The sequence below is a fragment of the Myotis nattereri genome (genome assembly GCF_964212035.1).
Source record: "Myotis nattereri genome assembly, chromosome: 5".
In the NCBI taxonomy this organism is placed as follows: domain Eukaryota; kingdom Metazoa; phylum Chordata; class Mammalia; order Chiroptera; family Vespertilionidae; genus Myotis; species Myotis nattereri.
Window position 1 is genome coordinate 63,715,819 of NC_138080.1, and position 72,089 is coordinate 63,787,907.

The 72,089-nt window shown below is 40.9% G+C and overlaps 1 protein-coding gene across 1 annotated transcript; it reads right to left on the reverse strand.

Moving 5' to 3' along the window:
• Window positions 1–33,142: 33,142 nt before the first annotated feature.
• Window positions 33,143–35,070, reverse strand: LOC308520265 (zinc finger and BTB domain-containing protein 10-like; the record flags this gene model as incomplete). Its single annotated transcript, XM_081092772.1, is given in 5 exon segments — window positions 33,143–33,270; window positions 33,273–33,293; window positions 33,296–34,373; window positions 34,377–34,893; window positions 34,895–35,070. Coding segments are annotated over 5 exon segments (1,920 nt in total).
• Between the last annotated feature and the right edge of the window lie 37,019 nt (window positions 35,071–72,089).

Consider the following 72,089-nt stretch of genomic DNA (forward strand, 5'->3'; position numbering starts at 1 on the left):
ATCTTCTGACAGAATTGGCTTGTAGTATAATTCCCATTTTATTGGTGGATAGAGTCATGCACATTATGGTTTTATAATTTAGCGAGGCAGCTGATCTGCCCTGGCAGAAGAGCTCTCAGCTTTACTTTGTCTTGGAAATTTGTCTCATTTATGTCTTCACATTTCTAGTGCAGACATGACCTTAATGTTCCCAGAAACCAACTATTTAAGTGGTCATTTGTCCAATGACTTTTTATTCCAGAAGAAATGTTTCTGAATTATACTGTATTTCATTTTGACATGGAGGAGAAATGAATAACGTTTTGGATAACTGAAAGAAATTGATTTGGGTCATTTTGTAGATTCAAATGAATAATGGAACTCTTTTTTAAAAATATATTTTTATTGATTTCAGGGAGGAAGGAGAAGGGAGGGAGAGCTAGAAACATCAGTGATCAGAGAGAATCGTTGATCAGTTGATCAGCTGCCTTCTGCATGCCCCACACGGGATTGAGCCCACAACCCAAGCATGTGCCCTGAGTGGGAATTGAACGTTGACCTCCTGGTTCATGGTCAATGCTCAACCACGGAGCCATGCTGGCCAGGCAATAATAGAACTCTAGCAGTATTTTTTGTTGTATTAAATGGCTTTGCTTACTTTTAGTAATCACTTTAAAATATTTAAGTGCATAACTTTTAAAAGTCAATCCCACACAGCTCTTTAAGAGACAAGCAAATTAAATCCATGACACATATGCTTATTGTACATGATTTCCCTAGGAGATAATGAAAAATATCCTAAATTTAGTCAAAGATAAGTAGCTTGAGCTATGATGACATAAGAGCTTTCATTAGCATAAGAATGATAATTTAATGCAAAATCACTTAATTGACACAAGATTGAGGGTTGTATCATCTTTTATTAAGTTTTACAGTTACTTTATTTTTTAAACCAGAAGTCAAATGTAGGCAAATCCAGAATGTCTTTTTACACTGGGTACACAGGTTTATAAAATATATGAAAGCATTTGTGGAAATCTGAATCATGTATTGTCCAGGAGGGGTTGAGGAGACCTTAGAGTTTGTATTGAATAACATTATTCACAAGTATACAGTATGGGGAATAAAAGGGTGAGTATGAATGGGAAAGGGAACACAGGGCTATAGTAATTATTCTGTGCCTCTTCTGTGTCTCAATTTTCCAAGGAAAATTAGATTAAGCACCTTTTATATATAAGGTACTAGAGGCCCAGTGCATGAAATTTGTGCACTTGGGGGGAAAGTCCCTCAGCCTGGACTGTGTCCTCTCACAGTCCAGGACCCTTGCAGTCCAGGACCCCTTGCAGTCCAGCAGTCAGACATCCTTCTCACAGTCCGGGACTCTCACAGTCAGGGACCCCTGGCTCCTTACTGCCTGCCAGCAGCAGAGGTGGGAGAGGCTCCCACCACCGCTGCTGTGCTTGCCAGCTGTGAGCCCAGCTCCTGGCTGAGTGGCACTCCCCTGTGGGAGCGCACTGACCACTAGGGGGCAGCTCCTGCATTGAGCGTCTGCGCCCTGGTGGTCAGTGCATGTTATAGCAACCTATCATTCAGTCGATTTGCATATTAGGGTTTTTTATGTAGGACTAGTGGCCCGGTGCACAAAAATTTGTGCACTCCGGGGGGGTGGGGGGGGCGGTCCCTCAGCCCAGCCTGTGCCCTCTCGCAGTCTCGGAACGCTCGGGATATAACGACCTGCTGGCTTAGGCCTGTTCCCGGGTGGCAGAGGGCAGGCCCAATCCCTAGTTGCAGCCCCTGGTCGGGCACAGAGCAGGGCCGATTGGGGAGTTGGGGCGCCGCCCCCTGTCATGCACAGAGCAGGGTGGATCGGGAGGTTGCGATGCCACCCTCAGTCACGCTCAAGGTAGGGCCGATAGGTGGGTTGGGGCACCGCCCCCTGTCACACTCAAGGCAGGGTCAATAGGGAGGTTGCGGCGCCACACCCTGTCACGCACAGAGCAGGGCCCATCAGGGGGGTTGGGGAGCTCTGTACCCTGTCACGCACAGAGCAGGGCGGATCAGGGGGTTGGGGCGCCGCCCTCTATCACCCACAGAGCAGGGCCGATCAGGGGGTTGGGGCACCGCCACTGTCACACTCAGGGCAGGGCCGATGGGGAGGTTATGGCTTTACCCCGACACACACAGAGCAGGGCCCATGAGGGGGGTGGGGTTTGGGGCACCGCACCCTGTCACACACAGAGCAGGGCCAATCAGGGGGTTGGGGCGCCGCACCCTGTCACACACAGAGCCGCAGGGTGATCAGGGGGTTGGGGAGCTCCCCCCATCAGGCACAGAGCAGGGCTGATTAGGGGGTTGGGTGCCTTCCCCTGTCACAAACAAAGCAGGGCGGATAGGGAGGTTGTGGCCCCGCCCCCTGTCACACACAGAGCCACAGGGCAATTAGGGGGTTTGGGCGCTGCCCCCATCACGCTGATCCCGGTGCCAGGAGGCCTCACTGCTCTGCTGATCCCGGTGCTGGGAGGCATATTACCCTTTCACTATATAGGATAGAGGCCTGGTGCACGGGTGGGTGCCGGCTGGTTTGCCCTGAAGGGTGTCCTGGATCAGGGTGGGGGTCCCCACTGGGGTGCCTGGCCAGTCTGGGTGAGGGGCTGAGGGCCGTTTTCAGGCTGGCGGGTGACTGAAGATCCCAACTGCTCCTTTTTTTCTTTCTTTTTTTATTCTGGGCCAGCTTTAGCTCTGAGGCTTGGCTCTAGCTCTTAGGCCTCGGCTGCTGAAAGCAGGTATCTGGTTTGTTTGGGTTCTATAATCGAAACACTGTTTCAACTCCAGCTCTGAGATCCCAGCTGGCTGAAAGCAGGTTTCTGGAGTTTTGTTTAGCTTCTATATTTGTAACAATGTTTCAACCTGCAAGCTCAGAGGCCAGCAGCGGCAGGCGGAGAACTTTGGAGTCCTCTGTCACTGAAGCAAGCAAGCCTTATGTTCGCTTCAAGCTGCCTGGCTGCCGGCCGCCATCTTGGCTTGCAGCTAATTTGCATATAGCCCTGATTAGCCAATGGGAAGGGTAGCAGAGGTACGGCTAATTACCATGTTTCTCTTTTATTAGATAGGATAGTTCAGAAACTGTTTATGTTCAAATATAATTCAAACATGAGTGTGTCCTTCAAAGAGTAATATATGTATATAACTATAAAAATTAAAACCAAGGACCAATCAACACAGTGAAGAAAAAACATAGATTAACATATATAATTTCTTGAACTTTAATTTACTTTCTGGTTATTAGGGAGCTCACAAATTTATTATAATTCAAAAAGGAGCTGTTACATGCTTCAAAATGATGGAAAAATATGCGTGAAAAAAGGTAAGACCTTATCCTCTTTAAAAGTAAACTTAGAATATACACTTTATGATGAAAGCTTTTATGTATTTAATGAAAACTCTGGACTTCACTAATGTAATATAAAATACTGAAAGGATTTTTAACAGATGTTTAATTTTGACAGATAAATTATGATTGAGTTCTAAAAACTTGGGACTTTGATCTATTATTAGAAAAACACATTAATATTTTCATTTCAGGACTATAAAATTATAATAGATTCCTTTTCCACTCCAGAGAACCATCCAATTAAAGTTTTACTCTCAAAGATAATATATGACATTTTGATTTAGGTTCAGAGTAAGCATATGTAATCATTTCTAAAAATTGTATCCTATATAATAAAAGCCTAATATGCAAATTGTCACCTGGACTGGAGTTTCACTGGGAGTTCGACTGCTTGAACAGTCGCTATGACATGCACTGACCACCAGGGGACAGAAACTCCAACTGATAAGTTAGCTTGCTGTGGGCGCTGGTGGGCTGGACTGGAAAGTGAGGTGTGGGGTGAGAGCCATCAGGAAGCCCCAGGGTTTGGCCCAAGCCCTGGGCGGAGGCAGGCTGGGGCAGGGGCGGGGGCAGGAGCCAGGAGGGACCAGGTGGCGCAGGAGGCTGCTACGAGTGATCAGGGAGCCATGGACTGTGCAGCCCCTCGCAGCCTGTGGCATTCTTAGTGCGCAATTTATAATCTTCAGAGCTGCTTCTTTTTATTTGTTACGTTTCACTAACTACTCCAGGAGAATGGGTAGCACCATTATGGGGGGATAGGTCAGGTGCGCCTGCCCCAGGCCAAGGGGCAGCCTCGGGCTCCTGGGACCCAGCAGAGAGGGAGGCAGGGTTGAGTCTGAGAAACGAAGTCCAAAACTTGAAAGGAAGCGGGAGGCAGCGAGTAGTGGAGGGTGACAGCTGTGTAGGGGCCTAGAAGAACTGCTGGGTGCGGGCAGCTGAGGAGCCCAGTGCCTCTCCCACAGGACCGGCTCCAAGTCCCTCCCTCCTCCTCCTGGTGACCTGTCACCCCAGCTCTCCTCCGAGTCCCCACCTGGGCTCGCCCTGCACAGCTTCAAACCACCACAAGGCCCGCACAACCCGACTCGCAGTGCCTCGCCCACACCCTCTCGCCTGCCCAGCACAGCTCCACCCCACCCCACATAGCCTTTGGGGAGTTCCACTCCCAGAGGAGAAAGGAGGAGGCTGAAGACAGGAGGTTGCAGAAGGAGGGGTCAGAACAGGGCCCACCAAGTTAGATGTAGGGGAGAGGGGGAGAGACCCCGCAGGACTGGGGACAGAGATGGGCAGGGAAGGAGGGCTGTGCGGAAGCATTGCCCTTGGTTGAAGTAGAAATCCTGACCCCGTTTTACAGACCCCAGGAGAGTGTGAGTGTGGAGTGGGGCGAAGACAGAGGAGGGTGTGAGGGGACTGGATGGATGGAGAGCAGCGACGTTTGATTCATGGCCTATTTTTATTTTTGTTAATATATTTTTATTGATTTCAGAGTGGAAGGCAGAGGGAGAGAGAGATAGAAACATCATTGCTGAGAGAGAATTGATCTGCTGCTTCCTGCACACCCTCTACTGGGGATTGAGCCCGCAACCCAGGAATGTGCCCTTGACAGGAATCGAACTCAGGGCCCTTCAGTCCGCAGACTGTGGCTCTAACCACTGAGAAAAACCATCTAGGGTGACCCATGGGCTATTTAAAACCGCTGCAGTAGGCTGAGCAGGGGTGTTATCGTGATGGTGTTACCTGATAACAAGGGTGTCTCCCCTTATGTGGGATAATCGGAATTGCAACAAAGTAAAGACATACTCACGGAGCCTGCAAAGGGCTTCCATGCACATGATACAATTGATTTCATGTGGCAGCTGAAGAAGGTGAGCAGAGCCTTGGAAGACATGAGGTCTCCAAGACCAGGGGTTGGAGGGAAAGTGCGTGCTGAGCATTCTGTGCCATGAGTTACAATCTATCCTATATAATAAAGAGGTAATATTCAAATTGACCATCACACCCTCACAAGATGCTGCCTACAACCAGGCCAGCAGGGGGGTTAGTGAGGGACAACCAAACGACTGAACAAGCAGGCTGCGTGGGGTGACCAGGCAAGTAGGGGGCATTTGGGGGCAACCAGGCCAGCAGGGGGGGCAGTGGGGGGTGACCAGGCTGGCAGGGTGGGGCAGTGAGGGGTGACCAGGCTGGGAGGGGGGCAGTTGGGAGCAACCAGGTTGGCAGTGGGGGCAGTTAGTGGTGACCATGTCTGACTGCCAGTTTAGGCCTGATCCTAGGCAGTCAGACATCCCCTGAGAGGTCCCAGATTGGAGAAGGTGCAGGCTGGGCTGAGGGGACCTCCCCCCCTCCCTGTGCATGAATATCGTGCACCAAGGTTATAGTAGTATCTAATAAAAGAGTAATATGCAAATTAACCATCACTTTGTCACTCCATCACAAAGATGGCAGCAGCCACAGAGTTGGAGCAAGTAGGAGGCTTGGGTTGCCCCTGGCGATGGAGGAAGCCAAGCTTCCTGCCTACCCGGGCCAGCACACTGGCTCTGCTCGAGGCCACAAAGTTTCAATTATAGAAGATAAATAAATCCCAGATACCTGCTGAAAAAAAAAAGAAAAAAGAAAAAAAAAGAGGCTGGGAGCTTGGGTTGTCGGGAAGCATGGCCAGCCTGAAAACAGCCCTCAGACCCTCACTCAGGCTGGCTAAGCACCCCAGTGGGGACCCTGACCCTGAAGGGGGTGTGGCCAGCCTGAAAACAGCCCTCAGCCCCTCACCCAGGATGGCCACACCCCCATGTGGTGAGGGTCCCCACTGGGGGGCTTGAACAGCCTGCAAACAGCCATCAGCCCCTCACCCAGGCTGGCCAGGCACCCCAGCGGGACCTACACCCTGATCCAGGACACCCTTCAGGGCAAACCAGCTGGCCCCCACCTATATACACCAGGCCTCTGTCCTATATAATAACAGGGTAATATGTAAATTGGCCCTAACAGCAGAATGACTGGTCACTATGACACACACTGACCACCAGGGGGCAGACACTCAATGCAGGAGCTGCCCCCTGGTGGTCAGTGCACTCCCACAGGGGGAGCTCTGCTCAGCCACAAGCAAGGCTGACAGCTGCCAACACAGCGGTGGTGGCGGGAGCCTCTCCTGCCTCCTCAGCAGCGCTAAGGATGTCTGATTGCAGCTTAGGCCTGCTCCCTGATGGCAAGTAGACATCCCCCGAGGGCTGCCGGGCTGCCAGAGGGATGTCTGACTGCCAGCTTAGGCCCAATCCCCCAGGGAACGGGCCTAAGCTAGCAGGTGGACATTCTCCAAGGGGTCCCAGACTGCAAGAGGGCACAGGCTGGGCTGAGGGATGCCCCCAAATGCACAAATTTTTGCGCACTGGGCCTCTAGTATATATACAAAAGCCTAATGTGCTAAGTGTCTGAGCAGTTGACCAACCGGTGGCTATGACATGCACTGACCACCAGGGGGCAAATGCTCCAACTCAAAGGTTAGCTTGCTGCTGGGGTCTGGCCAATCAGGACTGGGCAAGACGAGGCCAGACACACCCTGGAGTCCTCTCACAGTCACTACTGTGGACCCTCCCTGGCCACCAGCCACCGGCCCTGATTTGTCCCTATTGGGACTGGGTGAGATGACCCTGATGGGTCCTGATCGCTGGCCTGGTGAGGGACCCCACCCATGCACCAATTTCATGTACTGGGCCTCTAGTTTTAAAATAAAGGCCATTCAATATATTTTCTCTTTTTTGTAGTGTAAAGGTTGAAATTGATCTTGTCTTTCTTGTAAATAAAACAAAATAAGGGTTTATACAATCCCAAATTAAGATAAAAATAAATAGAATCATGCCAATGTATACATTTGAGCCAGATTGTGCTCAGGTCTTAGGATAAGTCATATGCCTATACTGAAAGTGTTATAGCACAGGAAACACCAGGAAAGGTGTTATGGGACAGCCTCCTGCATTGGTAGGAGAGGGCTCTCCCCGCCTCAGTTTTTTGTCAGTCTCATAGGAAAGACTTAAAACAAGTGACAGCAGCGTTGTAATAATGCAAGTTTATTAAAGAAGTAAAGCAAGGAAATTTATCAAAGAAGCAAGGCAAACAAATCTATCAAAATACATCTGGCTTATGAAGCACAGGTGGGCTCTTACCTAATCTGAGTAACATTGCCCAGTAGAGATTTAGCCTTTTATAATTTTACTAGAGGCCCGGTGCACAAAAATTTGTGCACCCGGGGGGTAAGGGGGGTCCCTCAGCCTGGCCTGTGCCCTCTCACAGTCTGGGACCCCTCGGGAGATAACAACCTGCTGGCTTAGGCCTGCTCCCGGGTGGCAGAGGGCAGGACTAAACCCTAGGTGCAGCCCCTGGTTGGGCTCAGAGCAGGGCCGATTGGGGAGTTGGGGCACCGCCCCCTGTCATGCACAGAGCAGGTTGGATTGGGAGGTTGCGATGCCACCCTCAGTCACGCTCAGGGTAGGGCCAATTGGGGGGTTGGGGCACCGCCCCCTGTCACACTCAAGGCAGAGTCGATGGGGAGGTTGTGGCACCACACCCTGTCACGCACAGAGCAGGGCCGATCAGGGGGTTGAGGAACTCCCCCCTGTCACGCACAGAGTAGGGCCAATAAGGGAGTTGGCACACTGCCCCCTGTCACACACAGAGCAGGGCGGATCAGGGGGTTGGGGCGCCACCCTCTATCTCCCACAGAGAAGGGCCAATCAGGGGGTTGGGGCACCGCCACTGTCACACTCAGGGCAGGGCTGATGGGGAGGTTATGGCTCTACCCCATCACCCACAGAGCAGGGCTGATCAGGTGGTTGGGGCCCCGCCACTCTCACAGTCAGGGCAAGGCCGATAGGGAGGTTGTGGCCCCGCCCCCTGTCACACACAGAGCCACAGGGCAATCTGGGGGTTTGGGCGCTGCCCCCTATCACACTGATCCCGGTGCCGGGAGGCCTCTCAGCTCTGCTGATCCCAGTGCTGGGAGGCATATTATCCTTTTACTATATAGAATAGAGGCCTGGTGCTTGGGTGGGGCTGGCTGGTTTGCCCTGAAGGGTGTCCTGGATCAGGGTGGGGGTCCCCACTGGGGTGCCTGGCCAGTCTGGGTGATGGGCTGAGGGCTGTTTTCAGGCTGGGACTGAAGCTCCCAACTGCTCCTTTTTTTGTTTCTTTTTTTTTATTCTGGCTCTTAGGCCTCCGCTCCTGAAAGCAGGTATCTGGTTTGTTTTGGTTCTCGAAACTCTGTATCAACTCTTGCTATGAGATCCCAGCTGGCTGAGGTTTTGTTTAGCGTCTATATTCGTTACAATGTTTTTTAAACTGCAGGCTCAGAGGCCTGCAGCGGCAGGCGGGGAATGTTGGAGTCCTCTGTCACTGAAGCAAGCAAGCCTCATGTTAGTTTCAAGCTGCCTGGCTGCCGGCCGCCATCTTGGCTGACAGTTAATTTGCATATCACCCTGATTAGCCAATGGGAAGGGTAGCGGTCGTACGCCAATTACCATGTTTCTCTTTTATTAGTGTAGACTAGAGGCCCGGTGCACAAAATTTGTTCACTGGAGGGTATGTGTTTCTCAGCCCAGCCTGCACCCTGTCCAATCTGGGACCCCTCTCACAGTCCAGGACTGCTGGCTCCCAAATGCTCGCCTGCCTGCCAGCCTGATCACACCTAACCACTCCCCTGCCAGCCTGATCGACACCTAACTGCTCCCCTGCCAGCCTGGTCGCCCCCAACAGTCGTCTCCTGCAGGCCTGATTGCCCACAACTGCCCTCCCCTGCAGGCCATCTTGTGGTGGCCATATTGTGGCCACAGGGGGGTGGCCATCTTTGACCACATGGGGGCAGCCATCTTGTGTGCTAGAGTGATGGTCAATTTGCATACTGGTTGTGATAATTAGCATATCTGGGCTAATTAGCATATTTCTCTCTCTCTTATTATATAGGATGTCTACAGTTTTTAAAACTTAAAACTCCTCTGCTGGGTATCTTGGTACAGACTAGATCTTAAGTTCTCCCTCTTTCTTTTTTATTTATTTATTTTTATTTTTATTTTTTATTTTTTTGCTTTCCCAGAATTTATGAGAAGCATCTGGCTATTTTATCTTGACTAGCCCAGAGACCTATGGCTTCTCTGTTTAAAGAGTAAGATTAAACTCCTCCTCCTCTCCCTTTCCCCCAATATGGCTGGCTTCTGTGTTTGGTGGGTGAGATAAAACTCTCCCTTTTTCCTTCCTCCTTACCCACTTCTGCCTTAACCGTCCCAGGGTGATTTCTGCTATGTATTCTCTGGTTAGAGAGTAGAGACATTAACCATTTGTTCTCAAGCATCCTTGGTTGGGGAAAATAAAGGTTTGATATTTACAAGCTGGCTTCAGGCTGCCTAAACTAAAATGTTCTTATTTCAGTTTCCCTATTCCTCCTGCCCTGAAATTTTCCTACCTTCTTACTATCCTGTTATGAAAAAATTGCTTTTGAGTCAGAAAAAAATACTATTATTATTCTATTATTCTATTAATTTTATTGTATAATGACTCACAGTATGTATTGAATAAAATGTAACGTTCCCTGAAATAGTCACTTAATAAAGATCAGTTACTAAATATCTGCATTAAAGAAGATATAGTGTTGCACAATGTTCCCCGTGTCTTGAAGTAAGCCAACTTGAAAGAAATGTTTGTTTAGTGCCCCCAAGGTCAATAGGACTGGGATTCCAGCTCAGACAGAGACAGGCAGGGGATTCCAGAGAGGACTGGAGGCTCCACTGTGTGAATCTGGGAGCATTTTGACTGAAGTGCTTCAGTTTTGACCTTAACTCCCGCTGAATGCCTTGTTCCTGGGAGAGTAAACCTCTCTTTTGCGTGAACTGTTCAAAATTCATTTCCAATATGTGTCTGCTCTGCTCCACTCTGTCTGAAAATATATGCAAAGTTGATTGACAGCCCTCCAGTTACCATACCATGAAAGTTGAAAGCAGAAGGCTACAGCTCTAATTCACTGATAGCTGAAAGCTACAGAACCTAATTTCTTAGGTTCATTCGTAAATCTCTACTCATTGTCCCAAGAGGAAAACAAATAATGAGGGATTACATAGGACTAATGGGACTCTGTAAAGGATAAGGGTGTAAATATGGAAATAGCAGTCATGAATTCTTTGCTCTTCTGCGAAGAAATCACATTTATTCAAGTAGTTCTCACAAAGATGGTTGATGAAATAATTTTATTTACCAAAAAATATTTCTTTTTCAAGTAGGAAAATACCTACGGCACACTTCCCATATAATTTTACAATTAGTAAAATATATAATTATCCCTTACAAGATACTGAAATTCTGGCATTAATGGTCAACTGGATTACAAAATATTCAAATGTAGCACTGCTCTCCTCTTTCGATCTCTAAAATTCTGGCTGTGCAAGCTATATTCTCCATTGCCCTCTTCTTGCATCCAGTAGGATTCTGTGGAATAAATTATACTCTGAAATTAACTAGTGCTTTTTCTTCCCGCTCCTTTCCTCCTTCTTCCTCACATAAATGTGGATTTGAGAGCAAATGGGAGTTTTCAATCTGAACATTATTGCTATCTCCCACTTTCTTATCACATGAGGAGAACATGCTCCTTATTTCAGCCACTGTGCTGTGTTGAAAAATTGCCCTCCCCAAGATGCTTTCATCCTCATCTTCATCCCCAGAACCTGTGTCTGATACCTGACAGGGCAAGTTTGCAGATGTTCAAAATCTTGCAGCGGGAGCCTGTTCTGGATTACTGGGCTGAGCCAGGTGTAATCTCAAGTGTTTTGCTTTTTTGTTTTTTGTGTGTTTTTTTTGGGGGGGGAGGTAAATTTTATTTATTTATTAATTATCTTTATTTTTGAGAGTATTACAGATGTCCAGTCCCCTTTCCCCACCCCTTCTTGCCTCCCACCACCAGGTTCCAGCCCCGCCCCAGCCCTTCAACCACCCTATTGTCTGTGTTCAAGGGTAATGCATATATGAATATAAATTATTTGGTTAATTTCTTCTTGTCCCGTTCTCCCTTCCCATCCTCTTTGAGATTCCTCACTCTGTTCCATGTTTCAGTGCCTCTGGTTCTATTTTATTCATCAGTTTATTGTGTTTATTAGATTCCACATGTAAGTGAGATCATGTGATATTTGTCTTTTAAGTGAAAGAGGGATGCAGAGGAGAGAGAGTCAAAGTCAGAGAGGGATTTAGATGCCACATTCCAGGCTTTGGAGCCCAGGGATGTACACACCCTCTAGAAATTAGAAAAGCAAGGAAGCAAATTCTCTTCTAGAGCCTCCACAAAGAAACAGGTTTGTTGACCCATTTTCAACTTCTGAAATCCAGAACTGTAAGTGAATGAAATTTACATTGTTCCACTGTGTCACTGGTAATTTTTTTATAGCAGGTATCAAAAATTAACTCAGCCTCGATGTCTGTTATTTGCAATATGCCCCAATCTTTATTGAAATGGTTACTCAAGGATTTTTAGCTCTCGAAGATACATTCCAGGAAAAAATTCCAAGGGAAACTGTAAAGCCAACTAACCACCCTGTGATAAATGGCTCTTTTTTTTTGTTCAGGGTTTATGCTTACTCATTTATTCAATATGAAGACACTTTTAAGAAGCATTACATTAGCCCTATCTGGTTTGGCTCAGTGGATAGAGCATCGGCCTGCAGACTGAAGGGTCCCAGGTTTGATTCCAGTCAAGGGCACATGCCTGGGTTTCAGGCTCGATCCCCAGTAGGGGGCAGGCAGGAGGCAGCAGATCAGTGATTCTCTCTCATCATTGATGTTTCTATCTCTCTCTCCCTCTACCTTCCTCTCTAAAATCAATAAAAATATATTTAAAAAATAAAAAGCATTACTTTACAAGAATGATGTAACTTTAAAAATAATGCTTTTACAAGTTACATCAATAACTTGTTTCAGCTGAACAGGTGTCTTGTTCATTCTTCTCAAGGATGGTAAAATCACAGTAAATCCACTAAAAATGCCTTATCCTTTAGTAACATTCTTCAAAGGTTAGCTGTTACTTAAAGTGAATGTTATTTTTAGCTGTTACTAAAATGTATATTTAGTAACGTCTTCTGCAAAATGGTGTATGTGTGTGTGTGTGAAACACACACACACTTTTTAGCAGAGAGAGGCTAGTATGTGTGTAGGACAAACTCTCTAGAGGATCCCAGGATTCCCCCACTGGCCTACATATCTATAATAATCTCTCCCCTTGTGTTAGGGCATAACCAGTGATTTGCTTCTGAAGATGATGAAGTGTACATGATAACTTTATATAAGATTGCAGCTTTGGCCCTGCTGGAGTCTCTCTTTTCTTGCTGGCTTTAAAGGGACTCATGTGGAGAGGAACTGAGGATGCCTCTAGGATCTGAGAGTGACCTCCAGCTGACATCCAGTAAGAAGCTAGATCCCCAGGGATTCACGTTTAGAAAGCACTGCAGTGAATCACCTTCCGCCTCTGGGCATCCTGTATTTGTATTTTTTATTAGCTGAACACCAGTACTCTTATTTGAAGGCCACTACCAAGGTAATAAAAAAAGAGCTTCTAAGCCATTTATACAACCCTGACTCATATCCAGGCTGGCTCCTTACATCCAGTTATATATTAGTGCATCCATCAATCCATCCATCTATTCATACAAAGGGAAGATGACTTAAGTGAATATCGTCTTCTAGGTTCCAAAGCAGGCATTCTTGATGATACAAGGTGAATGACATCGCCCAGCCTCATTAATTTCCCATACTCGGCCTTACCCTAAGTTTCCAGGCCCAAACTAGACCTATTTTGGGGGCATATAAATCAGTCCTGGCCCTTCATTGTGTCACCCAGCAGCCAATTACTCTGTGGCTAAATTTAATCCTAATGTAGTTGTACAGTCTGATTCACTCAGTAAGTAAATCTTTTTAAGAGCAATGCATTGCTTTGAAAATTATGAGTGTGTGGTGCTCAGTTTTGTAGCTGATTAAAAACCCTCCTGTGGTCTAGCTGCCTGCACTCAAATCTCACTGCACCCGTTACTAGGTTTGTTACCTTATGCACACAACTTCGCTTACGTAAGTGTCTGTTTTCTCATTTGTCTAGTCAGAATAACCACAGTATCTACCTAGTGAAATTGTTGGGAGATGTAAATGAGGAAATACATGTAAAGCACCTGGAATCACCCCTAAAAAGCATTTAAAGGAGTCAGATATAATTATGGGAGAAGTTTCCTCTCCTAGTCCACGTGAGGAAGGATTGACTTTGAATACTGTTGGCTCTTTCCCACCTCCATCTGTAAGTGTTGAAGGAGGAAGCATGTGTTCTTGACCCAGTCCCTTCCACCCTTCTTTATTTTGGAGCTGTAGCTGTTTCTTAGAATTAACTTTTCTTTTTCTGTATTTATTGTTGGGAGTCTTACATGCGTCCTCCCTTCCCCCCACCCCTGGAATTAACTTTTCTGTTCCAGCGGTTGGCACCACATATTTCACAAGGACAGCCTTGTCCCCTTGGAAAGAGATCTGCCATTTTCTAGCTGTGTGTTGCAGCGTGATTTTCAACTGGTGTGCCACAAAAATTTTTAAAACATGCAATACTTGACTATTTAAATGGAGGCATTGACCTTTTTTCCCTTAGACTGTCAAATAAAACTATGACAACAGCCAATACAACAATAGCCATCTGGGGTGAATGCCCTGTCTTGAACCGTAAAAATATAGGTCATGCATTAGAGTTGCATCTTATTGGTCAGGTCATATAATAAGGTTGTGTCTGATTGGTTAATTCTTGGTACCAGAAATCCTTATATATAAGTATACACACCTGATTTTTTCCAAAGTCACTTTGGAGCAAAAAGGGTAGGTATTACTACTACTACTACTATTTTTAAATCTATCAACATTATACCTTTTTTTATGGTCAAGTTGGTGAAAAATATATTTTCGTGTGTGCCACAAAATTTTAATAATCCTATCTAATAAAGAAGGAATATGCTAATTTACCCTCACGTCATATTTCCTCCAGCCAAACAGGAGGAATATGCTAATTGACTGTCCCACCCTCAAAGATGACAGCGCCCACAGCCACAAGATGGTGGCACCCAATCCCCCAGCCCTGCCACATGCCTGCCTCCGGAGTCCCCCAGTCCCCTCAGCCCCCAGCCACCCAGGGCCTCCCAAGGCTCAGGTAACCAGGGCCGGCCAAGCCTTGCACTGCCGGCAGTGGCAGAAGCAGAGGTGTGATGGGGGCGTCGCCTTCCCCTGATTGCTGGGTTGCCTCCCGACCCTGAGGGCTCCCGGACTGTGAGGGTGGGGCAGGCCGGGCTGAGGGATCCCCACTCCAGTGCGTGAATTTTCATGCACCGGGCCTCTAGTTAGTTTATATGAGCCATGAGATGAAAGATGATTGAAAATTGCTATGCTCTAGGATTAAGTCTACGTAATACTGAATTTCAGTTTAAAAAACATATATGTGATTTTAATGGATGGTTATAATGTATATATTTTACTGCTTAGGAATCTATTTCAGTTAAAAGAGTACCAGCCAGAGGATGATTGTTGAGATAATACATGTGGAGAAAACATTTTTTAAAATGTTTTACCATATATCTCAGTAAAGTTTAGATCAGGGATGGGGAACCTTTTTATCTGCGAAGGGCCATTTGGATATTTATAATATCATTCACAGACCATATAAAATTATCAATTTAATAATTAGCTTGATATATTTGGTGTGACATTTAATTAACTCACCCCTAATGCCTTGGCAGGACCAGACCAAATGATTTTGAGGGCCTTATATGAACCACGGGCCAGATATTCCCTATCCCTGGTTTAGACATACTTAGTCTCAGAAAGAAAAAATAAAATCTAGAGCGTCATGATTCTCAGATAAGGAAACCTTGGTAAATTGCCTTCATGTGTACTCTAAAGAAGCCATATGACAATTTCCTCTGTATTAGTTTATGGATAACAGATAATATAAAGAACTAGATCATATAATTTATGGCTAAAGAACTAGGTTATTCACATATAATTAATGACTCATCTCAGTAAACTGGAAACTAATTTGAAATAATTTTCTAGTTTTTACGCAAATTTATTTATTGCATGCTAATATTTCAGTGGTTAAATTATATAATTTTTATTTAAAAATACAGTTTGTAAAATGTTTCTTGAATACTCTCATATATCACACCTGATTTTGTAAGTTGGTATTCTTTTGAAAAGCAACTGATGATACATATCATGGACCTCCAAATACTCATAGACTTTAATGAGATGACTTCTGTAATTTAGACTAAATAAATAATTGGAAATAAATATATGTTTTGTGCATATAAGTTTATTAAAACAATGTAAAATTGTGTGAAATGAAACTTTAATAGCCAATGATAGAGAAAGGGTTAACTATCTTTGTTATAACCATAACTTTTGGTGTACCAGGTATTATAGTTAATGGTAAATTCAAGCTAATGGCAAGGGTAGACAAATATGTAATGATCTTAATATGAAAGCAAAGTTTATAAAATTGTATGGGCAGTATTATAGCAGCAGTGTTAAAAAACAAAAACAAAAAACTAACATCAACAGCAATAGCAACAATCTACACAGAGGAATTAAACTCAGAAGGAAACTCCAACACAATATAGGGAATGTTTTAGGGTGGTGAGTTTCTATCTCTTCCGTGAATCTCTCTGACTTTTGTTAATCTTATGTTTTTTAAAAATTTGTCTTGTTATTAGAAAAAACATTTTCTTATTTTGTTTGTTTTGTTTATATACTCATTAAAGAGTGCATTTGCTGGTCAAAATTTTGCTTAGATTTTGAATATAAATTTAGTTTATTGCTGTTACAAACTTTTGTCCCAGGTTAGTGTGGATTGCAGATCTCCAGAGCACATTTAGACTATTAATGGGACATTGTTGATTTAATTTTCAGGTGAACTACACCAAGACCCCCTTATGCAACCCTGTGTATCAATCAGCCTGAGCAGGAAATGAATGCATAGGTTTTCCAGGTTGTGCTGGTTACATCCCAGCACTCTGGACTTCCTTCCCTTCCTAGCAGTGTCTGGTCTGCTGATTGGCCCAGACAGCTGGGCTCTGTTCACAGTTGGGATTCAGAGATGCACAGAGGTCTGGTGAAGCTATTGTGGAGTCAAACAGCAGCCTGGGAGAAGGGACCCAGCTCAGTTCACTGGACTGAGCACAAGACCTAGAATGGAGTACTCAGTCCTGACAGCTGCATATCCTGAGGAAGAAAGGCTGCTTACAAAACTAAAAAGGTTGTAAGATCTGGTTCCGTAAGCAGCTTTGCTGTGGGGACTCCCTAAAATATTTATAGATAGAAAAAGGGGAAGTGTTCCTGTCTAGCAAGGAGAAATGGGAACTCGGTCCATGTGGTGCAGTAGGGTGCATTCCTTGGCAGCCCAAGAAAACGGTAGAGAGAGGGTGGGCCTGTGGGCCTATTTGTGCAGAGCATTGAGGCCGAGGCAGGAGCACTCCCCAACCCCTCAGAAATGGGTGTGGCTCATGGAGCTCCTTGGTGATACGGGTGTTCAGTGGCGAAGTTGTGTTTTCTGAGCCTGCAGAAATGCATTGCACGTGCATGAAAGTGTAGCACCAGAGGCTTGATTCAACAATGCATTGCTTACTCCGGGAACTCCTTAAACACAGAGATGGAAAGAAACCACAAAAAGATACTGACATGCTGCATTTCTGCAATTAGGATATCATTAACCCCACACACTGTAAATCTTACTTTTAATGTGATTTAATTAGGCTGGTTAGGTTTGAGGACATTCAGGTAACACTTTTTTTCTTCTTTATTGAAACTCACTGAAGAAGTATGTGTTACATCCATGTGATGTTTTTGCAACTCTATAGTTAAGTAATTCTTGGTACATTTGCACTTGCTACACTAAAATAGTCAATTTGATATGCTGATACAAATTTGACCCAATATACTTATTATGAATTGCCTTTAGGATTTCAATATTTTAAGAAAGGTTTGAGAATTTGATTATGTCCCTTGATATATAACTCACAGTTCTCTTGGTAGTCAAAAAATAAAATAAATTTGAAATTTTAGGGCACATGTGAGCTTGTAATAGATCAGAGCTGGAAGATACCTTAGAGATAATGTAGTTCAGCGTTCTCATCTCACATGCAACAGTTATGCAGAAGCGGGGTAGAGAATCAATTAACTTGCCAAATCACATAGCTAGTTAATAACATGCCTGAAGTCACATAACTGAGTAGTGGCGGTAACCTTGAATCCAAGATTCCACTATAAAGAACTGCCAAATCCAGAATTGTTTCTACTTGGATAATTCAGAGATTTTTTTTTCACTAAAAATTAAAAATGGAAATTGACCTGAGACTGTAGAAAAAATAGGCCAGTTAATACTTCAGTGCATCAAGTGAATTTAGTCTTCATCGATAAAAGGAATGGTTCATTGTGGTAATCATTTACTTTTGGAAGTATTGCTGTACACATCAGGCCAATTAGGGGTGTGCATGTGTTCCATTTTAATTATCCTTTGTTGTATTTTGAAAAATTAAAATGCTCCTTCCGAGAGATTATTTCTTATTTGTTTCCTTAGCACTTCACAAAATGCCTGGTATATAGAAAGTACTCAATGAATCATACCTTTGATTATTATTACTTAATGTTATGTATTTTTAGTAAATATTAAAAAGTAAATATCCTAAAAATGCATTAGGCAAAGTACATTTTGTTTATTTTTTTAAGTCCATTATTTTTGGTCATGTGATGATGCCCAGCCAGGGTGATGATGCCCTGATCGGGTGGCTAAGTTGGTTGGAGCATTGTCTCATGCACCAAATGCAGAGTAAAGTACACCAAAAGGTTGCAGGTTTGATTCCAGGTCAGGGCATGTACGGGAGGCAACCATCCATGTTTCTCTGTCTCTCTCTTCTCTCTCTAAAAATCAATAAACATCCTTGGGTGAGGATTTTAAAAAAGAGAGTGTGATGCTAATATTTGCCAATAATTTTCTCCATATTTGCTTATATGTAACGAGAGGCTCGGTGCACGAATTCATGCACCAGTGGGGTCCCTTGGCCTGGCCTGCGGTATCAGGCCAAAACCGGCTCTCAGACATCCCCCAAGGGGTCCTGGATTGCGAGAGGGCGCAGGCCAGGCTGAGTGACCCCACTGGTGCATGATCAGGGCCGGGGAGGGACATGGGAGGTTGGCCAGTTAAGGAAGGACCACGGGGCGACTCCAGAGCTTGTCCTACCAGTCTTGCTCAGTACCGATCGGCTGGTCCCCAGCAGTAAGCTAACCTACCAGTTGGAGTGTCTGCCCCCTGGTGGTCAGTGCATGTCATAGTCGACCAGTAGACTGTCTTCCCCCTGGTGGTCAGTGCACGTCATAGTGAGCAGTTGAGTGGTCTTAGCATGTCATTAGCATATTATGCTTTGATTGGTTGAATGGATGACTGGACACTTAGTATATTAGGCTTTTATTATATGGGATAATAAGCATTCCATAAATAATTTGTTTCTCATAGTTTAAAGATTAATATTAGACTACTGATAGAATACATAATGAGTAACTCTATTATGTTATTTTTTGATAATCAATAGGTGCACACATTTATATACAAGCTCACTATATACATATTTCTTTCAAAATTTTAGTTCCTTGTAGTTATTATTTGTGCTAATAAAATTTATTTTTTTATTGATTTGGGGGGGCGGGAAGGGAGAGAAAGAGACAGAGAGAGAAACATCAATTCATTGTTCCACTTGTTTATGCATTCATTGGTTGATTCTTGTATGTGCCCTGACCAGGGATCAAACCCACAACCTTGGCATATGGGGATGATGCTCTAATCAACTGAGCTCCCTGGCCAGGGCCTGTGATAATGAAATTTTCAAAAGGAATTATTATGAGTTGTGAAGTACAGAGACATTCAGTTTATGAGAACTTATTTATGTGGGTTCAAACCATTGTTTAGGGATGTGGTTTCACTTAACTAGCAATAAGAAATTAATATATTCTTTAAAATTGAAAATAAGTCTGATTTTGCTTTTTTAGGGGGAAAGTAGAATAAGGGAGTGATATAGAATATTTTTGCAATCAAATAATTTTGGTTGCAAAAAAGCAGAACTTAATCTCGATTAAGCAAAAAAGGAGGCAGTAGAAGTGTTCAAAGGGGTCTCATGAAACATAAAGAGCAGAAACTTCCATGGAGGGAGTTAAAAGTTGTCAGCACTTCCTTTAACCCAACTTTGTTTTTGTTATACACCTGCTTCATTCGCCTCTTCATTCATGAAACCTGCATGCATGGTTTCAGAATAGGATCACACCACGGCTCCCTGGGTTCCTGTCTAGTTTCAGGTTGTAAATAGATTATGCTTTGTATCTTCCCTGTGTCTGTGGGGAGCCTCTTGGCCACCTAGCCCTCTCCCCAGGAGGCAGAGCTGTGTGGTGAGCATCAGCTGCTCTTCCTCTTCCTCTCTGGCTCTCAGCTGGACCTGGCCAATGCGAAGCATCAGATACTATTAAAGGACTGACATATAGGAATTATTTCTCATGGCAGAGAGAGCCCTGAGAGAGACTTTCAACTACCCCTTGCTTTGGGAAGCCTCCTGGCTTTGTGGACCTGCCATGATTGTGCACCCTGATCCTTGAAAATCCAGAGCCTGACCTTTGTGCCATTTCTCCTGTCTGTGTCCACCAAGTTGCAGACATCTGTTTCCTATTAGAAGGCCTAACCTGGTCATACTCTCTATGTAGAATTTCAGGGCCAGTGTCAGGAGATAGTTCTGCTCTTGCAACCCAATATGAATTCAAGTTTTAATTATTCTAAAGTTGAGCAGAGGAAAGACACTACTCTCATGTCTAAAGAAAGAAGTATAAACAAACTGACTTATCACTTGCCTTAATGCAAGTGCAATTGAATGCATTTTACTCTGCAGCAATAACTAGAAATATCTGGTTTTAGGTGAGGAATGTATTGAAAAATAAAGCATATAGACCTGTGCTATACAATACTATAGACACTAGCCACACACAGCAAAATAAACTAATTAAAAGTTAATACAATTAAAAATATAGTTGGTTGGTTGAACTTGTCATATTTTAAGCTCAATATTCACATGTGGCTATTGGTGACTTGTAATGGATATTTCAGATTATAGAACCTTTCCATCATTGCAGAAAGTCTTATTAGTTGGCACTGATATAGACTACACTAATTCTTAAAATATACAGCACCATATAGTTGCCATTTATGGAAACAGAATTATTAAAAAAAAGTTTTATGGTCAATTAACATTTATCCTTTAAATATTCTGGAGATTCTTTAAAGTAATAAAGCAAACAAAAAATAAAAGTAGGTAATATTTATTGCAAACCTATAATGCACCAGGCCCTGTTGTTAAGTTCTTTTCAGAAATTAGCTCATTTAATCCTCAGAAATCCATATAATCAAATACCATTAGTATCCCACCTATTAATATTTTACAGCTAGTATTTAATGCAGTTAAAATTAGAATTCAGTCAATCTGGCTCCAAAGCCTAGGTCTTAGCTTGATTGCCTACTTCATAGTTGGGAAAAAACAGAATTATTTGGGACTTTATTTTTCTATGAATGAGAAAGACCAGGTAACCATCATTAAATAAAATTAGATATTTTAAACATCCTGAAAGTATATAGTAGTTCCAAAAAAATTTTAAGTGCTTCTGTTATATGAACTGGAGATTATATAATTTTGCTTTATGTATTTTTAAAAATCTTAAACATATTTTATTTTATTCAAAAGAATGTGACCATTATTAAAAGGGCACTATTAATTTTTGAAATATTTTAAGGAACATTATTCATACAGTATTCCTTTACAGTCATAAGTAGGACATATATATTATTTTCTTACATTATTTTTCATAAATTAACCACTCTTAAAATGATCTCAGTTATTAAAAGGTAAGAAAACAAAAAGGAAATAATAGTTGATGATTTAGTTTCCTTAAATATTTTTCAAGGCCTTTGTTAGCATAAAGTTAAAGTAAATAAGGAATAATTTAAGCCTGGTATATTTGCATAGCCATGTTTAAGAAACTAACTTTCTATTGATGGGTTGCATTGTTAGTACTATTATTAATTATATTCAAATATACGACTTGATCTTTAAAAATATATATTGTTATCTCATAAATGTCTTTGAAGCACTACAATATCCATTATATTTACATAGTATAAAAACACATAAAGGAAAAGTATACTCAGTAATGAAATATTTTAATGTCTTTTTATAGCAGAAATACATGGGTTGCACAACTAAAATGCCTTTTATTTATGTACTTACAAAGATATTTTTAAAATAATGGAATACCTCTTGACAATAACTATCTTTTTTTCAGATAGGAAACTTCTTTAAAATATTTTTTCTTATTGGCAGCAGTTTGGTTTTGCATAAGTCAGTATTTCCTGCTGTGCTAAGCATTAATTCAGAAAGCATGATTGACAGCAGCCTAGGTACTCAGAGGCCAGGTTGCATAGATCAGACTAGATTGACTTTGTTACTTCTCGATATTCAAATAGCATATTTTTCTGATACCCTCAAGAGGTTTCCGGGTATGGCCATACATCTGTACATTCACTAATTGCTCATCATGTTGCTCAGCTTGTATGGAAAATGACAAGTGAGCTCGTTCCAGAATATGTTTTTGCTCCTGATGGAGGAAACTTATTTTGTTTAAATCAGGACAATAGAGTATTATTCATTGTGGTTTTGAAATAGGAAATATACTCATGACCATATTTTAAATATTATTTATTAATTTACTTTAGGACATTAAAAAATAGGATGCATTTTGGCAGACATGTTCCTAATTAGTATCTCTGTTATGCCCATTTAGTTCACAAGCTATTCACTGTGCGGGCAAGAATTAAGTCAGCAGGCCTGGGTTGTGCAGACCCTACACATGTCCAAGAATGGTTTAACCCTTGACTAGCTCCTGAGAGATGACTTCTAAACCCTTAGAATATCATGCTTGATGAAAGTGTTTTCTTTACCTGGGGCCTTGAGACACACCAGGAAGTCTGAGCTAACAGTCTAATTTAAGGAAGGGCCTTGGGACCTGCAGTATCAGTTTCACCTCTGGAGATACCAGGAAATAAGGTCAGCAGGCTGGTAGGTAGGTACCCCATGGCTGCATGATAACCCCCAAGAAAATCCCTGGACACCAAGCGTCCATGGTTGCCAGTCTCCATATGTGCTGTCATGCATATTTACTTGGAGGATTAAATGTTGTTGGCATGACTCCACGGGGAGAAGACAACTGGAAGTTTGCAGCTGTCTCACCTGGAATCTGCCGTATGCCTTTTATCTTTGCTGATTTCGATCGGTTTCGGTTTACTACAATAAGTTGTAGCTGTGAGTATGCCAGCTTTTCAGAGTTCTGTGAATCTTTCTGGGGAATCACTGAATCCAATAGTGGTCTTAGGGACCCTGATGATTTGCTCCTATAAAATAAAAACTGTTTTATAATACTAAAACAAAACTTAAAATTTACTTAAGAACCTAGGCAGAGCCCAGCCGTCGTGGCTCAGTGGCTTAGTGTCAACTCAGGAACCGAGAGGTTGCCAGTTGGATTCCCGGTCAGGGCACATGCCTGGGTTGCGGACTTGATTCCCAGTGTGGAGCATGCAGGATGCAGCCGATCAATGATGCTCTCTCATCATTGATGTTTCTCTCTCTCTCTCCCTCTCTCTCTCTCTCTCTCTCTCTCTCTCTCTCTCTCTTTCTCTCTGAAATCAATAAAAAAATATACATATTTTAAAAAAGAACCTAGGCAGAAAATATTTGCAGCATATACAATGAAAATGAATACTATAAAGAAGTCTTGGTTTAAAAAGGAAAAAAATCAGCAAAAATTATGAATAGACATTTCACTAAGAATAAATGCTAACATACAATAATTGGTAGGAAAGTTGCTTAATATAGCTCAAATTATGAATCTGCATTTTAAAATTTGCAACTTGAATGTAATTTGTAATTAAAATGTCTATTTCATGATAGCCTTAAGTAGACCAATTTAAAATAGAGCTTAAAGAATGTGGTAATAATTTCACTTCACCTGCAGGTGGAAAAATAAATTCCAGACAGATGCTAGATACAGATATAGTTATTGATCCAGGAAAAAAACTTCTACATAAGAACTGTCAACTAAACTTCAGTTTTCTGTTTCATGCATTCTGTTGATTATCAGCAGAATATAATATCCCTAAGCTCAACAAGACTGCTATTTTGTGATTGATAGATGTTTCTATATTTTCTCAAATTTTATGAAGCATAAGTTGCAGCACATGGTGAAAATATGGAGAATATAAGACTCAAAAGTGCCTTCTATTACATCATGAACCTTCAAATCCTGTTGTCACATTTAAATACTTTTGCAGCTGTACCCCAACCCCTGTTACATAAACACATACAGCAGTGGGACCAGGAAATTGAAATTTACAATTTGGAATTTAGTAATTTGCTGACAAGATGGGTGCGCCTTGAAGGTATTATGCTAAGTGAAATAAGTCAGAGAAATACAAATAGCCTATGATCTTACTTATATGTTGTGTCTTAAAAACAAAGAAGCAAAGAAAAACTCAGAGAACGAAAGTGGTTGCCAAGGGGAAGGGGTTCAAGAGGTACCAACTTCCAATTATAAAAAAAGTGATGTGAAAAATTAACTTCCTTGAGAAAATAGTGTCAATGAATTTTTTAATTCCTGGTGTGTGTGTGTGTTTCTTCATGGAACTTGGGGTGCTTAATCGGTGCTCAATTTGGTTGTGTGGCTGCTTCAAGATTATATTCAGGGGAGTTTAGTTAGACTAATTTTCCCCCTGAATTTAAATGTGGATGCCTCCTTTAGGTATTCTTAATGAGGGTAATAAAACACTAACTTCTTTTTTTTAAAAATATATTTTATTGATTTTTTACAGAGAGGAAGGGAGAGAGATAGAGAGTTAGAAACATCGATGAGAGAGAAACATCGATCAGCTGCCTCCCGCACATCTCCCACTGGGGATATGCCCACAACCCAGGTACATGCCCTTGACCGGAATCGAACCTGGGACCTTTCAGTCCACAGGCCGACGCTCTATCCACTGAGCCAAACCGGTTTCGGCAAAACACTAACTTCTAATCCTAGTTGGGATCATTTATATGCTAGCTACTAAGCAAAGGCAGTCTAAGAAACAAATATGCAACTCTATTCAAGACACTTAAAAAAAAACATTGTCCTTATGGTCACTGATACTTCTTAACTCATCAAGAATGACTTCTTTTATCCAGTCATTCCCTAGGTAGGTTTTCTCAACTGAGGTTACATTAGGAAGAAAGATGGTTGTTTTACCTTCCCCATCTCTGACTTTATACCACTTACTTCAGAAGGCCCCACATTTTGTCTGGCACACTAACACAGAGGGAAATGTCTGGTGTTCAATGTTCTATTAATTGTCACATAAATAACATTGAATAAACCAGCACTGCCATTTGAGTCTTTATGATAATCACTAGAGGCCCAGTGCATGAATTTCACGCACTGGAGGGGTTTCCCTCAGTCTGGCCTGCACCGTCTCTAACCTGGGACCCCTCCAGGGATGTCTGACTGCCTCTCGCAATCCAGAACTGCTGGCTCCTAACCACTCGCCTGCCTGCCTGCCTGATCACCCCTAACCCCTCTGCCTCCCTGCCTGATCGCCCCTAACCACCTCTGCCTGCCTGCCTGAATGATCGCCTCTAACTGTTCCCCACTGGCCTGATCGCCCTTAACTGCTCCCCTGCTGGCCTGACTGCCCCTAACCGCCTCTGCCTCACCCCACACCTAGAACCCAGGATTCCCTCCTCCGACCAGTCATAGGCACCCGGGACCACGGGGTGTACGGCTTGTCCCTCTCCTGGGCCACAGGAGCAGCCACTGGCACCTGGGACTATGGGGCATGCGGTTTTTCCCGCTCCCAGGCCGCAGGCGCAGATGCAGCCTCCAGTGCCCAGGGACCGCAGGGTGGGTGGCTTTTCCTGCTCCTGAGCTGCAGGCGCAGATGCAGCCTCTGGCGCCCAGGGACCGCAGGGTGGGTGGCTTTTCCTTCTCCTGAGCTGCAGGCGCAGATGCAGCCTCTGGCGCCCGGGGCCATGGGGAAGGTTGCTTGTCCCTCTCCTGGGCCACAGGTACAGGTGCAGCTGCTGGTGCCCGGGACCATGGATGGGCAGCTTGTCCCTCTCCCGGGCAGGGCCACAGGCGCAGGCACAGCCGCTGGCATCTGGGACCACGGGGTGGGAGGCTTGTCCCTTTCCTGGGCCACAGCCTGGCTGGCCCCCATTCCTCTCTCGCGAGCTCATTTGGCCTGGCTGGCCCCCATTCCTCTCTCGCGAGCTCATTTGTGCCTGGCTGGTCCCATTCCTCTCTCAGTGTTGAGTGTCTGAGCTGTTAATGACATGAGAGCATAAGGGTGTGGTAACCATTTGAATATTAGCTCTTTATTATATAGGACTAGAGGCCCAGTGCACAAAAATTTGTGCACTCCGGGGGGAGGGGGGTCCCTCAGCCCAGCCTGTGCCCTCTCGCAGTCTGGGACCCCTTGGGAGATAACAACCTGCTGGTTTAGGCCTGCTCCCGGGTGGCAGAGGGCAGGCCCAATCCCTAGTGGCAGCCCCTGGTCGGGCTCAGAGCAGGGCCAATAGGGGAGTTGGGGCACCGCCCTCTGTCACACACAGAGCAGGGCAGATCAGGGGGTTGGGGTGCCGCCACTGTCACACTCAGGGCAGGGCCGATGGGGAGGTTATGGCTTCTACCCCATCACTTACAGAGCAGGGCCCATGGGGGGGATTGGGGCACTGCACTCTATCACACACAGAGCAGGGCCCATGGGGCGGGGGGAGGGCGATTGGGGCACCACACCCTGTCACACACAGAGCAGGGCCGATCAGGGGGTTGGGGCGCCACACCCTGTCACACACAGAGCTGCAGGGCAATCAGGGGGTTGAGCTCCCCGCTATTAGTCACAAAGCAGGGCAGATCAGGGGGTTGGGGCGCCTTCCCCTGTCATGAACAGAGCAGGGCGGATAGGGAGGTTGTGTCCCCACGTCTGTCACACACAGAGCTGCAGGGTAATCAGGGGGTTTGGGCGCTGCCCCCGTCACGCTGATCCCGGTGCTGGGAGGCATATTACCCTTTTACTATATAGGATAGAAGCCAGGTGCACTGGTGAGGGCCGGCTGGTTTGCCCTGAAGGGTGTCCTGGATCAGGGTGGGGGTCCACACTGGGGTGCCTGGCCAGCCTGGATGAGGGGATGATGGCTGTTTGCAGCTGGTCACACACCCTTCAGGGTGGGGGTCCCTACTGGGGTGCCTGGCTAGTCTGGGTGAGGAGCTTAGGGCTGTTTTCAGGCTGGCAGGTGACTGAAGCTCCAAACTGCTCCTTTTTTTCTTTTTTTTTTATTCTGAGCCAGCTTTAGCTCTGGCTCCAGTTCTGAGGCCTCTGCTGCTGAAAGCAGGTATCTGGTTTGTTTGGGTTCTATAATCGAAACACTGTGTCAACTCCAGCTCTGAGATCCCAGCTGGCTGAAAGCAGGTTTCTGGGGTTTTGTTTAGCTTCTATATTTGTAAGAATGTTTCAAACTGCCAGCTCAGAGGCCGGCAGCAGCAGGCGGGGAACATTGGAGTCCTCTGTCCCTGAAGCAAGCAAGCCTCATGTTAGCTTCAAGCTGCCTGGCTACCGGCCGCCATCTTGGCTGGCAGTTAATTTGCATATCGCCATGATTAGCCAATGGAAAGTGTAGCAGATGTACGGCTAATTACCATGTTTCTCTTTTATTAGATAAGACTAGAGGCCCGGTTCACAAAAATTTGTGCACTCGGGGGGTGGGGGAGGGGTCCCCTCAGGCCAGCCTGTGCCCTCTCGCAGTCTGGGACCCCTCGGGAGATAACGACCTGCTGGCTTAGGCCTGCTCCCGGGTGGTAGAGGGCAAGCCTAATCCCTAGGTGCAGCCCCTGGTTGGGCTCAGAGCAGGACCAATTGGGGAATTGGGGCATCGCCCCCTGTCATGCACAGAGCAGGGCGGATTGGGAGGTTGTGATGCCACCCTCAGTCACGCTCAGGGTAGGGCTGATTGGGGGTTGGGGCACCACCCCCTGTCACACTCAAGGCAGGGTCGATGGGGAGGTTGCAGCGCCACCCCCTGTCACGCACAGAGCAGGGCCAATCAGGGGGTTGGGGCGCTTCCCCCTGTCACGCACTGAGCAGGGCCAATCAGGGGGTTGGGGCGCTTCCCCCTGTCACGCACAGAGCAGGGCCAATCAAGGTGTTGGGGAGCTCCCCCCTGTCATGCACAGAGTAGGGCCCATCGGGGGTTGGGGAGCTCCCCCCGTCACGCACAGAGCAGGGCGGATCAGGGGGTTGGGGCGCCACCCTCTATCACCCACAAAGCAGGGCCAATCTGGGGGTTGGGGTGCCGCCACTGTCACACTCAGGGCAGGGCCGAAGGGGAGGTTATGGCTCTACCCCGTCACACACAGAGCAGGGCCCGTGGGGTGGGGGGGTTGGGGTGCCGCACCCTGTCACACACAGAGCTGCAGTGCATTCAGGAGGTTGGGGAGCTCCCCCCTATCAGGCACAGAGCAGGGTAGATCAGGGGGTTGTGGCACCTTCCCCTGTCAGGAACAGAGCAGGGCCAATAGGAAGGTTGTGGCCCTGCCCCCTGTCACACACAGAGCCGCAGGGCGATCAGGGGGTTTGGGTGCTGCCCCCTGTCATGCTGATACCAGTGCCGGGAGGCCTCTCGGCTCCGCTGATCCCGGTGCTGGGAGGCATATTACCCTTTTACTATATAGAATAGAGGCCTGGTGTTTGGGAGGGAGCTGGCTGGTTTGCCCTGAAGGGTGTCCTGGATCAGGGTGGGGGTCCCACTGGGGTGCCAGGCCAGCCTGGATGAGGGGATGATGGCTGTTTGCAGCTGGTCACACACCCTTCAGGGTGGAGGACCCCACTGGGGTGCCTGGCCAGTCTGGGTGAGGGGCTGAGGGCTGTTTTCAGGCTGGCGGGTGACTGAAGCTCCCAACTACTCCTTTTTTTCTTTTTCTTTTTCTTTTTTTATTCTAAGCCAGCTTTAACTCTGAGGCTCCAGCTCTTAGGCCTCTGCTGCTGAAAGCAGGTATCTGGTTTGTTTAGGTTCTACAATCGAAACTCTGTATCAACTCCAGGTCTGAGATCCCGGCCGGCTGAAAGCTGGTTTCTGGGGTTTTGTTTAGCTTCTATTTTTGTAACTATGTTTCAAACTGCCAGCTCAGAGGCCTGCAGCGGCAGGTGGGGAACGTTGGAGTCCTCCGTCACTGAAGCAAGCAAGCCTCATGTTAGCTTCAAGCTGCCTGGCTGCCGGCTGCCATCTTGGCTGGCAGTTAATTTGCATATCGCCCTGATTAGCCAATGGGAAGGGTAGCGGTCATACGCCAATTACCATGTTTCTCTTTTATTAGATAGGATAATTGTGTTATGATCATGATTCTTATTATTTTGCTTTTTAGCAAGCATTTTTATTTTATTTAGTCGTATTTTTAGGTATTCGCAAACGCATAATACCAAATATACTGCAGATACCTCTTGAAAGAGATACACTATTGAATCATTATTATCAGATTTTAACTATTAAACTTATTTTTCTCATTAAGGACTGTTTAGTTTTACAGTGTCTGTGGTAAGAGAGCCACTGAAATGCAATCACTGAACACAAGCTAGTCTCAGGCAGAGATAGAACTTTACTCTGGTTAAGAAAGACTTGTTTCATCTGGAGTTTTGTTTAAAGCTTGTTCTTAATATATCCATGCAATAAGTAAATTGTTGATTGCAGGAGAGATATTAACTCTTTTTTTTTAATATATTTTTTTGATTTTTTTACAGAGAGGAAGGGAGAGAGATAGAGAGTTAGAAACATCAATCAGCTGCCTCCTGCACATCCCCCACTGGGGGCGCGCCCGCAACCCAGGCACATGCCCTTGACTGGAATCGAACCTGGGACCCTTCAGTCCGAAGGCCGACGCTCCATCCACTGAGCCAAACCAGCTTTGGCTTAACTCTTTTTTTAAAAAAACAAAACAACTTGCCTCCTTTTTTCAGTCAGAATGCTGAGAGGTGAGCTTTGTCATTTTTTATCCATAGCAGTTGGCATAGATGTTTACCTTAAAATGTTGGTGCCGCTGATAACTCGGTAGCACAAGCTTCCTCCTATTGATTCATTCGCTCAGCAACGCTTTACTAGGCAGTGACCCTGTGACTGGTTCCAAAGCTCTATTTTAATGAGATTGCAGAATAATGGGTGAATTCCTACAAGAAGTGACTCCTCAAATTTCTCCTTTCAAAATCCATTTAATAAATATATTTTATCTATTTATGAGTAGCTAATGCATACACAGAACAAAATTATAAAGGTACATATTGAGACACCTTTCCAAAGTAAACCCACCTGCCACTCCTATCTTTAGCCATCCTTTATCTTCCCTAGATAAAAACCCAGGGCCCAGAAGTCAGGTAGGCTGGAGGTAGAAGAATTTGTAGGGGGTCATTCCTGAGGCAGGGGTAGGGGGAATAGGATATATGTAAAGGTATAAGGCCACGAAAAGTGAAGACTTGAGGAACTACCCGAAACTATTTCAGAAAATCTGAGATGGAGTGATTTATTGGGGGTAGATTAAGGAAAAGCTGGTACAGAGCAGACTTGAGATAAAGAGATGCCATCTGTATTTGAAGTCGAAGGGCTTTTACTTTTACAGTATTTTAAACATTCATCATCATATAGAAGTTTGATATTCCATTCATGAATATAACAAGATTAAATGGACATTTATTGAATGACTATTAAGTACTAGGCATGGGTACACGCATATACGCAATATTCGGGCTCTGACTTTCAGACATTCACTATGTGTTGTCTAAATAAACAAATCCAATTATGACATGTTGGGGATAAAGGATTAAAAACACAATCTCCTCCCCACCTAAAAAACCTCTCCATAAAGGCAGAAGAGCGAGAACATTATTTCATCCATCAACTGCCTCCTGCATGTCCCCCACTGGAGATCAGGCCCCCTAATGGGGCATGTAACTTCATTGAATAAACAGTAAACTAGAATGTGATGCCTGTCACAGACATCTGCTAAGAGATCTCAGTCAGATGTCTCACCCTTTTATATAGCCAAACAGATACAGCCAGTTACATACAGGTTCCCAAAATGAAAAAGAATTAGTCCTCAGTAAGGGCACCTAACAGCACCATTTTCACACACAATTCATCCCAAATTCATTTCATTAATCGAACTTCTGGGTTATCCAAAGGAAAATGAGTTCTCAAATCTTTATGACATGAAGTGAAGTCTACAACTTAGAGTGAGACTTCTACCTTCCCAGACAACTGGGAGACAGGGGCACTATCTTAGATGAGGATATTCAGAGATGGTTCCAGGTCCATGAGTGAGACACAGCTGGGCCCTAACCCTGGCAAGAGGCTTAGTTAGCAGTTAAGAACATTCACAGACCTTTCAAAGAGACCCAGGACAACACTTCCAATTTTAAGTTTTAAAGTAAATGCTCTTAAAAAAAGGGAGGATGGAAGTCTCTTTTTTTCAACAGTTAATTTTTCTCTATTTCTGTTTTATTTTACCCATGCAAGCCTCCCTTTGTCACTGTAAAATAGTGACATGGCACATTTGTAACCTCATTGCCATTTCCACCTTTCTCTGGGCAAGTTGAAGCCATTTAAATAACCAGCAAGTCCACAGCTAAATAAAATGCAAAGCAATTGTAAGACTCTTATAACATAATAAACTTACTCATTTTTTAAAAAGCCTATACATTATTTGTCTGGGATAATACCCCTGTCCAAATAGATTTTTATTAATTTCAGAGAAAGGAAGGGAGAGGGCGAAAGAGATATAAATAACAGTGATGAGAGAGAATCATTCATTGGCCATCTCCTGTGCCCCCTCACCCCACCAGGGATCAAGCTCCAGTTGGGGCATGTGTGACCTAGAATTGAACTGTGACCTCCTGGTTCATAGTCAAAGCTCAACCACTGAGCCATGCTGGATGGGTTAAATTTTTAAATAAGGGTTTTCCTTGTAAGGGCCAATAAAGTTCTCCTGCGTTTCAGTCAATTACATAAGTACAATCACATTTATACAACAATTTAGGCCCTTTAATAATTGTTTAATAATTGTTCTTTCTTCGATATGATTGTTCTCGGATGTGAGACACAGAGACACCCATGGCCACCCTCTGGTATCAGAATCTTATTATGAGGGTCCATTGAAACCTGCACGTTGGAAGCCCAGTGTTTAATGTATATGGCTCAAATTGTTGCTGACAAAAACCTTACCAGTCACTTTCGTGGTTTTTTTTTTGTTTGTTTGTTTTTTGTATCGGATTCAATCAATAGCCTAAATAAAATTAGATCTTATTTCTACTTAAAAATCTGTGTTTAGAAATACATATCAGAATGAATCAAATTGTTGATTCATATGTTAGATACTAATAAGTCATTATATTTGGTTAAGGAATCACTTTAGAATTTTGCTCTTTGAAAATCTACATCTGATAGTTTTGTGGAATCTTTTAAATTTTTGTTGGAGGAAAATTTATATCTCCCTTTACAAAATGCCAAACCTATATGAAAGTTGTGTGAAATTCTTTTTCTTTTTACTTCATTAGAATTTCATTCTCATCTGACAGGCTTTACTAGTATAATAAATATTTTTTATAGTTATCAAAAAAAGGAGAATTTTAATTTGATTGGGTATAAATTGCTTTAAAGGGAAATAAAAGATTCCTATACAGCATCTTTCCTTCATAGGAGTGAAATGCATTTTTCTTGTAGTTTTATTTTAACCATACCTTATATTTTGCTCTCTGCACTTTAATTCTGAAAAATCTCCTAAATCTGTGATTCCATTATTGCAAGCCTAGCCTAGCATCATCATTATCTCCTATGATAAAGACATTGGGTCTGATTTTCTTTTTTTTGTTAACTTTGCAACGTCATTCTTTATTTGTGAAGTAGTAAAATTCATGTCAAAAAGGAAGGGGGAATGGAAGAAGTCAGTTAGTTCATTCCAATAAATTACCTCTCCAGTTCTTATAAACATGCCCATCAGCACAAAATTGAGGAATAATACCTAAGACTAGAAGAGACTTGGTTTAACTTATGAAGCAAATCAAAATGGAAAATACGGAAAGGTACAACCAATAGGGTTGAAAAGGCCCCTCACTGAAAATCTGTATTAAAAAAAATAAAATTAATAAAAATAAAAATAGAAACAAAACTCTACTAGTACAAACTAGCCTGAGTGGTTTGGTGGACAGTGTAGTTGGGCCAGCTGTCACTGTATTCTCATAACTGGATTTTCTTCATTCCGGTTAAACTGGCACGTAAACGCCAGCTCTTTACAGACAGGTAATCCATTTTCATTAGGACCCAAAGACTTACTGTATATCCTATCAATAAAAAATATTTTTACTTTGATAACTGACTGAAGATGTGGGGACTCCATGTAATCCAACCGCAAGGTTGGTTGCTGTCCAGTCCTGTGCAAATATAAAAAAATTTTGCTCTAAGGCTTTGACCCTACAGTTTTCACAGAAACTTAACTACCATCCAGCATGTCCCATATTTGCAAGCCTTCAAGTTCAACAATTCAAATTGTCGCTGCATATTATGTCCCATTGCAGCATCCTTGAGGAGCAGAGTAGGCCACTTAATCATCCTGAGACATACAGATGTCTCCCAACTCGTCCCATTGGGACAGGTGGTTCTGATCTTCTCCCTCGTCAGCCAACTCTTCTTTGGCTTCTCCCCCTTTGTTCTCCTCATACTCTTCATCCGAGGGAAATCTGTCTCCTGTCCCTGTCTTCTTGCCTTCCTGGCCGTGGTTTATCTGCACATTCTACACAAATACCACAGCGTCGAGATCCATGTCTGATTCCAACACTGGCAGCTAATATGAAGATCTTCTTACACACCATACATTTGTACTTTTTATCCTTTTTATGCACCAGGGAATGTCTTTTTACATGCTCTCTGCGAGTAAACAGTTTTCCACAAATCTCACAGCTAAAGGATCTGACTCCAGTATGAATGAGCAAATGCCTTTTTAGTGTTCGTCTGTATTTGGCTACATAGGTACAATGAGGGCATTTTAACTTGTTCATGTTTAGAGATGATTCACCATTTTCCCAAGTTTCTTGTTTTGGCCAAGATTTAGGCAACAACCCATAACTGTAATCGTTTGCAGCACCTGGTAGCAAGCCATACTTGAAATTGTTTGAAGTACCTGGTAGCAATCCATACTTGAAATCACTTGATGGGCCAGGCATCAGGCCATACTTGAAATCATGTGAAGTACCAGCATCGCCTGCATCCTGCCCCAAGCTGGCTTCTGCCAGCACGTTTGCGTTCACATTCCTGTCACAGTCCGGCCCCTGGAGCAGAGCACCATCCAGATCCGGTTCTTCCTTAATGAATGACATATCTTCCTCTGGATAGGCGACAGGTGGCTGCTTCACGGAGCAATCTTCTAAACTTGTTTCATTATTAGGTGGTATATTATCAATAAATCTCTTTGGAGTTTGGTTTTTCCTCCTTTTTTTGTTGCCAGTTTCTTGAATTCCCTGGGAGCCAATATTATTCCAAATAAACACTTTTGTTTGACGTGGGGCTTCACTTTCAGCCAATTCAGGTGAACCATCCTGGACCCAACCACTGTCATTCATTTGGTAGTTCTCCATTTGGCCCCCATCGACATTGCAACCATCATTTTCAGTTTTTGTATTACTTGCCAAATTGGTAGGATTCCGTATTGCCCAAAAACTGGCAATTTTTTGATCCTGTGATGAAGACAGACCATCTCTACTGACTGGTTTTCTGTTGTTATAGTCCACAACCGCAGACTCCGGAGCTTCAGATTTAATGCTTATATTTAAGGCATTTTAAATGAAATTTCGGCAAGTCTGAACAACTTCGCTCATTTGCAGATAGCTGGCCACGGTCATCACTTCAATGGCATTTTGACTCGTGAGCACCAGGTTACCAGAGTATAGGAAGTCCAAGATGACGGAGAAACCTTGAACTGCAGCAATATCTAAGTGGGTAGTATTGTTTTGGTTAGGGCTTTCTTTGTTGGAAAAGCAATATAAAGTCTTAAAGAAACGGCTGCCTGCAACCAGGATGTTCTTATGAGCTTTAAAGATTTTTCCGCTCACCACAATGCTGACATCACAAAGAATACCTTTCTTTCTCTGCTCATTTAATTGTCGAAGAAGTTGATAGCAATAAGAGTTTTCATTTGGCCTACTATTAAAGTCACAGTATCCCTCTTCTGAAGGTATTTCTGATTTCTGGGCATTGGCTTCGTGGAGCTTGTGCTCCGTGGAGACGTGGTGCCACAGGAGCAGGGTTTTCTTGTAGTTGCGGGTCCCTCGCGACAGCTCGTCATGGCCCCTGGGGGGGGGGGGGGAGTTCCCCGCCGCCGCCGTCAGAAGGGGTCTTTTGGCACCAGGCGCAGGACATGAGGTCTGTGTCCTTGCAGTAGCGCAGCCAGGGGAAGTCCCGCAGCCAGGCCTCCTGGAAGGAGGTCTCCAGCTTCTGCAGCAGGGACTTGGGCCGTGCGAGCAGGAGGTGCGCCATTTGTTGGGGTCCAACCCCAGCAGGTCCAGGGGTTCCCAAAGGTGTGGACAGAGTAAGCGAAGAATGAAGGACATGGAGGCAGCGTTCAGTTGATCAGCATAGTGGTTCTCCAGCCAGGTTCTAGCCAGGATCTCCAGCCAGGTTCTCAAGACATTGGGTCTGATTTTTTAAATCATAAATTAATTGTAAAATGTTCCTTGTGAGAGTAATTCCAGTTGCCTAGACAATGGCTGTTTTCTCGTTTTCATTGACCCTTATCTTGTGTGTGTATGTGAACGCAACAGTGTCCTTTAGCACAATAAGATCATAAAAGAAAATAGGACAGGAACAGAGGCTTTTGTGACAAAATAAGGCCTGGATCTTCTAGCAAACATTTTCACATGAGATTGTCGGTCGTGGGAAAAAATATCCAACACAATGAGGATAGTGAAAGCATAAATGGATCTTTGATGACACAGTGGAGCCACTGAGAGTTCCACAATGGCTCTCACCTTTAAATTTTGTTAAGTAATTGGTGATTTTCTTGTTTAAGTTATTGTTAGTTAGATATTCTGATAAGTAGCTCCTGAAAAAGCTCCTAACTGATACAGACCCAATGTCTCCATGTCCATCTCTGTGGAGTTTATCATCCTGAAAAGTCATTTCACATGATCTTGATGTTTGCTATTTATAGATCATATTAGGGGCTTTATTATGTTGAACTAATTAAAATGTGTTTTATTAAAGTAATTTTAAAGTAGACAAACAATAAAAATCTTAGATTTGGTTGAATTTTGAATCTGCATTTTGAATAATGCACCATTATTATTTCTAATTGACTTGTGTTCTGGTATTTCCTCAGAGTAGTTTTTTGTTTGTTTTTTTATGAATTATTCTTAGGTCAAAATAAAATATCAGCTAGAAATGCTCACCGCTATATAATATATAAAAGCAGAGTTGCTTATAGTTGGAGGATAGAAAGGGCTATAGTAACATTTCTAAGTGTGTGTGTGCGGTGGCAGGGGGGTGGGGTGGGTTGTGGGTTTTTGTTTTGTTTTTTTTCATTTTCCCTTATGAAGCACAGTTTGAAAACCATGTCCTACAATATTCTACCCAAACTGTATTTACCTAACTATTTATCCTCTGAAATTCAATTTAAGCATTTTATCCAGTTGTAGGTTAAGTTTTATAGTATGACATTTTACATGAAAAGCAAGCAAGTTTCAGCTACCCTTGTCATATATTTACTTTATGGAGGAATATGTCAAATATAGTATAATATTGCTTGGAGCCTGACTGACATCTCATCTATCCATCGTCTCTTGCCCTTACCTTTTATAACTGCACATAATTCTTGTCTGTCACTTGATGGCTTAAATCTATATGTACAATAAATCAATGCAAATATATTAGAAAATCTTTTCCTACTGGTGAATATAATTTAAAAAGCATAACCTACACACTCTGAGTATCTGATAATTCTTTCAGGATCGGTCTAGCAACTCACTTTTCATGACTAGTCCACCTGGTGGGTTTCCCTTCTGCCCTTCTGATTCCTGATTCTCTCTCCAGGTACTTGCAAGGAATTGAGTCTGTCTTGAACCTGAACCTAACTTTTCTGGTGCTCAGGATATTTCCACTTTTTGTTAATCCTCACCTGAGGATTTCTTAGAGAGAGTAGAAGGGAGGGGGAAAGAGAAAGAGAAACATCAATGTGAGAGAGACACATTGATGGGCTGCCTCCCACACATGCCCTGACTGGGGCCAGGGATCGAAACTGCAATCGAGTTACATGCCCTTGACCTGGATTCGAACCGGTGACCCTTTGGTCCACAGGCCGACTCTTTAACAACTAAGCAAAACTGGCTTGGGCTGTCTTTACCTTCTTTAAGGTTGAATCTTGATCTTCTTCATTAGTGCTCACTTGAAAAACTGAAGGACCACATCAAAGATCTGAACAGAGACCAGTTTGACCAACAAAATATTTTTAGTAGAATTTTAATTTTAGTGATTATGTAGCTGACTCTTGTTGTGGCTTTAATTCACCCTTTCCAGATCCCTGCACTTTTTTTCATGTGCTTATGGTCATTTGTATATTTTCTTTTGTGAAGTGTCTATTTAAAATTTGACCCTTTTGCATCTTGTTTTCTACTGTTGAGTTGCAAAAGTGCTTTATGTATTCTGGATATAAATCACTATTCAGATATATGCTTTTCATTATATTCTTCCAATTTTTGGCCTGTCTTTTCATTTTTGTAAAAATGCTCTTGAAAATGAAATTATTTTCTAAGAAGTATACTTTATATACTGTTTTTGTTTATGATTCAAACATTTGGGATTCTAATAATTCGTCAACTAATCCAAATTTCAAAATATTTTTTCATATGTTTCTCATTTTCTTCTAGAAATTTATTAGTTTTATCTTTTAGGTTTGTGTATATGATTTATTTGTGATTTTTTAAACATGGAGTAAGTATTGAGGATAGCTTCTTTTTATATGAATATCCAATTATTACATCATTGTCTTTAGAAATTACTAACTCTTCCAATTAAATATTCTGGACATGATTGTTAAAATCAATAGAGCATAGATGGATAAGTCTATTTGTGGATTTTATATTCTATTCTTTTAATCTATTTGTCAATCCTAACATCATGTATTACATTTTTAGGTCTACTGTGACAAAATGCCACAGATTGAGTGAGTTAAATAGCAGAAATTTGTTGATTCACAGTCTGGGACTAGAAGTCCAAGATACTAGTAGAGGGCACCGTGATTGTCAACAGCACTAAGAAAAGATCTGTCCAGGCCTCTCTCCCAACTTCTAGTCATTCTCTGTCTGTGGGAGAATAATTCCAGTCTTCAGACAGCTTCCTTTCTGTGTGCATATCTGTGCCTAGATTTCTCCCTTTTTATAAAGACACCAGTCATAGTGGATTAGGGCCACTCTAATGACCTCATTTTAACATGATTCCATCTTTAAACACTCCATCTTCAAATAAGGACACACTTTGAGGTACTGGGGTTAAGACTTTCACTTATCTTTATGGAGGTCTGTGGAACACAAGTCAACTAATAGCACACCACAGCAACACTTTCAATTAATATAGCTTTATAGTAAGTTTGAAATCAGGTAAGATAATATCTCCAAATGCATCCTTTAAAAAATGTAGCTAGTCTAAGTTTTAATTTTATATGGGGTAGAAGTTGAATAAGCATCACATCCTATCAAAAATTCAGGACAATGGTCCAACTTTGAGACATACAATTGTGAACTATCATCATATTGATGATATCAAAATCATTAAATAAATGTGATCACTAAGGACATTACACTAATTTCCTTAGTGATCACAGTGAAAATGTCTAAGGATTAAACTCTGGAGCACACTAATGTTTAGAGAATGTAGGGGGATTATAAGGAAATGGCAAGAAAGATGGAAAGAAAATGAGAAGAGTTTAAAGGAAAGAAAACAAGAATGTTAAGTGAAGACAATATTTCAAGAAGTAAGCAATTTAGTCAAATGCTGCTGAGAGGTCAGGTAGGGAGGATTATCAATGGGCAGTTGGATTTAGCACTGTAGTGCTTGTTGACTTTGGTAAGTGTCGTTTGGCAGCCTAGATATTCCTATTGGACAAGGTGAGATAGAAAACAGACTATGAGAAAAAGGATTCAAAGTGTGTGGAACTCCCTTGAGAATTTGTGCCAAAAAGGAAAAGAAATGATGGAGAAACATCAAGAAAGTTATATTCAGAAAGAATATCTAGTTTTGAGGCTTATGAGAAAGAGCATGAAAAACTGGTACTGCCTTGGAGAGAGGAGAGCATTTCCAGAGCAGTCTTCTTGCGTGGATGGAAAGAAATGTAATCTAATGCACAAACGGCAGTTGGCCCTTGCTAGCAACAGAGATAATTTATACTAAGAGACAAAGTGCACAGACACAGACCCAAGTAGGGAGCTCAACTATGTTTCCTTTCAACTGCTTCTGTTATTTAACTGAAAACAAATGCGAAATTATCAGCTGAGTATGAGGGAAAGAAAGGATGTGTTATACGTTTAAATGGGGAGGATGATAATTAAATAGGATAATAAGAATGTCAGATAATTTAGGAAAAATATTATAACTGTTCAGATTAGTGGCCACTGATTTGAAATAAGGACCGTCAGCATGGTTTTGTGTTTTCCTCCAGTCATGTTCAGCTAAGCAGTTGCAGACAAGTGATGGATACAGTTTTGATATAATAAGAACAGAATTTGGCCAAGGGAGTACTGTTAAGTAAGATAACTAGAGAATAAAGGTTTGTGTCAGGCAATGATTTTAATGAGTGACCATGGACATTAGTCTGGATAAGAATTGTAGCTAAGACATGAGGCATGTAGGGACGTAGAGAAGTGGTAGGATCAGTGGATTGTGGGATCTACTACATAGATTAGAGGCAGCATTTGGAAGAGGAAGTTGGGAAAACAAGAGACCCTTGTTAAAGTGAAAATTTTGATTAAGTTCTTACAAAAGGAATCATTAAGATGTTGTGTGTTGCCATGATATAGCTGACTGAGGAAATTGTTGATAAAGTTCATATATACTAGTAAGTGTGTTTTCATTGTCAGTATACGTTCATTGGCTGATTGTAAATTAATGTTCAATAAATTGTTCAGAGTTAAGTGGCTAATGCACCAAGATTTTAATTAAATTTCTAGTTAAATCTAACTACATAATATTTATCTGTGGTTCGCGGTTGCTTTCCATGTTTTGCTCACATTTTCTACAGTTTCTTTTCAATATTCTATAAGCACTAGCCCTTCTTAAGTGCAATGATATGAATTTTACTTAATATTTATTACAACTATTGACAGTAAAGTGGCAAAACACAGAACCAGTCTACAACTTTCAAGCCATCTAATCATCTGAAATAAAATAACAAATTTCATAAATCAGGATATATACAGGCACATAAAGATATCAATGTTGGGATTAATCAGATGTGGTTCAGAAAAAAATATAAACTATAGGAAATGGAAAACAATTTTATTATACCTAACCTAAATTTGTAATAATAGAATTAGAAAGTGAACCCTGTTTTTATCATGTTCACTTATCTTAGGATACATTTTTTTCAATTTTAACATTTATATTTGTGTGTATACTGGGTTGTCAATTTGACTAAACTGAAAAATATTGATTTGCCCCAAATTCTTTCTGCTTAGCTTATGAAATTGTACTTTCACTTTAAATTACTGGTATAGTCATGTATTTAAAAGAGGACAATAGTAGGGACGTAGTGCCTTAATGATCTCACATAACTTTAGTTTCCTGTCACCCAAACTAGAAACTGTATTTAAAAGAATAAAAACAGGGTTAAAATATTTGATTGGTTTTTAAAATACTTGATTAATTTTTGCTAATTTTTAGTCATACAGATGAACCTAATGGCATAATATGTTGATTGCTAATAAAGTAATTTAATATTCTACACGTCTGCATATTTACCAGCTCTAAGTGCAGGCAATCAGCAATATCCCCATGACAACTCCCCTGTGGTGCTTGGTAAGACAACATGATGCCTGATGAGCAGTAGGGCACTCTTGAACCAAGAGGTAGTCAGGTTTCAGCTTTGGTTCAGAGGAAATGAGCTCACCCTGCGTCCCAGGCAGGGGAGTCAGCAAGGGGTAGGGCACCCCCTGAACCAGGAAAACCAAGGCCAGTCTAATTATTTAAACGAGATCTGCAACATTTCCAAAATACTTTTCAAAGATAAAACAGACAGTTATGCCCCCAGTGATAATGTATACTAAGCATTAAACACTTTTTCAATGAAACAGTCTTGTCATTAAAAAAGTGGAATCGTTGTATGCATTTAAAAAAATCGTTGTAATGAGTAGTTCCCCAAAGCACAGCAGTGTACAGAACATTCCTGGTGCATGGTGATGTTTTAAAGAGGGTGTATGTTCCTTACTGTCATAAACACTATGGAGATACCCTTGTGTACATATTTTACTATTTATAATGCAATGTATTGTAATGAGACCATGCTATATTTGCTTTTCTATTATAAGCCAAGAACTAGAATGCAAAGAGAGCACAGTGGCAAAAGTTGAAGTTACAATATGATTGCACCGTAGCCCTAATCATACTTTGTTGTAATTACCTATCTACTTACTTCCTCAGAGGATATAGAAAAAGTACAATGTGGGGCTTTTGGTATATTTTAGATAGGCTAAGCAGCTCTTAAATGAACAAAGAATGGATAATACATTCTAAATTCTTCTTAAATTGTTCTTTCCTTTAAAATTAAAAACAATTTAATAACCCATTGACCAAATATATATATATATATATATATATATATATATATATATATATCGTACCAAAAAATAAATAAAAGAAAAACAGTGCAAGATGACTTATCCTTTCATGAAAACACCGCACTAATTTATTATCTATGTATTTACCAAATGCTTGATTTGTACCAGGTACTTGAGATATGTCAGTGAAAGAAAAAAACAAACAAACAAAAAGGACAAAAGCCTTGGTGACATGGAACTTCTGTTCTTATCTAATGAGTAATGTGTAAGTTAGATTATATTAGAGATGATCAAGTTTTGTGGAAGAAAAAAGAAAAGGTAGAGCAGGATAAAGAGAAAAAGGAATGCTACTTTAGAGGGAAAAGTATATAACACTTTTAAATAAGATGGTTAAAAAAAGCCTCATTGAGAAAGTGACATTTGAGCAAAAAAACTAAAAGGTAAGGGAGTGAGCCACATGGATATTGGAGAGGCAGATTCAGCCAAATGTAGGGGCTTAGAGTAAATTATGTGACTTACATTTTAAAAATATCATTCTGGCTTCTTTGTTACATATTGAAATTTAGGAAACAAGAGTGGACACAAGTGGATACTCTAAAATCCTGTGTATTGTATTATATCAAATGTAGGTGACTTATTTGCTGGTTCAAAGAACTTCATGTTCATGGACATAAATTCAAAATCAGGGTTAAAATGAGGGAGGATCTTGTGGGGGACTTGATTGTAGCTGGGGTCAATACTCAAAGTCTACTCTTGTGTTTTTTCATTCAATAAACAGTGTTTGACTACCTATTTTATGTCAGATGCTGTTCTAGGCATTAGGGATATAACAGTAAAAAAAAAAATTCTTATCTCTTGGAGTTTACTTATGATTGAGGCAGACAATACAGTATACAAAATAAGTAAGTAAAAATATTATCATTATACAGTGATAAGTGCTTAGGAGAAAAAATGTAGTAGACAAAGGGGAATATAAAATCACTGGGGTTTGAAACTTTAAAAAGGATGACCAGGAGAAGCTGCACTTGGAGGTGACCTTGAGTAAAGACATTTAGGAAGTGATGAGGCTTATGGTGAGACTACTTGGGGGAAGATCATTCCAACAGAGGAAATAATACAGTATGAAGACCTTCTAATTCAGACTGTCATAGAGCTCTAATTTGGTTTTGAAGCATAGCAGACCCTTGCAGTCTTACGAAGGAGAACTGTGAGGATCAGCCCACAAAGACCCTTTCGAGTTGATACAAGCCCATCAACATGACAGAAAATGGAAATGTAGTGACCCATAATTACATACAGGGTCCCAGCCCATTCAGGTTTGGAGTATAGGGCTTATATTCTGACCCCATCTACTGGAGTAGGCAGGGGGACAATGTGTAAGAAAGATTACATTAGAGATTATTAAAATAGTGATAATGTAATGTTGAGATGTTAGTACACATTAATATATTAACAAATGTGGACATGATTAAATCAGGAGTTAGGGAGATAGAGCTGATTTATGGCTGGAGTGGGCACATACTATATCTTTGGGAATGCCTAGATATTTGGTGTTTGACTCATGGCCAAATTAAGGGCAGTGGATTTATGAAAGTCCATAATCCTTCCTGGAAACACACAGTAGTTACTTTTTTTACTGGTAGTTTACAGTTAGGCTAACTTGTGTGACAAACCTGGCTTAATTTTGTGAATAAAGGGTTTTTATAAGGCATCTCATTGAAAGCTTCATCCATTCATAGCTGTCCTGAAACTGAGATTCTTTGCTCAGATCTTGGCAGTTTAAGACACATTAAGCACTTTCTCTGTATATGTTTGGGGCCATTGGGAGCTTGTGCTCTGGAATGCCCCTTAGATTCCTACTGTATAACATCATGTTTTCTCTCCTGCACATATTCTTTGCTTTTAAATAAAAGCCATATATGATATATGAGTATATTCTGTAGTCTGTGGAGTCATTTCAAATATCCAAACTGAGTGAAACAATACAGGTGCTAGTGTAAGAGTTATCACAACCAAGGTTACACTGTGTGCACCTGGATATATCTGGGGAGACAGGGATATGTATCCAGCTGTCTTCCAGCATAGAAAGCAGATCACTCTACTCTCCAGAAGGGCTCCAATTTTAGATACTATTACAAATGGATTATCTTCATTGTCAGTTGGTATATAAATGTAAATGCTGGTGTTCACAAAGCATTAAATAGCTATAATTTTTAACAAATATTCAGGGCATTTTTAGTTAACTGATTGTGAAATAAATATAGTAGCATGTATTGTGGAGAAGGTTCAATTATGCCATAGTGTCCTTTTTTAAGAATAAGGGAAGGGATATTCATTTGTTTTACTCACAGATGAAACTCTACCTCTTATAATGGTGACTAATACTCAGAAGCCATTTAATAAACATATGTTGAAAGAATAAATAAATGAGTATTGTATTTTATTACATATCATGTCTATTGATAGGTTGATTAGGGCATTCTAATTATTTCTTAGTGACATATAAAACATCAGGAAGGAAAGAAGAGAAAAAGATAATACGTAAGTGCATCAAGTTAAAAAGGAAACACATCTGAAACCACCAGAAAAAAATAGCAGTTATTGTTCATAGTCTGGGACTAAGAGAGTAGAATGTTTCTGTAAATTATGAGTAAATCATCATAGACACATAAGCCTGCACATTTTAAAAATTGCTCTCCTAGGCAATGTTTCACCACAATTTCTCACTGACTATTTTAAAATAGTTGAACATATGTATGTGGATTAAAGTAGATATTTATTGTTTTTCAGTTACCCAGAATGCATTCACCTTCCTTTAGGAAAAACATGCTAAATCGCTCTTGAAGAATTACCTATTTTTTCACATTGTATGAGGCCCTATAGGGCTATAGAAAAATGTAATTGCTCATCCTTAGCCTCTAAGACACTGAGTGTTCTGAATCATGTCCTTTTTGGTGCTGGAGTTTAAAATTTCTGTTTAATTCTTTAATTCTCTTTAGTCCTTAAAATTAATCCCAACATTATTCAGAATTGCCAGACTAAGTTTCTTTTGTCTATAGCCAAACAATCATATGTGTTATAGGAATATGCTACGTTAAACACCCTGTAAGATATAGTTAGTTTTCCAGCTTTAAAAAAATGAAGCAGAGAAAGGTGTAGCTTATGTTTAAGGGAGAAGCTGTGATCTTTAAAAGGTTTTTGCACTGCTTCTAAGAATTCACGTAGACTGTGTCATACATCACAACATTTCAAATAAAATAACAAGGTTGGGAAGCAGAGAATTTCTCTTCCTGAGCCCATTTATGGTTGCTTCTGTTGGAGAGGAAAAATTTTCCTCTACCTTAGAAAGGTTCTTTTGGCTGGTCTCATAATCACATTGACATCAGACAGTTTTGTTAGCGTCAGTGTTAGACCTCAGTTCTTGAGTTCAGCAAAGAAAGAATTCAGAGCCAAGAACTCTAGCATAAGAAGTTTATTGAGCTTTTTAGAAGGAAAATCATAGAAGCAGAAGAAGTGAGCCAGCCGGCCAGTGTGGAATCAGGAAACAAGTTACAGTGGCAAAAGAAGGGCCTTTGGAGCTTTGGAAAAAGAAAGCAAGGATATGCACCTTAGGAATGAAGAGCACATGCTCACCGCTCTCTGCTCACTGGGTCCTAGGGTGCCTTAAGGTTGTTGTTGTTGTTGTTCTCTGTTCTCTGAAGGCAGGAATTTTAGGGAAATTTTCAGGGGAGGATCTCAATAGAATACTCTTCAGCTTTCCAGGTGTGTCCTTTCAGGGTCAGAGTCTCTACTGATTAGTTGGCAATAGGTTAGGGCAGCCATTGGCAAACTACGGCCCGCCAGATCCGGCCCGTTTGAAATGAATAAAACTAAAAAAAAAAAAAAAGACCATACCCTTTTATGTAATGATGTTTACTTTGAATTTATATTAGTTCACACCAACACTCCATCCATGCTTTTGTTCCGGCCCTCCGGTCCAGTTTAAGAACCCATTGTGGCCCTCGAGTCAAAAAGTTTGCCCACCCCTGGGTTAGGGGGTCATTGGTCATTGCATCTGGTCCTAATGTCAGCCATGGCATCGCTTTGTCTGTTTTTTGTTTTTTTGTTTGTTTTGTTTTTTGCTTCATTGGGCCGGGACCTAAATCACAGCTGAGGTCTAGATGTCATTTCTAGTTTGACCAAAACCCTGTCCCTGTGGTCCATAGACCTGAGGCATTGTTCCTAAGGTTATTTGATGCTCATTAGAAGCTCACTGATCCGAGGCTTAATGATTAAGGAAGTGGACATGCAAGGGAGAAGGAGACAGATGAGTCAGAGTACTGGATGAGACCAGTTTGAGTCGGCCACTTGTCTCAGTTTCCCCATTCTATTTGCAAGGAATTTTCCTAGCTTCTTACTGTCCTCTCTCAGATTGACAGGAGAAAAACAGATTTAATTTTTATGCATCTGGGAACCCCACTTATATGAGAGGTTCTAAGACAGAAAGGTAAAATGAGGAATATATTCCATATTGAGCCAGGGAATGGGATACAGGCCAGGGCTGCAGGGGAGAGGACAGGAATTCACAGGACAATAAGAAGAGCAGATGTGCAGTAATTAGATGTTTGCTGTGCCATACAGATAAGTCATATTTATGCTAGTAGCTCATTATAGGAAAGGCCCCCTGTTTACATTATTTAAAGAGTTTCTTTTGGGCCTGCAGGGTCCCCATGGCATTTAACTCGAAAATAATCCTCATGTCAAAGTGGCACATTTTGGGGAATCCCGTTCTGAACTAGTTCACTGCCATTTCTAGCTCTTTCTCGGTTTAGTGTTTGATCTCCAAAAGTCAAATACAACATCAGCCATCCTGGCTTGAACTATCCTCAGTGTCAAATGTTAAAGCAGAAGCCTGAAGGCAGGCCTTTTCTAAATAAAATTGAACCACTTTAGTTGTTTGTATTTCTGGTATTTTTGCTATCCTGTATCATGATTTCACATTGTGATATTGTGGTTTTTAATAAGAAATGTATGTTTGGTCCTTGTCCCCTATTCTGCAGAACTTCTGAACCCTTGGGATTTCCTAAGTGATAAGAGCAATAAAGGTGTTTTGATGTTTATAACAAACTATAGGCCCGATGCATGAAATTCATGCAAGAGTAGGCCTTCCTTTCCCTGGCTGGCAGCACTGGTTCCCTCTGGCACCCGGGACCCCAGCTTCTTTCTGGCCATCAACAGGCACCCAGGACCTGGGCTTCTCTTGGACGTCTGGTCTAATTTGCATATTATGCTTTTATTATTATAGATTCCTTTCAAACTACATTGGAGTTCATGTTAATGAGGTGGCTTTTAGAAAGTGCCTAAGGATGGGGGCTGGTTGCTAGGGAAACCAACCATGTTAGTATGAACTTTCAGCCCTGCCCCCTTCTTCTCCCCACCTCAGACCTCCAGGGACTGGAGAGGGTCTGGAGGTTGAATCAATAGTCAATGGCCAGTGACTTATTCTATCATGTCTATGTAAGGAAGTCTTCATAAAAAAACAGAAGGATGGGGTTTGGAGAGCTTCCAGGTTGGTGAGCACATAGGTGCTGGGAGAGTGGCTTGCTCCTTCCCACATATCTTGCTCTTGCCTCTCTTCTACCTGGGTGTTGCTCAGTTATATCTTTTTATAACAGAGTGGCTGTCTACTAACTAAATGCTTCTCTCGGTCTTTTGAGCTGCTCTGGCAAATTAATAGAACTGGAGGAGGAAGTTTTGGGAACTTCCACTCTATAGCCAGTCAGTCAGAAATCAGCACAGGTGACAACCTGGACTTTTGATCAGCATGTGAAATGAGGGGCCACAGTTGTGGGACTGAACCCTTAACCTGTGGGATCTGTCTTCAGGTAGATAGTGACAGAATTGAGTTAAATTTGAGGGACACCCTTTCAGTGTCCATTGAAAATTGGAAAATTGGTGAGAGACACCCCCCCATATCTGTGTCAGAAGTATTATGAGTGTGGTCTTAAAGTCAAACTAAAGGACAGACACATGGGAAAACTGGGTCTTTTTCAGCACATTGGACATATACTCATATATATTTTTAACTAAAGTGCTTTAATTTGCTGACAACTACTTGAGATTCATTTAGATTTTAAATGATTTTATTAGCTATTAAAAGTATTTAATTCAATACTTCTAAAATAGTTTCTAACCTTTTCTCCCATTTTTTTTTTGTATTTCTCAATTCTTACCACAAAATGAAAGATTGTAAAGCATATGTGACCTTGTAAATCAATACTTTCAACTCAAACACTATGTTTCTAATTTAGCAAACATCCAAATTTGAACTGCAATTTTAAAACTTATTTCCCAACTCCCATGTTTGGGAGAGTTCAAATTTCCACAAAAATGAAACAAGACATCAATGAACTTTCCAATATTTAGGGCATACCAAAGCACAACATGAAAATGGTCTTTTTAGGCTATGGAACATGAACATATATATTTTTCATTTGATTGCACCCCACTCCACTATTCTTCAAGCTACTAAGGAACTAACTGTCCTTTGAGTAGTTTCTGGAATCAGCCTCACCCCAAACTACGTTGGACATTCAGATCTGATATTTCATACAGAGTAACGTCTTTACCTTAACAGCCTTCGGTACACTGCCCATTACAGACTTGCTGTGTGCTTTCCTCTGCTGACCCAAACTGATTGTACCAGCCTAAGAATCTAACCTAGAGAAGTCAATTCATAAACGATTCAATTGCTGAAAATTGCTCAGATTTCTACCAAAATAGGATTGAACTGGGTTTGCTATATTCTCCTTTAAGAAAATGATTTGGGAAAAATGAAAAGAATCTGAAAGTTGGTGAGGTTTAAGAGAGTCCATGCAGGAACTAAAATTATGTGAATGCCAAACTATGAGAGCAGTGCAATACATGGACAAAAATGATATTACATTGTACAGTGTTCTAGAAACATTTACTCAATAGAGTGTGAGAAATTCGGCTAAAAGGGTCAGAATCATTGGAGTAGAGAACAAGAATAATCAAGCCATGTAAAAGCAAAGCTTGTGAGTTATAATTCACACTTAGCAATGGGATGTTGTGCCAGTTGTCAATTTATTGCCTCTTAGCTCCAGGCTCACCTTTGATTGCCTGCTCTGCAATAATGGAAGTCAGTTCTGCATTCCTTATCAGCTGGGAAATATTCAGCTTTGTCAGTAGAGGGCACTGGAAGTGGAAGCGGTTTCTTTTTCTTTTAATTTTAGAGTTTATAAAAATAGCATTTATTTATTTCCATCACCATTTATCCTCCTATACCTTCTCCATCTTCACCTTCAAACACCTCCCCCTGCCCTCCCACCCCATCCCACTGCTGGTCATGAGCTCTTCTTACCAGGATCCTCTGAGGAGTGTGGGTGGGAAGGGTGAGTGTGGGGACGGGAGTGCTTTTCCAACACAAGCTCCTGTAGTGCAGAGAGGACAGCTGCTCTCTCCAGCATTTCACATCATAATGATGCTGACAACTCACACAAATGGCTTTCAGGTACCATCTATGGCATCTCTGTCTCTCTGTGGATGCCTCACCTGGCATCTCAGAGGGCAGAAGTTTGCCCACATAGAACCTCAGCAGACTAATCAACCATCCACTGATCTATGGCTCTACCTTTGCCAGTGAGGTCTAAGCCCTGGTAGAGGACACTAGCTTGGGAGCTCTCTCAGCCTGGATTTAGTGGCTGCTCCTTATATTTGATATTCCTGTGTTTTTCTAATAATCTTTTTACCCTTTAATAGCCAAAGACCTATTACTCCAATCCCCAGTTCACGTTAACAATTCTAATAGTAACTTTCCTTGTCTCAATTACTGTATACCAGGGGTCCTCAAACTACAGCCCGTGGGCCACATGCAAATACAAATACTGTATTTGTTCCTGTTTTGTTTTTTTACTTCAAAATAAGATATGTGCAGTGTGCATAGGAATTTGTTCATATTTTTTTTTAAACTATAGTCTGGCCCTCCAACGGTCTGAGGGACAGTGAACTGGCCCCCTGTTTAAAAAGTTTGAGGACCCCTGCTGTATACTCTGTTCCCTGATTGGGCTCTGCCTGATACAGAAGCAGTAAAAAATAAAATAAAATAAAATGAAATAAATAGCTTCATTGAATGTCCTCCAGAAGGCCTGCTTACAGAATACAATTTGATTGATGAAGGAGATTCTTATGTATTTACTGCCACTCTTACAATTCCAGAAAAGTACATATGGCTCTTCTTTTATAATGAAATCATATTTATACTTATTCACATCTCCAAAATTGGGGGTGGAGGAGTTGGAAAGTATTAAGGAAGAAAATTAGGAGAGAGAAATATAACTTTGCAAATATTGTCACATTGTTTTATTAAAAACTGTATCATAACATTTCTTCTATTGTCAGGGATTGAGAACGCCTCTCTATAATCCCAGATCTTCAGGTCTCTCTTCTTATTTAACTGAGAGTGTATCCAAAGGATTCTTTTCTAATTTCTCAGTATTTGCTGCTATGTCAAATATGGTGGGGTCAGTGAGGGTTTCTTGTTTTCAAGGTTGAGGCTGGAACTTTGCAGCTTCCTAAATAATGAATACAAACATCCACATTCAGCCCTCCTTCAGGAAAGCAAGGGTTTGTGATAACCAATAGATAATAGCATGCAGAGTCACTCAGCTATCCTTTGCCAAAACAAAGCCCAGACCAGATGTCTTCTAGGTCCCCAAATGGAGGTAGTCTGTAGATCAGGGGTCCTCAAACTTTTTAAACAGGGGCCAGTTCACTGTCCCTCAGACCGTTGGAGGGCCGGACTATAGTTAAAAAAATAAACTATGGCCGAAACCGGTTTGGCTCAGTGGATAGAGTGTCGGCCTGCGGACTGAAAGGTCCCAGGTTCGATTCCGGTCAAGGGCATGTACCTGGGTTGCACGCATATCCCCAGTGGGGGATGTGCAGGAGGCAGCTGATTGATGTTTCTCTCTCATCGATGTTTCTAACTCTCTATCTCTCTCCCTTCCTCTCTGTAAAAAAATCAATAAAATATATTTAAAAAAACACACAAAAAAACTATGAACAAATTCCTATGCACACTGCACATATCTTATTTTGAAGTAAAAAAACAAAACGGGAACAAATACAATATTTGTATTTGCATGTGGCCCACGGGCAGTAGTTTGAGGACCCCTGCTGTAGATAGTCATTGCTTTTAGAGCATCCAACTGAGACTTTGTTTATTCCTATGCACTTGGATTTATTTGTTTGAGATTTGAATTCCAAAATTCTTAAGTGTACCTATATCACTCAGACTTTCCCAATCTGCCCCTGAATCTTACCTAATAATAGACAAACATGTAAATTGACTGTCCCTCTGCTACACTCACCATAACCCAACAAAGATGGCGGTTAATTTGCATATGTAGGCACAAAGCGGCAGAGCAAAGACAGAAGGCTCCAGACCGAAGCCACAAAGGTCTGGGTGCCAGGTGCCAAAGGAAAACCGGTGCCGGCAGTCAGGGGAAGGGAAGGCCTATTGCACGAATCTCTTCATGCAATGGGCCTCTAGTTTTGGGTATAAACATTATTATTCTGTTATGTCTTGAGACTACTGGAGTTGCCTTCTTTTCCTCTTCAACTATGATTACTTTCACCAACAGAAAGAATTAGAAAATATCTGGGTAGTGGTTCTATCCATTATTACTTTTTTCTGCATATTCATTATGCCCTTCTGATCTTGCAGTCTGGGTCCATCAACACCTGATGGATGTCTGCTCTGCTTGATGACCTATAATTTTAATCCCATTCGGTAGCCACCTTGGCTTAAAAACAGTCCATGGCTCTGAAGCAGTTGTCTGCAGGGACATCAGTTAGTATAATGTCGAGTCTAGAAACAACCTCTGGTAACAACATTCTACGTTCACATTTTAAAAGGGCCCATTACTGATTATGACATCTTCTCACCATGATTCAAAATTCCTTTCTTTGGTCCTTGACCATGTCATTATTGAAAAAAGTATCAAGTTATGAACTGAAGCTAACTTGCACCAGCAGTTGTAAAACCTGAAGGATAATAAGTATTTGGTTTGATTGGGGAGTCAGGCAGAACTTTGAACTAATGTAACCAATCCCAATATTGATGTCTTCACACTATCTCCAAATAATCCCAATTTCAATGTAAATTAAGAGTCCTTGGAAATTGGACATAATGGGTAATTTTCACTTTACTACTTCCAGCAGGAGAGTTTTAGATGTCCACAGTTTAGTGATTGGGTATTATGCTATACAAACTTTCCATTTTCTAGCTAGTGTCTACAATAACTAATGGTCAGTTTTCTCCCAATTTGCAACCTCAAGTTCAGAATATTTTCTGCACTGTCTCTTTGACTTTTTTATGTTATTCAAGAGCCATATTTTCATTTTATTCAAGAACATTTTTTAATCAAGAATAGTGGTGAATATAATAACTTTGGTCCCAAAAGTTGGTTAGCAGCAAATGAAAATTGTTGTAAAAGAAACCATTTACCAGTATGGGATTTTATTACCTGGATTAGTTTCTAAGTGGATTCACATTAATGGTCAGAGTAATTTAAATGGAATTCATTTGCATTTGGTCTCTCCAAGGATACTAGCCCTGTTTATTATACCAACAGCATTCCTAAAAAAACCCCTACTCTTACCACTTTGTATGCCTTTCAAGCCCCTTACTTGACCTTTAATTTCTTTCAATTATAGCATCATCTGGCTCCCCCCCCCCTTTTCCCCTGTTTTCCATATTTCTTGGTTTAGAAACAGCCTAACTTTTTCCCGTGAGCAGGAGTTGATAGAAATATGTGAATGTTGCAAAATAATCCACCCTTATGTTAAGTAGCTGCTTTTTTCTTATTGTGGGAAATTATGGTAGCCTGCTTTTTGTCACTGTGTGTTATGATCAAAGAGTCACACATAAATACCCATTCTGAAAAGGAGTTGCATGTAAAAGAAAAGTCAATATATGAAGTAAATATTTTTTAATCTATACCACTGAAATACTTTCCATGAGAAAATCAAATTTTAAATAAATATTTTTATTGATATTCTGCTTTATACATCAGAATTTTTATTCATTTGAGAAATGCAATCTAGGAATTCTCACTAATGCCAATATTAAATAGTTAGATTTAGAATATAGTCAATGTGATAGGGCACTAGTTTTATATTAATTTGCAATTTTCCAGGGGAAAAATTAGGGTCCTACCATATAATATTTCTATCTAATCTTTGAGCTCTTCTCAGCTTTCCAATGAAAGAAAACTGTAAAATTAAACTGAAGTTGTCTAGTCAGAGATTTTTTTTTTTTTTTATGAACTGTTTGTGTTCTCCCAAATTCATATGTTGAAGCCCTATCCGCTAAAATGGGAAAATTGAACTGGAACCCGTGGTGTTCCTCTAGGCAGGATGATTCCCAGGTTCTTGTCCAGGTGGAGTCGAAGAATGAAACCACGGACAGAAGGTGGTCTAGTGGAAGATAGAAATTTATTGAGAAACAAGCACAGACTCCCACATGGGGAGGGAGAGAGAGTCCCACTGAGTCCCTTTTTTCTACAGTTTATAAAGGCTGCAGTTCTTTGTGCCCTAACATCTCCTCTGATTGGTCACTGTCCTCTTTGGTCACTATAGCAACTTCAGAGCTCAAACCTCACATGATGTATATGAGGTTCTCCTCTTCTTCTCCCTTATTGTTTTCCTAGTCCCTTTGGGCTCTCCTTTTCCCTCTCTGAATCCTCTCTCCGAAGAGATTCCTTCCCTTTATTCTGTAAATGTGCACCTTCTGCAGCTCCCAGCTTTTTTATTTGATGGCAATGTGTACCTTCTGTTGTTCCCAGCTTCCTTATTCTATGGAAATGTACCTTCTGCAGCTCTGTAGCCCTGACCATTTTCCATGGACCCCTTAATTCCTAAAATTTCCTAAACCTGCCTGTTTTGACCCTTAAAAATTCCTTTCACCACCAATGTGGTAGTATTTGGAGGTGAGGCCTTTGGGGAGTAATTAGGTTTAGCTGAAATCATGAAGTTGGGGACCCCGTGATGGGATAGATGTCCTTAAAAGAAAAGGGAGACCACAGCTCACTCTCTCTCCAAACCATGTACATGAGAATGGAGTCCTCTGTAGTCAGGAAGAAAGCCCTTACCAGGAACTAAATCTTGGACTTCCCAGCTCCCAGAACCATGGGAAATAAATGTTCATTGTTTAACTTGCCCAGTCGATATAAATCAAGGTACTATATATTTAGAGCAATTATTCCATGTAATAATTATACATAGGGTATATAGATTTTAATAGCATGTATTACTTTTGACAATGCCACAAAGAGCCCAAAACTCTTGCATTGTATGTTCACCTTCGCTGCTTGTACTCTACACTTCTGAAGTAATTGGATCCATGGAAAAGAACCTTACAGAACAGTAAAAGGCTAAGCATACTGTAGTGTCAATGCCAGAAATGTATTGTTTGGTGGCTTCAGAAAACAGTGCATCACTGTTAAGGGAGCTTGCTAACAAATTTTTAAAAATCAATTGGGGAAAAGGACAATGATCGCTCTTATTTGGGTTTGCAGTGGAAAAAAAAATGAGATGGGCTCATTTTGATTTAGATTCTTTTGTATTCTTCCAATTATTATGAACATGCTATTGCATATTGGATGATTTTATTTTTTAAAATAGCTTTCAATGTGATTGCTATTTCACTGCTAATGATTTGAAGCACAGAGCTTTGTCCCTATGAAGAAGATGGCAAATTAATGAACCCAAATGCAAACAATTTGGTTCTAAAAGTTGATGCTTTAAATTATACCCTCTGGCTAAAAGAAGTTAAACATTTTGGAAGAGCAAACTTGACCCAAATGCAATCTTAACAATTTGTAAGAAAAGAAGTAATCTCATCCCCCACCACACTTCCTTCCACCCTGACAGAATTGATTTGATAAAAATAAAATCTAATTTTGCCCCAGATTTAAAAGTTTCCACATCCCCCAAGTGATTCTCAAAACCCTGAGGAAGTTAGTACTTGTCTTTAAACAGAAGAGAACAAAAGGACAGTCACAAACTACATTAAACTGAATGTGTTCAGTTCATCAACTTACCCTGTATTTTTACATCATTATCTAATTGTGTGACTTTAAAATGGCTTTTAAGGTTTGAAATAATGGTGCTCATGAAGGTGTTATTTCCTAACTTACTTGTAAAACTATAAATCTGACAGTCTTCTAGGTTCACGCTCATCTTTTCATTTCTGTTTTTCTTTTATTTGCTCTTTTTTAAAACTTTCTTTTCTTTTTTTACTTATATGTGAATTCAAGTCCTTGTAATCTTTGACTTAGTCAATGAAGTTAAAGACCCCTAAGAACAATGTTCAAGGCCTCATTTTTTCCAGACCTCTCTTTTATAATCTCTAAACAAATGTATACCATTCAACCTTTCCAACCCTTACTCTTCTTTGTCTTTTCATTTGTTATTACTTGTGAAGGTGCTTTTCTGCCTGCGTCCTTCACACACATTACTTTTTTTTTAAAAAAGGTGTAAGTCATACTTTAAGATGTTAACATCTGAAACACTTTCAAGCACCCTTCCTCTCCCCTCTTGATGCAGCCTGTGATTGAGCTTACCACATTGCATTATAATTTTTTAAGTACTTGGCTTCTGTAACAGGGTGAGCTTCTTAAAAATTAGAACCTTGCCTAATTCATTCTTGCATTTTCACTTCCTAGAATATAATGTCCGCAACAGTCATTTAATTATAGTTTCATGCATGAATTCCTGAAGGAATGAATGACTGAATGAATTGACTCATCGTAGGTAGCACCAGCTCTGACAAAATTATTACGAATGCCATTTATTTGCTAATTGTACAAAGTTTGTATTTAAATGTTTACATTATTTGGTCCCAGGAGAATTTTAGCGCTGTCCATGCTTCATCAATTGCACAGCTTTACCAAATCTGTTTTTCGGTCCTCAATCTTAGAGAGTCTGATCTGTTGTTTTAGGGTGGATTCTGTTAATTATATATTGGTTCCTTTGTTTTAATTTTTACTCAGGATTTGAATGTGCAGTCAGATTGAGGACAAGGTGGATCAGTGATTTTCTAAATTGAGTCCAACATTGTAATTGGCTCAACATTAGGAATTTAGGAAATACAAACAAAAGTGTATACACACACACACACACACACACACACACACACTGAGTGGCCAGATTATTATGACCACCTGACGTTTGTAGTCAAATTAGCTATAATTTCGCGCTGAAGTTTGTTAGAGGACCAGACCATTATAAATAGGGAAGCAGGTTGTTTACCACAATAGTGGAAGTGAATTTTTCTGAAGATATGAGTAAACAATGCGATTAAACAGCCTTTAAATGTGGAATATATTTGAATGTGAGTGGCCAGATTATTATGACCACCTGATGTTTGTAGGCAAATTAGCCATACACTGCATCGTATGGGATATGGAAGCTGAAGGCCTGTTCAAACACCTTTGCTGTCTGCAGTTACCAAGATAAAACGTCTCCAGTTCACACAGAACACAAGGATTGGACAGTCGAGCATTGGAAAAAAGTCATGTGGTCCGATGAATCACATTGCCAGTGGCATTATGCAGAGTGAGAATTTGGTGGAAACAGCATGAAAGCATGCACCCCACATGCATGAGTACAACCCTTCAAGCTGGTGGGGGCAGTGTTATGGTTTGGGGCATGTTTTCCTGACATGATTTGGGCCCTTTAATTCGTGTGCAACAATGTCTGAATAGCACAACATACCTAAGTATTGTTTCTGATCAAGTTCATCCTATCATGTTGATGGTGTATCCCAATGGAGATGGCTTCTTCCAACTAGACAATGCAACATGCCACGGTGCTCGTATTGTACAGGAGTGCTTTCAAGAACATGAAGGAACCCTAACCAGTTTGGTTCAGTGGATAGAACGTTGGCCTGCAGACTCAAGAGTCCCAGGTTCAATTCCGGTCAAGGTCATGTACCTTGGTTGCAGGCACATCCCCAGTGGGGAGTGTGCAAGAGGCAGCTGATCGATGTTTCTCTCTCATCGATGTTTCTAACTTTCTACCCCTCTCCCTTCCTCTCTGTAAAAAAATCAACAAAATATTAAAAAAAAGAACATGAAGGAGACTTTACCTTGCTTAGGTGGCCCCCACAATCATCAGATCTCAATCCAATTGAGCATTTGTGGGACGAAGTTAAAAGAGCCATCAGGCAGCTGGTTCCACAACCATCAAATCTCACAGAACTGGACAGTGCTATTTATCAGGCATGGCGTCAGATTCCTTGCATCACCTTTCAACATCTTGTGGAGTCAATGCCAAGAAGAATCACCACAGTACTGAAGTCAAAAGATGGCCCAACGAAGTACTGATGAGGTGGTCATAATAATCTGGCCACTCACATTCAAATAAATTCCACATTCAAAGGCTGTTTAATCGCATTGTTTACCCATCTCCTCAGAAAAAAATCAATTCTACTGTCGTAATAAACAACCTGCTTCCCTATTTATAATGGTCTGGCCCTCTAGCAACTTCAGCGGGAAATTATAGCTAATTTGCCTACAAACGTCAGGTAGTCATAATAATCTGGCCACTCAGTGTATACATATGTGCTTAACTTGAAGTTTTAAACACAGGTTCATTAATTTTAGAGTGCCAATTTGATACATGCTTACTCTGCATGTAATCTTTTTTTTTATTTTTTTATTTTATTAAGTCTTTATTGTTCAGATTATTACATTTGTTCCTCTTTTTTTCCCCCCATAGCTCCCCTCCACCCAGTTCCCACCCCACCTTCGGCCCTTACCCCGCTACTGTCCTCATCCATAGGTGCACAATTTTTGTCCAGTCTCTTCCCGCATCTCCCACACCGCTTTCCCTCCCCAAGAATAGTGAAGAATAGTGAGTCCATTCCCTTTCTATGTCCCTGATTCTATTATAATCATCAGTTCATTCTGTTCATCAGATTATTTATTCACTTGATTCTTAGATTCACTTGTTGATAGATGCATATTTGTTGTTCATAATTAGTATCTTTACCTTTTTCTTCTTCTTCCTCTTCTTAAAGGATACCTTTCAGCATTTCATATAATACTGGTTTGGTGGTGATGAACTCCTTTAGCTTTTCCTTATCTGTGAAGCTCTTTATCTGACCTTCAATTCTGAATGATAGCTTTGCTGGATAAAGTAATCTTGGTTGTAGGTTCTTGGCATTCATCACTTTGAATATTTCTTGCCACTCCCTTCTGGCCTGCAAAGTTTCTGTTGAGAAATCAGCTGACAGTCATATGGGTATTCCCTTGTAGGTAACTGAGTTTCTTTCTCTTGCTGCTTTTAAGATTCTCTCTTTGTCTTTTGCTCTTGGCATTTTAATTGTGATGTGTCTTGGTGTGGTCCTCTTTGGATTTCTTTTGTTTGGGGTTCTCTGCGCTTCCTGGACTTGTAAGTCTATTTCTTTCACCAGGTAGGGGAAGTTTACTGTCATTATTTCTTCAAATAGGTTTTCAATATCTTGCTCTCTCTCATCTTCTGGCACCCCTATAATTCTGATGTTGGTACGCTTGAAGCTGTCCCAGAGGCTCCTTACACTATCTTCGTATTTTCAGATTCTTTTTTCATTTTGCTTTTCTGGTTGGGTGTTTTTTGCTTCTTCGCATTTCAAATCTTTGCCTTGATTCTTGCGCTCCTCTGGACTGCTGTTGGGAGTCTGTATAATATTCGTTATTTCAGTCCGTGTATGCTTAATTTCTAGTTGGTTCTTTATCATAACATCGAGGGTCTCATTAGATTTCTTGTAGATCTCAATAACTTTATCGGCGGCATCTAGACAGTTCTTAAGAGACCTTAAAAGTGTGGTTCTGAACTCAATATCCTCCATTGACAGTTTTGTCCTGTTTCTTTGTCTCCGCATTTTTTATGCTTTCTTGGTGCACCCCCTAGTGGTCTTTGTGCGTAGTCTTGTTGTAGTTAAGCCTTGATTGTTGTAGTTAATACTAGGGGGATTTGACCTCCAGGCCAACTGGCTGTGAGAATCAGCTGTGTCTGCAGTGGGAAAACTTCTGTCTTCTAGGGAGATGCTAATCTAGTCTTTGCCTGAGGCTATCTGGCAAATGGCTCTGCACAGGGCTTGGGTGGGGCGGGTCGCACAGGATCAACAATGCAGGTGGAGGGAGCAGTTATGGCTGCTCTCAGTCCCCTCCCCAGAGGCTCTGCCTCTCAGAGTCCCAGCAACCGCTGCAAACCTCAGAGAGAAAGCTGCCCTCGCGTTCTGACCAATGCCAGACAGTCCCGCTTCTCCCGTTTGAGTCTGGGTCCCTAGAGACTCGCCCAGAACTGGAGCTCAGAATCTGAGACTCCCTCCCGATTGAAAATGACCGCACCCTCAGCTACCAGCCCGCTCCGCGCGTACCTCCGCACCTTTGTATTTTCCGCACTGCGCCTCCTCTGAGTCTCGTATGCTGTTCTCTTTCCTTCTAGTTGAAGAATTTCCCCTCAGCCAGCTTTCCTGTGGTCCTGGGCCATGTCCGTCCATTCTGTCTTTTAGTTATATTTTTGAAGTGGTTGTTTGAGGCAGCTAACTCCGGTGTTTACCTATGCCGCCATCTTGTTTTCTCCAATCTTTTTTAATAAAATATATTTTTTATTGATTTCAGAGAAGAAGGGAGAGGGAGAGAGAGATAGAAACATCAATGATGAGTGAGAATCACTGATCGGCTGCCTCCTGAAGGCCCCCTACTAGGGATTGAGCCCACAACCTGGCATGTGCCCTTGATGGAAATGGAACCTGGAACCTTTCAGTCCGCAGGCCGAAGCTCTATCCATTGAGCCAAACCGGCTAGGGCTGCATGTAATCTTATTGCAGTTTAATAATATCTGTGACCTTTAGTCTCAGACAGAATTTAGGACATTTGCCAACACTGAGGACATTATTAACTACCACCCTGACCTTGAGAACTAGGTAGTAATGGACACGATGACTAGTGTATATGATGTGGCTGGAGTCTACAACTACAAATAAATTCTGCTTTGATGTTTGTGCTGCAGTATCTGTATTGTGATTTAGTGAAGTTTTGATATCATCTGTTCAACCATAGCTTCACTGGAATAGGGAGTGTTGCTGTGATTTGATTAATCTAGTGACAGTTTGTGGTTTCACTTTTCAGGAAGGCCAGTAAAATAAGATTTAGCTATAATGATATGTACAGTATAGAGTTTCATAAAAACTTTATCTCATAAAATGCCTGAATAACTTTCCAAGTGGTAAGAAGGAAGAAAAAACATAAGAATTTATGACAAAAATAATAAAGGAAGTTCTGCTGTGAAAGGCCTGCCTGTTTTACCAGAACTCCAAAAACATGCATTAAAGTAGAAACAGTCTTGATGAAGCCACCTATCTAATATTATTGTTCTGTCTTCTTTCTTGATTTGTGGAATAGCATCCATACAGATATGAGTTTCCCAACATTATTGTTGATATGATTATAAGTTTATGTGTCTTGATTCCAAATCATTATGGACAGTTACTGGATAAACCTTAGAACAGATTATTGTACCCATAAAATTTTTTATGACTTTTATCTATATTTTAGCACTTAAAAGGATATGCTCAACTATTAAATATATATTCAAACAAAGATTCAATAATTAACATACTGATTATTGAGATATATATATAAATTGATAAATGGCATATTAATCAATGTGGGTATATAATAGGGTTTCCCAACCTGTGTTTCTGGGTTAGATTAAATGTTTTTATGTGTAGTGTGATCATAACACACACAAATGTTATTTTTGAATTTTGTGTAAGATTCTAACACTTGAAGTAATGGACCATCCCCATTATCATTATTAGAGGATTTTTTCATTTCCATATAGCACTGTGCTCATTTGGTTATGCTCTTTCTCAGTTGGCTAGGCCACAGAGGAGAAGCTGTTTATAACTGGTAAGCCCTGGTTACCCTGAGCGGGAAGGAGTCCTCAGCATTAGACTCTCCCTCCCAATTATCTACCTTATCCTCCTCTTAGGCACCACCCACTGATTTAGGAAAATCATAGGAGCAAATGTGCTCTACAATTGTAAAAGAAAGCCAGAGGGAACATTTAATGCAGAAGAAGGAATTTTTGTATGTTGTAAACTACTTTCCCCATTAGATGCTTTGCTGTTGTTTTTCTTTTTCAATTGCAAGCATTGCATAATGTGGATTGTGTAGGTTAGACCTGAAGAAGTGAATTGTTTGTGATATTGTCATATTTTATTTTTGAAATTTAATTTTTAATTATGATATGCTTTCTTTTTATATCTTATTAGCCTGTCCCCCATCCTATTTTTTTTTTAACAAAGGTATCTGGGAGTTGAATGTGGTGGTGTTTGAAGATGAGGTGAAAGAAAGAGGTGGATTCTAAGTCTAAGGCAATGAACAATTTTGCAAAGGTTGGCAATGAACAATGTAATCTTCTGAGTCATTTGAGAAGTATAATGAGGGACACACACACACACACACACACAATGAAAGTCTCTTTTCCGTGGACTCTTTCTGAGCCAATAATTCACATTTTCTATTCTACTTTGTGTCAACTGTGGCAAATAAACTAAAAGTGCAGGAATGGCTCCAGCGGAATTGAAAATATACCTCATTACAAGTCACACCTTTGACATATAAAGGTGCTGGTTATTTTAATGGATGTTAGAACCACAAAACAAACTAAAGTTTTCATTTTGAAAAGTCACTTTAATATGAGTCTCAAGAAGCAAGTTATTTGTAGTCAAATATATTGCCCTAAGAAGGAGAAGTCACACAGTTGTTGGAAACTTAATAATGCCAATCTGTAAAACTATAGTGATTAAAATGCCAGGACAGGATACAATATGGGGATTTGGAAAGATTCAGTCTTGATCAGTATGCCAGACATAATAATATCATGCCACATAATGCTGAAGCAGTTGTATGTAATAATCTGAAAATAATAGTTCCACTACCTGGTTGATGAGTCCTGAGATTTCTCCCAGCACATGTCTTGCTGTAGCTTTTGTAAGATTTGTGAATGATGGTGAGATTCATGATTTTTATTTTCTACTACAGAAAGCAAACTGAAACAACAATCAAAGGCCAGGGTGTTTTTAATGTTTCTCCTCTTCTCCGCAAACAAAGAGTTGGTCTTAAAGGAACTCTGTTGACATCTGTGCTGATGGTGCCCTATCAATGCTTGGTTTTATATCTCTTTAAATAAAAGAAAATCCTAACGTGGTCACAACAATGCTTTTTTTTTTTACGGAGAACTGCTGGTGACAGAAGTTCTTGGTGGTGAATTAAAAACAACAACAACTTCTAACTGATGCTACACAATTACTTTACTGAACAAAGACCAGTTTACTTGAGAATATGTTTTAAATGGGTACAAACCTGGCCAAGAGAACATGTGTGTGCTACACACAGAAATGTGGTGGCTCAGTTGGTGGGGAGTGCTCAGCAGAGTATTTTAGCAAATAGGTGAGTTAGAGGAGTGCTCCAAAAGAAATAAAAGACTTGATTCAGTGCAGAATTTCAAGGGGAAGTGTGGCTGCTAACACTGGTTGGCTTAGCAGATTTGTTTGGACACATGGACCAGTTTAATGGGTCTTTGTGAGGTCTTGCAGAATATGTTGTAAAAGGAAACCAAAACCTGTAAAATAAGCTGCAAAAGGAAATTAAACTGTGTCCACTTTGCTTGGACTTGAGTATACAAAAGGGACTCAGCAAGTCTCAGGTGTTGTTGAGAACCACCTGAGAGGATTTCGGAGAGCATTGAAGAGGGTGTGCAGTTCCTTTGAATGCAAGGGTATAAATGGGTGAGGTACCTTATTCTGAATCTTGTGCTCAGACTGAGAACTAGACTCTGAGACAACAGAAAGAACTTTGTGAACTGTGTTCTAACCATAGAGTGAGGATGGGATTTGCTGACCTGCCCTGTTCCGCAATTATGTGAAAGAAGTGTGTTTTGACACTCACAGGAATACAATAAATATTTTGCTGTAATTTTCAACATTTTACGTATGTGAACAAGTATCAAAAGCAAGGAAAAAAATGACCTTATTTCAGTTCTCTGTATTTAAGGTCTACCTAGAATTGAATATTTGTACAACAAAAAGACAAGGACAAGTGTTAGGAAAAAGGTAAATTTTGTTTAAAAATAGTACTTTTTTATGCATAAACAGGCTAATTGAGGAGATCAAGAAACCAAGTTATATACACAAGTACAGGCCCGGTGAACGAATTTGTGCACAGGTGAGGTCCAGCTGGCCCGCCCTGGGGCCGGGCCAGTGTGGGGGAGGGGCTGCAGGTGGTTGGTTGGTTGGCTGGCTGGCCCTGCCCCTGATCAGGGTGTTGGGGGCCAATTAGGGGCCAGGTCTGATGGGAGTGGGGCTCACTGGGGCCCGGATCAGGCTGGGTAGCTGCTGCAGTGCATGTCATAGCCACTGGTCATTCTGGTCATTCTGGTTGTTCTGCCGTTCTGGTCGCTGGGCTTTTATATATATAGATAGATAATTTAATAGTTCCTATGATTATATTTGAAGCTGATCATGTTATTTAGTAAGAAAATATCTCTTCAAAGACTTATATAAAACTAGAGGCCCAGTGCATGTATTCATGCATGGGGGGGAGGGGAGGGAGCCATGGGAGGTTGGCCACCAGCCCCTCTGGGAAAGGGGTTGTGTCCACTGCCACCACCCTCGGTTCCATGTCCCAGCCTGGGCCCGAAGGCCCCGGTGGGATCAGGAAAGAGGTGATGGTTGCCGGCCAGGTGCAGAAGGATCCGCCTCCTCCCCCTCTCCTTCCCTCACCACTGCACTGCTACCGCGGTGAGCAGGCAGCCCCCAGGGAATGGGAAGGAGGAGGCAATTTCCTGTCTCCCCCGTCCTCCTTCCCTTACTGGTGCACCGCTATCTTGGCGGGCAGGTGGCCCTCAGAAAGGAAGAGGTTGGGAGTGAGACAAACCCTTGTGTCGAGGGCTGACTTTCAAGAGATATTAGTGAGGAAGCTGCTCTGCTATGTATGAAACCCCAACCCAGAAGCAGGTCTCTACAAATGGTTTAGCACCAGGGGCCTATGGGGGCTCTCCGGCCGTGGGGAGGGGCTGCAGGAGGTTTGCTATGAGAGTGCACTGACCACCAGGGGCAGCTCCTGCATTGAGCGTCTGCCCCCTGGTGGTCAGTGCGCATCATAGCGACTGGTTGACTGGTCATTTCTGTTGTAATGGTTGCTTAGGCTTTTATATATATAACCTAATAATAGACAACCATGTAAATTGACCATCCCTCAACTATGCTCACCAGCCAATCAGGAGAGTATGCAAATTAACCCAACAAAGATGGTGGTTAATTTGCATATGTAGGCGTGAAGTGGCAGAGCTAAGACAGAAGGCTCTGGGCCAGAGCAGCGAAGACAGGAGGCTCCGGGCCAGAGCCGCGAAGATGGAAGGCTCCAGGCTGGAGCGAAGGCCTGGGTCCCGGGTGCCGGAGGAAAACTGGTGCCGGCAGCCAGGGGAAGGAAGGTCTATTGCATGAATCTCTTTGTGCAACGGGCCTCTAGGAGATAGATATAGATATAGATATAGATATAGATATAGATATAGATATAGATATAGATAGATATAGATAAAGATGTAGATATAGATATAGATATAGATGATATAGATATAGATGTAGATGTAGATGTAGATGTAGATGTAGATGTAGATGTAGATGTAGATGTAGATGTAGATATAGATATAGATATAGATGTAGATAGATATAGATTGTCTTAAACTGTATTTCTATTGATATTGCCTTGCCCTGTTTTGTGTAGTTTTACTACCTACCATGTAAATAAAATGTTACGTTTTAAAAAAATTGATGAAAATAAGTTCCAGACTATATTTATATGAAATCTATCAAACCTATGATTAGAAAAATATAAATCTTATTTTGGCTTAAGCATATTTTTAATATTAATTTATTATATTTTCATAATAAGTTCTTTAAGTTTATGAAAAGAAAATAAAGGGTAGTTTCAAGAAATAAGTCAAGTTTAATTACCTTTTTTATGTAGGTAAAGTTTTCTTACTTTAGTTTTAAACACGGGAAAAAACAGTCTGGCACATACTGTATACCACATCACATACCTTATACTACATCATTAAAACTTATAAAGTAGAAATTTGTGACAATAAGATATACTTGCAGGAAATTAAAAGGACTATTGTAGTTCATATCGATGGTCTAATATTGAAAATTTAAAGTGGTAGTAGAAACCAAAGATCTCGTTTTTTAATGGAAGTTTAAAAAATATGGAATAATGTGAAGAAAGCTAAGTCTGGAAAGGTAAATATAATTTGACTTGAGGGCATTTTCATTTTCTGTTTGAATAAATAAACTTTCTACCAATTCAAGTGCAATGTCTTTGAGGAGTGAGATCATTTTTTCAACCCTAATAAGTGGAATAGTTACCATATATGATAGGTCTTCAGTAAAGATTTGTTAAATTGATAATTACCTAAGTAAATAAATTAATGAGTGACATGACCTCTGTATTTGTGTGCCTTCCCTTATCATTGAGAGAGAATATTATAAATAATTATACTGACTGTAAATAAGTATAAATATAGAATACTAGAGGCCCGGTGTGCCGGGGTCCAGCCCCAGCGGGTCCAGGGGTCCCCAAAGGTGTAGACGGAGTCGGCGAAGAAGGAATGACACGGAGACAGCATTCAGTTGATCAGCAGCCCAGCCAGGATCTCTAGCCAGGATCTCCAGCCAAATTCTGGTCTGGATCTCCAGAGAGGTTCTGCTTAGGATCTCCAGCCAGGTTCTGTGTCCATGTTCTCTTGCTAGGTTCTCCAGGTTCTCCAGCCAGGTTCTGTAGCCAAGTTCCCTCGCTAGGTTCTCCAGCCAGGTTCTGTCCAGGTTCTCAAGCCAGGTTCAGTCACCAGGTTCTAGTCAGGTTCTCTTGCCAATTTCTGTAGTCAGGTTCAGTCCAGGATCTTTTGCCATGTTCTCACGCTAGGTTCTGTCTCTAGGTTCTGAGGCCAGTTTCTGTCCAGGATCTTTTGCCATGTTTTCTCCAGCGAAGTTCTTCTGTCTCTAGAGAACGTTCTGTGTAGGTTCTGTGCCTCCTGGTTCTGTCTTCTTAGTTCTGAGTCTTGCTGTCTTCTAAGTTCTGTGTTGTTACATCTGTATTTATACCAGTTGATTCCAATCCTATCAATCTCTATTCCAAAGGTTAGGGCGTTTCTTATCTCCATTCCAGGGAGTAAAGATTATGTAGCTTAAGCATGATTGTTCATAGTTAAAGTGATTAATTACCCGCCTGGCACTTAGTTAAGAGGTTTTATTCCCTCCCTAACTTCAGGGGAAAATCCCTACCTGGGGAAACAACCTTTCTCAGAGACCTTGGTTAAAACACATAGCGCCAAGAAGGTGAGCAAACATATTAAGAACAGTATGCCATATATGCCAGGTCCCTTGAAACAGCAAGCATGGACCAGCTCCCGGCACCGGTGCACGAAATTTGTGCACTGGGGGTTGGGGGTCCCACAGCCCAGCCTGCCCCTCTCACAGTCCAGGAGCCCTCAGTGGATGTCCTACTGATGTCCACAGTCTGGCAGCAGAGGCTCGGATTAGGCGCCCCGTGTGTGTGTGTGTGTGTGTGTGTGTGTGTGTGAGTGTGTGTGTCCCCGCTGGGGGCCTGCCCCCAGCCACACCATGGAGGCTTGGAGCAGGCACCCCTCTGTGTTGATCTCTCAGGCTCCTGGACTTGCCTGCATGTTGTTCTCTCCCTTGAGCTGTGGCCATGGTGGGATGCTGCCTGCAGGCTGAGCTTTCCTGCTCGCAGATCACCACAGCGACCCAGGAGCAGGCCCTGTTGAGTGCTGCCTGCAGGCTGAGCTTTCCTGCTCACAGATCACCATGGTGACTTGGGAGGAGGCCCTGCTGGGGGCTGCCTGCAGCCCTGCTTGCCTGCTCCAGGGCCGGGCAACCTGCTTGCGGTTCGCCGAGGCAATGCCTGCCCCACCGCTATGGGCACCGCCATCTTTGTCATGGAGTTACAGTTAATTTGCATATTACTCTTTAATTAGATAGGATTATGATTATTTTCATTAAAAACAGATTTTTAAAAAACTTATACTTCCAAAACATTTATTATATTAAATATATATTTATTTCTAGGCTCAAGAAACATAGCTGATATATTACATGTTGTATTAACTTCTTTGTCAAGTGTTGCAAATAGTATTTAAATATGCAAATTATTAATTTGTGATACACATATTAAATATAAAATATAAAAATAAGCTAGAATTTGCATAAGATAGTCTACCTCACATTTCTTTTTCATGGCTTTAGAATGAAATTTAATAAGATTTTGAAAACTGGAAGTTTCCAAGAGATCATAAATAATTGAATGATTCTATATATTTTAAAAATTATTTTCCTTTTCTTATAATTTTCTATCAGTAGATGTTTACACTCACAAGCAATTTTTTTTTGCAAATTGTTACTCTTTGGATATAACCATCTTTACAAAATGATGGAACAACAGGTTCTGCAATTTCTAATTATAATATAAAAATTGAAGCTCATTTTAATATCTCCTGAGGCAGCTAGTAGCTCAGCAGCCAGTCAATCCTGCATATTGACAAACTGACCAAGGACCACTCTGTACAATGTTTAACTATTATTTACTTTCTGGTTTATTAGAAATAACCTGTAAGTATTGCTGTAAAGAGACATATTAATTTAAATCAAAATACCTCTTTGACTCTCTGTATTTCAAAACTAAATATTTCAGTAAAGCAAACTCTATTACAATAGTTATGTTACCTTACTGTTACTTTTACTACTTTTATTGAAAAGCAAATTAACTGAATTAAATATTCATGTAAATTTTATTGTAATTTATATTTAACTTTACTATAAGTTTATTTGGAATAACCTTAGTGAAGATACATTTGTCATGCTTTAAAAGTTCCTAGAATATACAAAAGAAAATTAGAAAAGGGAAACAAGTTTGAGGCTTTATATTATTTGATTAAAGACTTTGTAAAAAAGCTATAGCAATCAAGATGATATGGTATTGACTTGAGAATAGAATATATATAATGAAACTGAATAGAAAGTTTAGAAAGAGACCTGCATATATATATGGTCAAGTGATTTACAAGAAAAGTGTCAGGCATTTCTATGGTGAAAGGAAATGCTTTTTAATAAATTTTGCTAGAGAAATGGATATCCCAATTGAAAGAAAAAATAAATAATTTCTATCTTACACTATGAATGAAATTTGAGGTTAATTAAGATTGATGATTATATATACACACACACACACACACACACACACACACACACACACACACACAAGAACCTAGGATAATATCAAATGGTTCAACATATTTGTGTTTTAGAGGAAGCTTGTATTTCCTAGCTTGGGACACAAAAAGCATGAACCATAAAGGAAATGTCAAGTTCCTGTCCAGTATATCAAAAAGGAAATTGACATACTATTGTCAATCTTGATGTATTCTTTGATGAATACTGAGTTTACTTTGCACGTTATTTCCAATGAACCATGATATCTTAATTCTGTTTCAATCTGTATACTCTCTGTTGGCCATCTCAGTTTGTTGGTAGAGCAGATAGTCAGCTATGTGATATATCTTTCGTGAACTTTCACAGCCTCTTGTACTCAAAAAAGCTTTTCGTATTTCCTGCCATAGGAAGTCATATCACTAAACTTTGCCTAGCATTTCTGTTATTGATGTGATATAAAGAAGTGCTCTGGAAGAATAGGGATCACTTCATTTGAAAGAATATTAAAAAGGAACCTGGGTAAGGAAGGAAACGTCCAGTGGCCATAGATAGTTATCAGGCAAGGAGGAAAATTGCCTACTTTTATTTGTATTTCAGTTTAACAGCATTAGTTTATTTTGTCATTGCAAAAGTAAGGAGAGTATGAATAAAGTTAAGAGGAATAAAATCAAAGTTTGGTGTGGAAATTGGTGCCTTATAGGGCTAAGCAGAAAACAAAACAAATTTCAAAAGTGAATCAGGCTGAAAAAAAAAAATTAAATAGCTGGAATAGCTGGAGGAAGAGGTGAGCTCAAGAAACACACATACTCTAACCACATCAGAGTGCTTTGTTTCCATTGTTTTTGAGCATGTCAAAAGAAATTAGAAATACACACTTTTAGCTCAATAAATTCGAGTTTGAACAGACTCAGTTTTTTAATACTGCAAAAGCTAAAGAAAACATCAGAATTACCAGTCATAATTAGCTAAAAATTAGCATGATAAGAGTAGAGGAAGAGTGTTTCTTGTTATGTTTTGGTATTATTATTCCTATTTATTATGGAACATTTACATGCTAATTTTCCTCTACACAGAGACGCCAGAAAGATTTTTGCTTCATTCAAACATAAGTCATTTTATAGTATTTTCCATGGGTAGATATTGTACACTGCATTTAAAGATACAACATTTACATAATTTTGCAAAATATATAGCAACCTAAATTAATGTTCCCTGTGGTCCTTAGGAAGGAGTTTTTCAAGATAAATTCCAGAAAACGGAGATAAATAGCTAGAAATGGGAATTCTTGTGCTTCCTCCATATATCATGGGCATTAATGGAATACATCCTCAAGGACGTGAAAGAGTTCATTCAGGTACATAATGAGGTATTTTTCCTACTGATCATCAGTGTAACTGGCATAGTAATTGCATGACTATCTTCAAAGAAAATAAAAATAAAAAGGAAGGAAGGAAAGAAGGAGGGAAAGAGGGAAGGAGGGAGAGAGGAAGGAAGAGAGGGAGGAAGGGAGGGAGGAGGGAGGGAGGGAGAGAGGGAGAGAATTAATATAGATAGGTCCCTTGAATTGTCCAGTATGACTCAGTCCCATCTCTATCTCTCCATGCAAGAGATCTGACAATGAATATAATCTTCCTGACATTTTCCCTCTTCTTTTATAATTTTTACTTGGAGTGATAAAAAAACAGTTCATATTATATGCACAGGGAGCTTGTCCAGATATTTATGATATTGGCCTTTATTTCTTCTTTTATGTATCAGTCAGAGGGATGACCCAGGCTTTAGGTAGGTCAGAGGTGTGTGCTGACCTCACTAACTGCAGATCTCCATGGCTCCTTTCCCACTGTTTCTCAATAGGCAACATTGTCATCTGGGGCTACACAGTGCTACCTTATGCAGTATTGTAATGATTAATCCAGAATATTGAGCCAATATTTGGATAAAAATGCCACAACACATTTACAAAGCATTTATCTAGAAGCACTTCATTGAAGTTAGTACTATTGTTATCAAAAAGCCAGAAATTTACCCCAATCCACTTTTCATTATTTATCCACCATGTGGCTTTTATTTTCAATATTTAAATGCCCTTATAAAGTCATTTTAAACATTTTAGCTTGTGTTTTATGCATTAGCACTTAAAGTAATATTTTGTATGCTTATCCTACTGTACTCGTTTAACAACTTCAATAATGTAATTAGAATTTATCGCTTGCAATGTGATTTTACCTCATTTTCTCATTTAAACCTCATTACAACCTGTGAGATAGGAATTTTTGATCTCTATTTAATAGATAAAAATGTGTTTCTATATTTCAGTTAATTGACAAAACCTTACAGGCATTAACTTGCAGAAACTGAATTGGAAACCAAATCCTACCCTTTAGTGAAATATTTCACTGCAAATGTTATACCAATTCCAAATATTGTAGTAGCATAAAAGTTACCTGTCTATTTGTATAAAATTTACATTTTTATTGTCTACATAAGCTTTGAATTCTAAAAACTGTTGCCATATTTGGAATACAGGCCAAATAATATCACTGTTATTATCCTAAACATTTTAGACAAGTCACTTCAACTTTGATTTTCACTTTCCCCTGATAAATAATTTGGGTTTATTCCAAAGAGGCTAACATCTAATCATATCCAGGAACTGCTAAATACTGATATTATCTCATGAGTTTCAATTAAAAACCCACAGGTAATACAGGGAGAGAAAATGAACTACATGATATCAATGCAATATTATTTACCTCCAAAAAGCTACTCTTCAAATTAATGAATTAACATTTTTCTATGGCAAGTATAGAAGCTATTCCTAATTTGCAATGTGGAGAAGGAAGTAGGAAATCTCTCATTCTAAAGTGAATGGTTTTTCAGCATCTCCCAAGGAAGATTGTTATAATGTCACTTTATAGTATTAATTTGACAAACTCTGAAGTCCCATAATGCCTAATCTATACCCAATTAAGATAAATATAAACACAACAGTTATTTTCTTAGGCCACCAGCTTTAAGAAACAGTTATGATGCAAATTAATAGCATAGCAATTTTTCTGCGTCCAATCACCCAATCTCTTTTTTCAACATTGAAAAGTGGAAGGAGCTACTATTCTGGCCAATTTTGACTATGTCTGAAATACTCCCTTCTCCTCATAATCTCTGCAGGCATTTCTGTTTCCAAGCTGCTGCATGATTCTTGACTGACTGCTGATGTCACTTAGGGAATTGACATACTTCCCAGACAACCTGTGCATCCATTGCTAACTGCATTACTACCAACTGTGTGTGCAAGGAGACCATGGACCAGACAGCCTCTATCAACTCTGACCTGGACCATGGCACCCAGAAAGAGCCATGGGAGCCAATGCAGACATTGCTCCTGGAATAAACTGGGGAACCTTACTACCATTAAGAGTGCTATTCCTTTACTATGTCTTCCTCACAGTCACCAAGCCCATCACTCCCCGATTTCATGTCATCTGGGCCTTTTCATGGCAGAGGTTCCTTATATAACCATTACCATATCCCTGTGCCAGTCACTAATGTGATTTGCGATTTCTTCTTTCCGTCTCTGTTCTGTTACTGGACATCAAGATCTAGGTATAATGCAGAGTCAGAAACTCTGCTTCCTGCATTGGAGTTTATTTTTGTCAATGAATTGCTCTTTGTCGGAGAGTAAACCTCTAAGCAAGTCTTGAGAACTTATCCCATTCCATATATTCTTGTCAGGGGGAATAAAACTTCTTATCACCTTCACTTTATTTTCAGGGTTATATACATGTGAATGTATGTATGTTTAGGTATTGTGTTGCATGAAATATATTTTTAAAGATAATTAACTGTGGACCTTTAACAGGATTTCAAACTGTGTTCAGTTCTATCTACTAAAATTAGTTTATTTCTTTGAAAAATATAGGAAATATGATTCCTTGACTCATTTTTAAGTTCACCCCTAGTGCTTAACTACACATGTACATATGGTTTTACAGACAGCATAATGCTTTAATTAGAAGTGGGAAAGGGAGGCCAGATAGAGGAACAGGTGCAATGGACACAGACCCTGTTTTACCTCTGACTTTTCAGTGTAGCAATGGTGAAAATGAGTAAAGTAAAAATGATTTGAGGTTAATATCAACAGCATATATACACACATGCAAGATCAATATACTGCAGGAGGACAGATAGGTGAGGCTAGAGCATTAAGCTACCCGCAAAGAAAGGCATGCAGGCAGAAAGGATGAAGTTACTTTCATTTAGAGGAAAGTATTTGAATTTGGTTGAAGCCAGGAGAACGCCTGCTTTAGTATTTTTCATAACCAGTAATTAGGTAATAGGATGAAGCATTATGTTTAGGGAAAAGAGATGAAAAGGGGCTTTGTAAGTTTAGA